This window comes from Euphorbia lathyris, chromosome 3 (genome assembly GCF_963576675.1).
Source record: "Euphorbia lathyris chromosome 3, ddEupLath1.1, whole genome shotgun sequence".
NCBI lineage: Eukaryota > Viridiplantae > Streptophyta > Magnoliopsida > Malpighiales > Euphorbiaceae > Euphorbia > Euphorbia lathyris.
In genome coordinates, this window is record NC_088912.1 from 79,052,806 (window position 1) to 79,124,894 (window position 72,089).

Genomic DNA, 72,089 nt, shown 5'->3' on the forward strand with positions numbered 1-72,089 from the left:
AATTAAGTCCAAATTTATTTATTATTTTTATAAAAATGCAAATTTACGTAAATTAATTTCAACTTTACTTAAACTATATCTAAAAATAGAGATTTACCTAAAGTGCAAATGCTTTATGTAATATTTGATTTTACAGATGTAATGTAACATAGCGTACCTTAACATAAATTAACTTAATATTATGTAACGTAACGTAATGTAGCTTAAGGTAATGTAACTTAGCATAACTTACCTGTAATACCCCAAATTATATATATTCACACTAATTGCTAAAATGATTAGTTAGAAAGAGTTAAGGCTAAAATATAATTACTTTTGGTTCTACCAAAAAAAAAATTTACTTTTGGGAATTTTTTTAAAAGATAGGGTAAATTTCATCTATGGTGTACAACCTTTGTCCCATTTCACATTTTGGTGTACAACCTTCATTTTGTCACACTAAAATGTACGACCTTACATGTGACCTCCCAATATGGTATATAGCAGGTAAAAATGACCGGTCAATGGAAAGTCAACATGCCACATCATTATTTTGACAGGTCAAAAAGTAAAAAATTGACCCTTTATATGTAAAATGACTAAAAGATCCTAAATGATTACCCCCACATTCCATTATCTTCTTCTTCACTATTCTCCACCATTTTCTCCCTCCTCCCTTCTCTCTCCTCTTCCATTGTCTTCTTTCTTAGGATTGTTCAGCTATTTTTTCCTGTAATTTGCATTTCTAAACGAAGCCATGGATCCAAACTAATTTCTATATTTCCATAAGCAGCAAATCAATAAATATTAACCTTTCATTAATTCCATTATCGGACCTAATCTTGGTGCCGCTTCATGGCCTTCTCTGTCGTCAATATGGTGTTCATTTCCTTACTTGCTTTCTTAATTTATCAATCGTCTTCATCCTAATCTGTTAAGGTCATTAATAGTTGCTAATTAACTTAATTTGGTGGTTGTAATTTATTGAATCTCTTTTTATGATTTTTGTTATTAAAGTATTTTAATTCAATTCAATGGAGTTGTTATAAATTATTTCTTTCAGATGCTCTCCTTCCAATTTCTGCCATTAAAGTTGCTTTCTCTCCCTTTGTCCTATTTGATTACCACATTCACTTTCTTTTCTTAGATCCAGGGTTCGGCCACAGTACAATGGCAATTATACTATCCCGTAGTTTCAAGCACCAGAAACAGAAGCAGGATTTAAGCAGCAGCAAGTTGAGAACATAATTCAAACCTGATAAAATTAGGCGGAATCTTGGAAGCAGGGATCAAAAATTGAACTCAATTGGAAACAAACAAAGCATGAGTGAGTTAGAATCAAGAAGGGAAGCAGAAGAATTGAGAATCTAGAAACGGTAGCTAAATGTGTAAATGGAATACGCTGAGAAATGCAGAGGGGTGGGTAGGTTTGAGTTAGAGAAGTGGGCCTTGAAAGCTTTAATAAGAGGTGGCACGTGGTAGCTTCCTCCGCCACGCCTCGCCATTCATCTTACTAACTTCTCTTCTCTTCCTTTTCTACCATTGCTGCTGCCTTCACTACCAGTTTGTAATGCTAGAAATACAGAAGGTTAGAGAGAGAGGGGTGAGGTAGAGAGAAAACAAAATTTAAAGAGAGAGATTAGAAATAGAGATGGGTTAGAGACAGAAAGAAATAGATGGAATAAGAAGAGGGATATTTTAGTAATTGTACATATGAAATAGTCAATTTTTGACTTTTTGACCGGTCAAACTGCTGACGTGGCACGTTGACCGGTCATTTTTACCTGCTATACACCATATTGGGAGGTCACATATAAGGTCGTACATTTTAGTGTGACAAAATAAAGGTTGTACACCAAAGTGTAAAATTGGACAAAGGTTGTATACCATTGATGAAATTTATCCTTAAAAGATATTATAAATATAGGGACCGATATGGAAATTTGGCCAATTTTTGGTAAATTAAAATATGGAAATTTGGCCAATTGTTGGTAAATTAAAATCTGCAAATTCGCAGATCATCTTCATTCCTCCATTGAAAACACATTTCCATTCCTCAATCTTCATATACCTCATTCTTACTCATTTCTTCACCGTTTTTGGAGTTCTTTATACCGAAACGAAGCTCTCAACTCCAGCTACAAGTGCATGTAAGTTTTATGGTGAGATTTTGAGTTTTTAAAAATCGTTTAGAGAGAGAAAATTCATCACTATTGCTATTCTCTCTATTTCTCGGTTCTATGTTCATTATTTTGCAATTCTAACACCAAAAATGGACTCAGGGGGTCGATTTACTAATGGATACACTAGATTTTGATGCATCCAAGGAGTTTTGAGGTGTAATCGGAGCTACACCGGAAAAAGTAAGAAATCTAACCAAAGTTTAATTTTCCGGTCAATTTTGGGTGTTTTGAGACTGATTCTAAACTCTTGGAATCATAAGGAACAAATTGGTATAATTAATTTCTCAAAACAATAAACTTTAATTTTTCCGATAGGCGGATCCCGAACACCGGTGATATTTTCCGATGACATACAAAATAAGTGCAGAAAAATTACTTGGTTAACTTCATAATGTTCTAAATATTATTTGGAGCAACATTAATTCTTGGACCTTGGCCAAATTTCTTACCGTTTAGTCTCTATAAATTACGAAAGTATATATTTGGGTGAAATTAAGGAAAATAATTAAGTTGGGTTAAAAATAATTTTTGGATCCTCATTTAAATAAAAAATTCAGACTATATAATTTTAAAAATAAAGGTTGAAGGGAGATTGGACTAAGCATACTTAATTAATTATGCTCTTAAGATTATTGATTAGTTAATTTGATTGATATAGATATTATGAAAAATGATTATAAGTATATATGTTTATATGTTGTTTGATGATGAGTAATTTTAAAAGTAAAGTATTGGAATTACTGACAGTTATGGAACTGTCGGATGATTGATGTCCAACCGGGTTGATAAATTGTAGTCTATGGAGTCCCGGTTTGGACTTTGAATATTTTTGAATATAGAAGTGTATTTTATTGCAGGGTTGACCCTAGTTATTACTAGGAGGATGTTCGTTTTATAGGGGAGACTCTATCGAATTTTCGGTAGACAGTCTGTAAAACGAGACAAAATAAATTTTAATATTTCCCTAAACATATATAAATTCTAAAAAATAATACTATCTCTTTTAGATACTCAACTGGTAGGAGAAGCAGCACTACCTGAAATTAGGACAGTCGGCTATGAGCAATTTGTGAGTTAATTATATGTTATGCATTTTTAATTTAGCATTTGCATTCATAATAAATGATTTCATGATATTTCAAGTAAAGTATTATTTTTACTTATAAAAGTGTCTTATTGTTTATAATAATTTATACGTAATTATTTGTGGATAAATACGTGTTATGGACATGCTTCCTGGTGAGTGGCATCAGGACCTTGTGCGCACAGGTACTATCGGGTTATTGGATATTGATGATACTAATATTGTGAATGTTGTGATATATGGATAAGCTCGGTTGAGATATTCTCGGGCTATATGGTATGTGGATTTTGGATTTAAGTGAGGCTGGGTACGGAATCGGTTGAGTTATTCTCGGTCCTCCAGCTAACTGGGCGTGTGGTCGGTTGAGTTATTCTCGGTCCCCCAGTTATTGGATATGAGTGAAATGGTGATTATTGGTAGATTATTAGATTGGGTATTGAGGTTTAGGGTCCAACACACCACCTATCTATTTATTTATAAGACAATTTTATGAAAAGCATATTGTGTGATCACTTATATTATATATTATTATTATTATTATTATTGTGTGTGACATAAATGTTAAATTACTCATGCATTGCATATAATTAATTCACTATGGTAGGTTTGACTCCTTAATTTTTCAGGTGACTAGAAGTCTGTTGCAGCCTAATTTCTTTCTTCGGGCAGCACATCTATCTTACTATGTATGACTATTTAATAAATTATGTTAAAAATTTATATTCTAGACCGCAGTACCAGTTTGAGGATTATGTGTGTGTTTATTTTTGAAGGTTTTAATATTAAATTATGTTAAGACTATTGGTAAGGTTGATTTTATATTATATTAAGGCTTGCTACGGGTTCCGGTAGCTTCAGCTTACCCGTTCCCTAGCGCCGGTCACGGTCCGTGGGATGGGTCGTGACAAAGTTGGTATCAGAGCCTAGGTTAGAAATTTTGAACATATGGTAATTAAAGTTCTGGTTACTGCGGAATTAGGATTGTGAATCCGTCTTTGACAGTCTTCTTTTAGTTAGATTCAGCGTACCGTAAGAGTCTTGTTATTTGCTAATATCTTTTATTTGTCCACATAATGAGGCAATCAATATCTAAAATAGTCTAAAACAAACTAGTAAATGAGTCAATGATACGTGATCTTGATGATGAGATTTTTGTTCATAAAGAAAAAAAAAAGTAATGATCTATCATCCCAACTACCTCTTTAGAGAAGAAGAGGCAAATTTAGAAGTTAAACGAACTAGAGGACTAAATAAGTGGAATCTCATTTGAACCAATAAGTTTGGCAAGAAGAAATAATTTTCTCTAGAAATGCAAGCGATTGAAAATTCAATCAATTCTTTCCATTATCCTTCATTCGTTCTATCAGTATTTACGTTTCTCCTTAACCTCTGGCTTACCAAACCGATTTCATATTTTTCTTATGAATTGTGAATTCAGTGATAGTCCTTTGCATCAAAGTCTTTCTCATTTTGCTTAAATTTCTTGAGTGCGGCATGTATATCCATAATTTGGTTCATTTTCTTACATGTTTATACCACCACACAACTGTTTACCTCAACTCAACCTGTATGATCGTGTCACATATTACCCTGTGGACTATCTAATTAAGTAGAAGAAGAAGAAAAATGCAATGAGTACCTTACTATCCATATGGTAGAATAATCTTTAAAAAGTAATATATGAGTATGGTTCAAAGATAATATTTAATCTTAAATAAAAAGTATGACGGGGGATAAAATTAAGAAATTATTTAATGAAGTCGCAGTCATAAAAAAAATTACAACCATTAGAAAAAATATAATAATATCTATGGCATAAATTATCACGGTCCTTATCATGTTACAACTAGTAGATATTTCATAAGAAGTGTGGGAATATGCTAAATATGGTTCGTAAGAAGAATTTCAATCCCCTTTTCTCAATGGTCTTAATTTAGTGCCTTAAGACCAAACTTCTTATGCAAATTGGCAATCATTCTACATCATCAGTTTCAGAATGTGCGTGTGAGGCATCTGGATCAACCGAGTCATTTTGTTTGTAGAGACAAGACAATTGGCAAAAATTCATAGTCTGAACATGGACAAGTTAGAGTGTAATTCACTCTTACTCCACAAGATAATTAGACTTGAAAGGTTTCGAAGGATGCTACAATATTTTTGGATCCTAGTACTACCCATTCTTTTATTGCTTCATGATATCCTGTAAGAATAAAATAAACTCCATAAATCTAAGGTACTTCTTATCTTAATTACTCCACTAAGCAACTTAGTGGAAACAGATCTTGTATTTTCTTCTTGTCTTGTTACAGTGGAAGGAAGAGATCTACTAGCAGATTTGATTTAGTTAGATGTGATTGATTTTGATGTTATATTGGGAATGGATTGGTTATCTCAATATTTTGCCATTTTACATTGTCGTGGGAAGGTGGTGAGATTTAACATACCGGGAGATGTTGAATTCGAATTCAAAGGCAATAAGAATACTTCCTCTTCGATTTTGATATCAATCATAGCAGCTAGAAAGTTGTTGCATAAAGGGTGTCAAGGATATTTAGCCTTAGTCAAGGACACAATGGTAGATGAGGGTAAAGTAGAGAATGTTCCTATTGTTAATAAATTTTCAGATTATTTTTCTCAAGGAATTACCAGGGTTACCTCTTGAAAGAGAAATTGAATTTTGTATTGACTTAGTTCCTGGTACTACCCCAATATCCATGCCACCTTATAGAATGGCGCCGGTAGAATTGAAAAGGTTGAAGGAACAGTTGCAAGATTTAATTGATAAAGGCTTCATTCGACCTAGTGTGTCTCCTTGGGGTGCTCCGGTGTTGTTCGTTAAGAAGAAAGATGGATTGTTTCGGCTTTGCATTAATTATAGACAGTTGAATAAGGTGACAATCCGTAACAAATACCCTCTTCCTCGAATTGATGATTTATTTGATCAATTGCAAGGTGTGTGGCACTTCTCTAAAATTGATTTGCAATCTGGGTATCATCATTTGAGAATTAGGAGCGAATATATACCCAAGACATCATTCAGAACATGATATGGCCAGTATGAATTTTTGGTAATGTCGTTTGGTTTAACCAATGCACCATCAACCTTTATGGATCTAATGAATAGGGTGTTTAGACCATTCTTAGACCGCTTTGTGATTGTGTTCATTGATGATATCTTGATATATTCACGGAACGAGGAGGAACACGCCAACCATTTGAGAATGGTATTGCATGCTTTGAGAGAACATCAACTTTATGCTAAGTTCTCTAAATGTGAGTTTTGGATGGAAAGTGTGGCTTCTTAGGACATGTAGTGTCCAAAGATGGAATTCAAGTAGATCCTAAAAAGGTAGAAGCAATCACCAATTGGAAGAGACCTACTACAGTGACAGAAATTCGTAGTTTTCTGGGTTTAGCCGGCTACTATAGGAGATTTGTTCAAGATTTTTCCAAGATAGCTGCACCTTTAACTCGGCTAACTCAGAAAAATATTCCTTTTGTATGGTCAGAAGCATGTGAGAATAGTTTTCAAAAGCTAAAGGAATGTTTGACTTCAGCACCGATACTCACTTTACCATCTGGATCGGGAGGATTCACTGTATATTGTGATGCTTCTAGAGTTGGCTTAGGCTGTGTTTTGATGCAAAATGGTAGGGTTGTAGCCTATGCTTTGAGACAATTAAAGAAACATGAACAGAATTATCCAACTCACGACTTAGAGATGGCAGCAGTAATATTTGCACTAAAGATCTGGAGGCACTATCTATATGGAAAAGCTTGTGAAATTTACACTGATCACAAGAGTCTTAAATAAATATTCCAGCAAAGGGATTTGAATTTAAGGTAGAGACGTTGGATGGAACTTTTGAAAGATTATGATTGTGCAATTTTATATCATCCGGGTAAAGCTAATGTCGTGGCAGATGCTCTAAGCAGGAAATCTTCAGGAAGTTTAGCTCATATTAGCTTAGAAAGAAGGCCTTTGATTAAAGAAATACACGATCTGTATGATTATGGAGTGCAACTAGCGTTGAATCATCATGTCACATTCTTAGCTCACTTTAAGGTTAGATCGGTATTACTTGATAGAATCAAGGCAGCTCAATCAAGAGATCCTCAGTTGTGTAAGATTGTAGATGAATTGAATGATGGTGAGGCTCGAGATTTTAGAATTAACGATGGTGGATGTCTATGATATGGAGACCGATTTTGTGTTCCCAATGTAGATGATTTGAGGAAAGAGATCATGGAAGAAGCACACTTTGTAGCTTATAATGTGCATCCAGGCTCTACAAAGATGTATCAAGATCTTAAGAAGTTGTATTGGTGGAATGGTATGAAGCGAGATGTAGCAGAGTTTGTATCTCGATGTTTGACTTATCAACAAGTGAAACTTGAACATCAGAAGCCTTTGGGATTATTACAACAATTGCCTATTCCAGAATGGAAATGGGAGCGAGTAACCATGTATTTTGTAGTTGGATTGCCCCGTGCTTTAATCGGATATAATTCTATTTGGGTCATAGTTGATAGATTAACCAAGTCAGCGCATTTTCTTCCAGTAAAGACAATATATTCAGTGGAAAAATTGTCACAGTTGTACGTGGATAAAATTATTTGCCTACATGGAGTACCAGTGTCTATTGTGTCAAATAGAGGCTCAGTATTTTCTTCAAAATTTTGGGAAAAACTCCAAAGTGCTTTGGGCACTAGATTAAATTTTAGCACAGCTTTTCATCCACAAATAGATGGTCAATCTGAAAGAACAATCCAAATGATAGAAGACATGTTGAGAATGTGTGTGTTGGACTTTGGTGGTCATTGGGATACATATTTGCCTCTCATTGAATTTGCATATAATAATAGTTATCATTCAAGCATTCAATGCTCCTTATGAAGCATTATATGGTAAAAAGTGCAGATCTCCTTTATGTTGGGAAGAAGTTGGTGAAAGGAAGCTTACTGGTCTAGAGATAATATAAATAACTTCTGAAAAGGTTCCCATCATTCGTCAAAAGTTACAAACTACCTTTAGTAGGCAGAAAAGCTATGTGTGTCCTAGGAGGAAAGACGTGGTATTCATAGAAAGGGACTATGTTTTTATCAAAGTGTCACCAATGAAAGGAATCATAAGATTCGGAAAGAAATGAAAGTTGACACCTAGATACATCGAACCGTTTGAGATTTTGAAGAGAATAGGCGAAGTTGCATATCAATTAGCATTGCCTCCCAACTTATCACATGTTCATCCCGTGTTCCATATATTCCTGATCCTTCTCATGTTCTTCATCCTCAAGCGATAGAAGATAGTGAAGATTTATCTTATGAGGAGCAACCAGTGGCGATTGTGGATCATCAAGTTCGCCAACTACGATCGAAAGTCATCCCAATGGTGAAGGTGTTATGGAGTAATCATTCCATGGAAGAGTGCACTTGGGAATCCGAATTGGAGATGAAGGACAATTATCCTTATCTATTTCAAACATGAGGTTAGTGCTTCAATTTTAAATTCGAGGACGAATTTCTTTAAGGGGGAAAGGATTGTAATACCCCAAATTATATATATTTACACTAATTGCTAAAATGATTAGTTAGAAGGAGTTAAGGCTAAAATATAATTACTTTTGGGAATTTTTTTAAAGATATTATAAATATAGGGACCAATATGGAAATTTAGCCAATTGTTGGTAAATTAAAATCTGCAAATTCGCATATCATCTTCATTCCTCCATTGAAAACACATTTCCATTCCTCAATCTTCATATACCTCATTCTTACTCATTTCTTCACCGTTTTTGGAGTTCTTTATACCGAAACGAAGCTCTCAACTCCAGCTACAAGTGCATGTAAGTTTTATGGTGAGATTTTGAGTTTTTAAAAATCGTTTAGAGAGAGAAAATTCGTCACTATTGCTATTCTCTCTATTTCTCGGTTCTATATTCATTATTTTGCAATTCTAACACCAAAAATGGACTCAGGGGGTCGATTTACCTATGGATACACTAGATTTTGATGCATCCAATGAGTTTTGAGGTGTAATCGGAGCTACACCGGAAAAAGTAAGAAATCTAACCAAAGTTTAATTTTCCGGTCAATTTTGGGTGTTTTGAGACTGGTTCTAAACTCTTGGAATCATAAGGAACAAATTGGTATAATTAATTTCTCAAAACAATAAACTTTAATTTTTCCGATAGGCGGATCTCGAACACCGGTGATATTTTCCGGTGACATATAAAATAAGTGCAGAAAAATTACTTGGTTAACTTCATAATGTTCTAAATATTATTTGGAGCAACATTAATTCTTGGACCTTGGCCAAATTTCTTACCGTTTAGTCTCTATAAATTACGAAAGTATATAGTTAGGTGAAATTAAAGAAAATAATTAAGTTGGGTTAAAAATAATTTTTGGATCCTCATTTAAATAAAAAATTCAGACTATATAATTTTAAAAATAAAGGTTGAAGGGAGATTGGACTAAGCATACTTAATTAATTATGCTCTTAAGATTATTGATTAGTTAATTTGATTGATATAAATATTATGAAAAATGATTATAAGTATATATGTTTATATGTTGTTTGATGATGAGTAATTTTAAAAGTAAAGTATTGGAATTACTGACAGTTATGGAACTGTCGGATGATTGATGTCCAACCGGGTTGATAAATTGTAGTCTATGGAGTCCCGGTTTGGACTTTGAATATTTTTGAATATAGAAGTGTATTTGTCACGACCCAACCCAGGCCATGACCGGCGCATAAATTAAATTAACTTTAATCTATGCTAGCCTTAATTCTGAACTGATAGGAATTCCAAAATTTACTAACACAATATCAAAGTCATCTCAATTACATCAATAAACCTTAAAAGAATCAAATGTGCACGTCTAAGCCTCAATAATCAAAATTCTCTAACGGATAAAATAAAGCTAAATGCTTAAGCAGTCTCCTTCAACATCAATCCAAGGGTTACCTCACGAACAGGGACCTTAATCTGAAAAAGAAAGATTCAACGTGGTATGAGATTTTCGTCTATACGAGCGAAAACCTCAGTGAGTAGTAGCTATAGCACACAGCAGAAAAGGAACAGGCAGACAGGCTGATACTTTTAAATTATGACAAATATAATTCAAAATATAGTGTTTCAAAATCAGTTAAATACAGGGTCAATATAAGATAATCAATTCAAAATGCTGACAATCAATTGTCAAACGTAATACTGAAACCTTTCAAAACATCAAAATTAGAATAATCAGAAAATAAGGCCAAAAGCTTTTAAAACACATGGTACAGTGTAACAGAGTGGTGATACTGCACACCACCAGGGCCAGATAAATGGTAAGCGCTACCAATAACAGATACAGATAACAGATAATCGCCTTCACCGATCTTATGCATGATTTTAATGCTGACACAACTGACGACAAACTGACAACTGACAACCTGACTCAAAGACAAATGCAAGGACCTAATGTTATGAAGATCAGTGAGAGGCCAGATAACAGATACAGATATACTGAGCACTTGTACCAGTTTGAAAACATATAGTATACATATATAAATCAGAAAATCATAACTGATTGAACGAATTATCAGATTTCTAAAACAAAGGTAATAACTGCGATAAAACGCGTATCAGAAACTACAAATCATATCAAATCAAATTTTAATAAATTCATTGTACCTGATAATAAAACAATCAATATAAAGGCCTGTTCCCAGAATATACGCTCTAATACTAAGGATATTTAGTAAACATAAGGTTTAAGCTATACGTTTTTAGGAACGAAAATATACAGTCAAACGCTAATTTTTGGATAACAGTTTTTCAGTCTAATATTTCAATCAAACAATGTCATGTACTATAATTACCACCCACCTGAGATTTTGAAACACTGCTTTGCCTAAGATCGTGAATTCTTGTCGATTAACAGTCCAAGGGAATTTCTGAATTTCCTATTGATAGAGAATGACGGAAACCGAACAAATTAATCTAAGCTCGAATAGGAACTACATTGTTATAGACACTAGAGATTCAGGGAGCAGGAAAATCCATATATACTTCCTAAAAGAAATATGAGTATTCTATAACCATAATTTCTAATTGAAAAGTAAAGAAAATTAGAGTATAAAATGCACATTTAAATCAATTGATAAAGATTAAAACATTAAAGGGTATACTGATTATACCAAAACCAGGCGGAACAATAAACATAAAAAAAATATTATATATATAAGTTATGAAACTAGTTTAGTTTGTAATATATATATATGCTTAGTATTCAAATAATTCAAAACTAAAATATGTATTATAATTGATAATTGAATCCATGGTAAACAAAGGGTAAAGTTGGTATTAAAGATAAACATTAAGTCTCTGTTTTTAAAGTCCAGATTTCAAAGTTCAGAGACAAAATTGAAGTAGCATTTGTAGGATTCATCATTAAGAAGTAATAAAATAGTAGAATAAAATATTAGTTTGATGTGTAGTTATTCATGATTTAGCAAAACAACAAATTGAAACTCTACAAGCCTAATTTAATTGGTAAAAAGTATATAAAAGATACATGAATCCACTTACTTGGTGAACCAATCAAAATCGACTTCAACAGCAAAACTTGGAACCTTAATTGAAGAGCAGTGGGAATGACGGCCGCTCTTCGAAAGAGTAAAGGAAGAAAAGTGTTTTCGGAAACAAAAGGGATTAGGTTTAAAAAGATAAGGTAATGGTTAAACCTATGGATTAAAATACTTTTAAAATAATTAAAATAATTATTATACTTAAAATAATGTAATTGACTAATAACTACAACATAATAAATATAATTTTGATAAAAGTAAAAGTGCTGTAAATTAAATAACGTGGTATCGTGAGAATGATATAAACATATATTATTTAGGTTAGGGTCATTACATTCTTCCCCCCTAAAGAAAATTTGGTCCCTAAATTTAAATTATAAGGACATTAACCTCAAACATCGAACAAATGAGGATATCTGGTTCGCATCTCGGATTCAGTCTCCCAAGTCGCTTCACTACTAGAGTGGTTTTGCCAAAGAACTTTAACTAAAGGAATTTCTTTTGAACGCAGCTTGCGAACTTGACTATCTAAAATCTTTATAGGTTGCTCCTCATAAGACAGATCATCTCTAACTTGTATAGCTTGAGGTTGTAAGACATGGGACGCATCAGGAATGTATTTCCTAAGCATCGATATGTGGAATACCGGATGAACCTTAGAGAAATCAGGTGGAAGAGCTAAACGATATGCGACTGCACCAATCCTTTCAAGAATCTCAAACGGGCCTACATAACGCGGACTCAATTTTCCTTTCTTGCCAAAACGCATGATTCCTTTCATCGGAGAGACCTTTAGAAACACATGATCACCGATCTGAAATTCTACATTCTTGCGCCTCGGATCAACATAACTCTTTTGCCTACTCTGAGCTGTTAAGAGTCTATCACGAATAACACGAACTTTATCTGAAGTCAACTGTATCAACTCAGGTCTAGTGAGTCTCCTTTCTCCAACCTCATCCCAACAAATCGACGACCGACACTTATGACCATACAAGGCTTCATAAGGCGCCATCTCAATGCTAGCTTGATAGCTATTGTTATAAGCAAACTCTACCAAAGGCAAATGATGATCCCAATTTTGACCAAAATCAAAGATACAAGCTCGAAGCATATCCTCTAAAGTCTGAATAGTCCTCTCTGACTGACCGTCGGTCTGAGGATGAAACGTTGTGCTAAATTGGAGTCTTGTACCTAACGCTTCTTGAAATTTCTTCCAAAATTGAGAAGTAAATTGAGCACCACGATCTGACACGATAGAGACTGGAACTCCATGAAGTCTAACAATCTCATCAATGTATAACTGAGCAAGCTTAGAGAAATCATAGGTTGTCTTCACATGAAGAAAATGAGCTGACTTAGTTAAACGGTCGACTATCACCCAAATGGAATCGTACCCTCCCCTAGTACGAGGCAATCCTACCACAAAGTCCATAGCAATATTCTCCCACTTCCACTTAGGAATAGGTAATGGTTGGAGCAACCCAGACGGTCTCTGATGTCCTGCCTTGATTTGTTGACAAGTAAGGCATTTAGCAACAAAGTCTGCAACATCTCTCTTTATTCCACTCCACCAGTATAATTCTCTTAAATCTCTATACATCTTAGTGGAACCAGGATGAACTGTATAAGCCGAACAGTGTGCTTCCTCCAAAATTTCCCTTTTTAAATCATCAACACTAGGAACACACAGTCTAGTCCCATAACGAAGAACTCCATCATCACCAATCATGAAGTCTTGAACCTTACCCTGACAAACATCATCCTTAACTTTACACAATTGAGGATCTTCTTGTTGCTGCCTTGATTCTATCTAATAGAATAGGTCTAACACGAAAATGAGCTACTAACGCTTTAGATGTTGCCTCAAATTCTACTCCTTGGTCAATCAATTCATGAATGTCACCAATCAAAGGTCTCCTCACTACAGAAAGATGAGCTAGGCTACCCAGAGATTTCCTACTTAAAGCATCTGCTACAACATTTGCTTTTCCTGGATGGTATTGAATTGTGCAATCATAATCCTTGAGAAACTCCACCCATCTTCTCTGCCTCAAATTCAAATCACGCTGATCAAAGATGTATTTTAGACTTTTATGGTCAGTGAAAATCTCACATGTCTCCCCATACAAGTAATGTCTCCATATCTTTAGGGCAAAGATCACTGCTGCCATTTCTAAATCATGAGTTGGATAATTCTGTTCATGTTGCTTTAATTGGCGAGAAGCATATGCAATCACATGCCCATGTTGCATCAATACACATCCCAGACCAACCCTTGAAGCATCACAAAACACTGTGTAGCCCCCGGATCCAGATGGAAGGGCTAACACTGGTGTTGAAGTCAAACGAACTTTCAATTCTTCAAAACTCTTCTCACATGCTTCTGACCACTGAAACTTCACATTCTTCTGGGTTAACTTGGTTAAAGGAGAAGCTATTCGAGAAAAGTCTTGCACAAAACGTCGATAATAACCCGCTAACCCAAGAAAACTTCGAATCTCCGACACTGAACTAGGCCTTGGCCAATGAAGAACGGCATCAACCTTCTTCTGATCAACACTCACCCCATCTTTGGATACTACGTGCCCTAAGAATGCGACACTATCCAACCAGAATTCACATTTTGAGAACTTAGCATACAACTGGTTCTCTCTTAAAGTCTGAAGAACAAGCCTCAGATGCTGCTCATGTTCTTCTTTACTTTTAGAATACACCAAAATGTCATCTATGAACACTATCACAAAACGATCAAGGAAGGGCTTAAACACCCTATTCATTAGATCCATAAAAGCTGCAGGAGCATTAGTGAGACCAAAAGGCATCACCAGAAATTCATAGTGACCATACCTAGTCCTGAAAGCTGTCTTAGGTATGTCAACATTTTTAACCCTCAACTGATGATAACCGGACCTCAGATCGATCTTAGAAAAGTACTTTGCACCCTAGAGCTGATCAAATAGATCATCGATTCGAGGAAGAGGGTATTTGTTACGTATTGTGACCTTGTTCAACTGTCGATAATCAATGCACAACCTCATTGACCCATCCTTCTTCTTCACAAACAACACAGGAGCACCCCAAGGAGAGACACTAGGGCGGATGAACCCTTTGTCAAGCAAGTCTTGTAATTGTTCCTTCAACTCCTTTAGTTCAGCAGGAGCCATTCGGTAAGGAGGCATAGATATGGGTCTTGTTTTGGGTGCTAAGTCAACACAGAAATCGATTACTCTCTCAGGTGGCAAACCTGTCAAATCTTCAGGAAAGACGTCAATAAACTCATTCACCACATCAACATTCTCCAACTCGATACCCTTGGCTTGAGTATCCTTAACATAAGCTAGAAACCCTTCACAGTTCTTATACAACAATCTTCTTGCAGTAATAGCAGAAATAAGACTATGAGGAGCCATGCTACGATCTCCTTGAAATTGAAATTCTATCTCCCCAGGAATTTTGAAAGTTACTAACTTGCTATAACAGTTTAAAGAGGCATGATATGAGGCTAACCAATCCATTCCCAAAAGCACATCAAAATCTAACATTTCAAGTAATACAAGATCAGCTAAGAGTTCCCTTTCCCCTACTTTTACTAAGCAATTCTTAAAAGTTAGATTTATGTCAAGGACATCTCCTATAGGCGTTGCCACAGATAACGGACAATCTAACATAGTGGGTGGTACACCAAATTTCATAGAAAAACAAGGAGAAACAATGGAATGTGTAGCACCAGGATCAATCAAAACTCTAGCATCAAATGAACATACAGAAATGGTACCTGTCACCACTGCATTAGATGCCTGAGCATCCTGCTGTGTCAGAGCAAAGGCTCTAGACTGACCTCGACCTGCTGTTGCATGATTAGGAGCTGAATTGGGACCTCGACCACCCTGACCTCGACCTCCTGAACTCTAGCCTCTACCACCATATTGAGAAGATGGCTGAGTACCGATAAAAGGAGCAGAAACTGTATCCTGACCCACAGCTAGTGTTGTGTTACTGCTTGGGCAATCTTTTCTTCTATGTCCCACTTGACCACAGCCAAAACAAGCCCCAGTTGTTCGATGGCATGGAGAGTTACCATGAAATTTACCGCAAAGCTGACAAGTAGGGAATGACGATCTAGAGGAACTTTGACTATTCTGACTACCAGTGGATTGAGCTCTCTGACCATATCTCTGATTATTCTTGGAGTATTGCCCTCCTTGGCTAGTTAAGGAATGGGACCCATGAGATACTGAATAGTTACTTCTCGTACTATGCTAACCACTATGGTTGTCATATCGAGCACGTTTGTTCTGATCACGAGCCCTACGCTGATCATCAAACATCTCCATCTGCCTGGATCGATCCACCACTTCCTCCAAGCTAGACAATCGTAAAGGAGCAATTCGGTCTAACAGTATGTCCCGAAGTCCCCTCTCAAACCTCCTTGCCTTCCTCTCCTCAGTTGGAATAAGATGCTCACCGAAACGAGCAAGTCGAGTGAATTTCATTTCATATTCACTCACAGTCATACCACCATGTTTCAGCACTTCAAACTCTAAAGCTTTAGCTTCCTTAACACTGGGAGGAAGGAACCTCTCTAAGAAAGAATCACGGAACTGTGGCCAAAGGAAAGCGTTATCAAGTCCATTCCCTCTCTTGGAAAGATACCAACTACGTGCCACTCCTTGTAACTGATTCCCTGCTAACAATACCATCCTAGCACTGGTGCACCCCAAGACCTCATAACATCTGTCCATAGCATCCAGAAAATCCATAGGATCTGTTACAGAATCCTCACCCGAAAACTTTGGAGGTTGTAACCTCAAGAAGTCACTGAGATCCTGTAACATGGTATTGGACCAGGGTGTTACAATTGGTATCAGAGCCGACTCTCCACGTACGATGTGTGGTTCGGGGACGAACCAGGTGGAAGCTGGTGGGCCTTTAACGACCCGATCCGGAGTGGGTGGCACCGGGGTAAGAAGGCCTGAGCAAGGAGCGGTCCTAAGGGATGGCGATGGGGGCAGAAATGAACTGAATCCCACATCGGAAATGGAGAGGGAGTGATTGGGGCTTATTAGTAAGATGTGAATCCAATACATGTAGACGCGTTTTAAAGTCGTGAGGCCCAATGTGTTGGAATTGGGCCAGAGCGGACAATATCTACATGGTATTGGACCAGGGTGTTACAGTATTGTATTGCAGGGTTGACCCTAGTTATTACTAGGAGGATGTTCGTTTTATAGGGGAGACTCTGCCGAATTTTCGGTAGACAATCTGTAAAACGAGACAAAATAAATTTTAATATTTCCCTAAACATATATAAATTCTAAAAAATAATACTATCTCTTTTAGATACTCAACTAGTAGGAGAAGCAGCACTACCTGAAAATTAGGACAGTCGGCTATGAGCAATTTGTGAGTTAATTATATGTTATGCATTTTTAATTTAGCATTTGCATTCATAATAAATGATTTTATGATATTTCAAGTAAAGTATTATTTTTACTTATAAAAGTGTCTTATTGTTTATAATAATTTATACGTAATTATTTGTGGATAAATACGTGTTATGGACATGCTTCCTGGTGAGTGGCATCAGGACCTTATGCGCACAGGTACTATCGGGTTATTGGATATTGATGATACTAATATTGTGAATGTTGTGATATATGGATAAGCTCGGTTGAGATATTCTCGGGCTATATGGTATGTGGATTTTGGATTTAAGTGAGGCTGGGTACGGAATCAGTTGAGTTATTCTCGGTCCTCCAGCTAACTGGGCATGTGGTCGGTTGAGTTATTCTCGGTCCCCCAGTTATTGGATATGAGTGAAATGGTGATTATTGGTGGATTATTAGATTGGGTATTGAGGTTTAGGGTCCAACACACCACCTATCTATTTATTTATAAGACAATTTTATGAAAAGCATATTGTGTGATCACTTATATTATATATTATTATTATTATTATTATTATTATTATTATTATTATTATTGTGTGTGACATAAATGTTAAATTACTCATGCATTGCATATAATTAATTCACTATGAGAGGTTTGACTCCTTAATTTTTCAGGTGACTAGAAGTCTGTTGCAGCCTAATTTCTTTCTTCGGGCAGCACATCTATCTTACTATGTATGACTATTTAATAAATTATGTTAAAAATTTATATTCTAGACCGCAGTACCAGTTTGAGGATTATGTGTGTGTTTATTTTTGAAGGTTTTAATATTAAATTATGTTAAGACTATTGGTAAGGTTGATTTTATATTATATTAAGGCTTGCTACGGGTTTCGGTAGCTTCAGCTTACCCGTTCCCTAGCGCCGGTCACGGTCCGTGGGATGGGTCATGACATTACCTTATCGTAATGTTAAGCTACCTTGCGCTAAGTTACGTTACGCTAAGTTACATTACACTAAGTTATGTTACGTTACGTTAAGTTATGCTAAGTTACGGTATACTAAGTTATATTAAGTTTCGTTAAGCTACATTATGTTACATTAAATTACTAGTGGCACGGACTTTTCCGACCCTAATGATGAATTCATGTTACTTGTGCTCGATATGTTTCAGGTGGATCTCACGTCGCTTTGTAAAGGATCAAAGATCGATATCCAAACTCATTTATGTCAATCTTAGGGCTTAAAATCAACTATTTTCCATTCTAAGCATAACACACTTTTCTAGGCTCAATTCGAAGGTCAAACGAAGGAGTGATGACCATTCGAAGTTTCCAAACAAAAACTTTAGACGATCTTAGAGTAACATATTTAGTTCGGATCATTTTTATTTTTGGACTATGTGATACAAAAATGTTTGTCTCATCGAGAAGAGTCCAATGATATAATAACCATCAAAATCGGAGATCAGAAAAAGCATTTTTCTAGGCTTCATCCAGATTAGGGGCAAATCTGTCTTGCAGGTTTAATGCCTTTATTTCATAGGGCTAGATCAATATCTATTTTTCGCTTTCGTATGGTGAATGATTATAAACTGAAAATGAATTAGATTATATAATGATATTATTTGCACTTTACATAAATCTTCTATTTTTAGACATGATTTGAGTAAAGTTGTAATTAATTTATGTACCATTGCAATTTTAAAAATAAATAAGACTTAATTAAAAATTTATAACCCTGATTTATGGAAAGTTTGACTCAATTAAAACTTTATAGCCCGAAATATGAACTTCACCTAAAACCATTAGGTTTCTGCATAATTTACCTAAGTGTTGAAAATATAAGTACTGGACAAGGCATTTGGGGATTAATCCGAAATTAATCGATGATTAGTCGGGATTAATCGAATTTGTATTTTTTAGTTTTGTTTATAAATGCAAGTAAAATATGTATTATATTTTCTAAAAATAGTAATATAAAACAATTTAATCTAGAAAAACATATATGTTTGTATTCTTTTAAAAACGTGTGAAAAAACATTTCAACAGAAATATTATTAAAACAAGTAAAAAAATAATATCCATAAGTAATATAATTAACCGAAAACTATGAAACTTTGTCCTTAAAGTGTTCAATCATATTATAGAAACAGGTGGAGAACACAATTAAACAAAAATATCCGAAAAATAGTAAACAAAATTTACCAAAAATCATGCAATAATGTTTAAAAGTAAATTATAATAAAAAAAACAAATTTATCAAAAAACCATACGACAATGTTCAAAAGTTAATTATAATAAAGAAAAAACCAAAATAATAATGAAAAAAATATTTTCTATTTTGATCACCGCCCAAACAGCTCCCGTGCGGCTTTTAGGTGGTCAAAAAACGGCCAGGAGACCAAAAATCGCTCAACGCCTAGGTGAAGAAAGTCAGAACGAATTCTTAATTTTTGACGCTTAAATAGTCCAAATAGTCTAATTTTTTAACACTATATATCATATTTCTCAAAATTTTCAACTTATATTAAATATATATTATAATTATATCTCATAATATATTATATTATTTTAGAGAAATATATTGTATGATTTTATTTAAAAAAATAAGGGTAAAGTTCAAATAAAACCCCTGTGGTTTCACTAATTTTCAGATAAAGGACTGTGGTTTACTTTTTGTCAAAACGAGGACTGAGGTTTTCAACTTTAACAAAATAAGGACTTTTTCGATTGATACTATTAAAATCACCATTAACAACTTCAAAAATAACATATTTTAAGAACTACTAGTATTCTAAGCAACTTTAATTCTTCAACTTTTTTATTTCGAGATTATTTAGATGATGTTTGGTAAAGAGAGAGAAAGTTAATGTTTAGAGAGAGAAAGTTCCAAAAAAGATGATTTTCTAAAATCGAAAATGTAGTTCCATAGAAAATATGACATTGAAAAACTTTAATTCTTGAAAATTTTCATTTTCAGATCGTTAAAGATAGTTTTAATAGTATTATTAAAAGTGCGAAACCTCAGTCCTCGTTTTGACAAAAAGTAAACCACAGTCTTTTATCTGAAAATTAGTGAAACCACAGAGGTTTTAAACTTTTCCCAAAAAATAATGCAATCGTCCTTTTTCTTAAAAAAAATTCAAAAGCCTTTAAAAAAAATACAATCATAATTATTACCAAAATCGTAAAGTGCATTGTTGGAAAGAATCATAAATGGTTTGGAAAGATAAATATAATTAACTAAATGTAAAGTTAATAAAAGTGAACTTAACATTAAGGTGTCTTCTATGCTTGCTTTGTTTTTAACAAAGATTCGAACCTAGGACTAGAGCATAGAAAGAGTGGCACGCACGCACCATCTACCGCTGGGCCACTTATTTAGATTGTTTATTATATAATTCCTTTATTTATATATTATTAAGTGACTCTGATATTAAAAAAAATCCAATACTATATTTTTTAAATAAAAATACACTTGCTTTAGTTTGTTAATTATACAATTCTTTTATTTATATATTATTAAGTGCTTCTGATGCTTAAAAAAATCTAATACTATAAGCTTCACCACAAAAAATCCTCACTAGACCCCCCATTATCCTTAATTTTTAGAACACAAACTATAAACTTTAGAACATACGTTATGTTATTTAGAATATGAGTTATAAATTATATTATAGAACAAATGCAAAAATGGTCCATATAATATTTTTTAAGTAAAAATATATTATATATTTTAATAAAATTTCATATTAATATTTTATTTATATAAGAAAATATATTTTTTTAAACATACGTTAGAACATATATTTTAACTTTTAAAATACGAACTATGAAGTTTAGAATATACGACATGTTTTTTAGAACATACGTTATGATTTTTAGAACATGCGTTATGTTTTTTCGAACATGAGTTATAAATTATATTATAGAACAAATGCAAAAATGATCCAGATATCTACTAATTTTTTTAGAACATTATACTTAATTTTTAGAACACAAACTATAAACTTTAGAATATACGTTATATTTTTTAGAACATACGTTATGTTATTTAGAATATGAGTTATAAATTATATTATAGAACAAATGCAAAAATGGTCCATATATTTACTGATTTTTTATTATACTTAATTTTTAGAACACAAATTTTAAGTGTAGAACGTATGTAACAATATTTAAAACATCATCCTTAACATTTTAAAACATAAATTACAAAAATATAGAGGAATTAAATAAATAAGAAATTGGAGCATGTTCTTGGATTTATTTTTCTATTAATAATTCATTATTATGCACATTTCTTTTTTTTTATTAATAGTTCATTATTATGCACATTTCTTTTTTTTTCTATTAATAATTTATTATCATGCACATTTCTTTTTTTCTATTAATAATTTATTATTATGCATATTTAATCGATATTAATAAGTGTATGCGTCAAATATTAAACAATATAAGATACAATGATAGTAGTATATTAAGCAGTGCGCGACATAATGTATAAGAAAAGCAATTAGTTTAGTGGTAAGTAGCATGAAGTATAACTGGAAGTGTTTCATCCTATGTTTTATTTAATTTTTATACTCAAAACGGCGTAGTTTTGAGTGTTCTCATATAACAAAGTGTCCTCACCTAAAAAAGGGTTCTCACAAGAGCACTCTCATATATATATATATATATATATATATATATATATATATATATATATTGATAGTTTGTCGGATTTTTCGATTTGAGGCTCATGAGGTACATTTTAGGTGGATCATCTCCCAACTAAAAATAGAGATACTTACCAATTAAGGTTGGTTTGAGTGGTTAAGGGCCTCAAATCGCTTAAGTTAGATCTCTAGTTCGAGTCCTACATACGTTGAAAGCTTTAAATGGGAGAGGATCAACATAAAGGGTGTCGAGTCGTAGATCTCGTGTTTATCTGTTTGCGTTTTTAATTCGTGGTATAAAAACCGCTCTTTTTGCTCATAACGGATAACCCGGCATACAAAAACCCTTAAGAAACCATTCGTGAGGAATTAAACCTTTTTTATCTTCACACGAGAGTAAATCATTGAAATCTCCTACCACGGTCCAAGGAAGTGCCAAACCCTTAAGAAACCATTCAGGGTGAGGAATTAAACATTTGTTTTTTAAGTGGGCTGCTATATACCGCAAAGGTTATACTTTCCACCGCACCTTTTTGACAATTTTGCCCTCCTCATAATTTCAAATCAAAAACTCAAAACTCTCAAATCCTCTCTAGCTTTTTGGATTTTCAAAAAACCCGACCTAAAACGACATGCCGCCAAAGGAAGGAAAGGGTAAAGGCTTCATGAATGCTCCGGTAAGGTTTTTTTTAAAAAAATTAGTCCGAAATCACGGGTTTCGCCTCCAATTGGGAGGCGTAACCCGTATGTTTTTTGCCTAAACGGAAGGCAGATGTCGTTGCCACCACGGGTGGAACGGACGAACTGTCCGTTCCACCTACGGTGGCAACGGCATCGGCCGTGCGTTCCACCGTACGGTGGAACGCACGGCGCACCCGTTCCACCGTAAGGTGGAACGGTGCCCGCTGCCCATTCCATTGTAAGGTGGAACAGGCGCGTCGCCCAGGTCGACCCTGTGGCCGACCCGAGCACCGCAACCGTTCGGCCCAGCGGTCGAACGGTTGCGGCGCTCTGTTTAGGCAAAATTTGCCCCGAAATTTATTTTTTTTAAAATAAATTCATTCGGCCCGGCCGTTGGCAAGCCCAAATTATTTGCTTATATATGTAAAATGTTTTTGGTGTTACAGGCTGATATTGCTGAGGCCTGTTCTGGACAGAGACATACAAGGTCACGTGTTGTGACTGCCTCTGTCCGGAGGCAATGGACGGAGCAGATATTGATGGGGGATGCATAGAGGGCACAGCCCGAGGAGATGGCGGATGCTGTGGAGATGGACGGAGATGACTCTATGCCTCCTCAGAGTTCATCCTCTGTGCGAGTACCTACTAAGACCATACCGAGGGGTCGTGACGGACGTTTTGCTTCTACAGCAGGGTCGTCTTCGGGTGAGAAATTTAAATTTAATTATTATTATGTGATTTATTCGTGATTATTATAAAATATACGAATATTCTGAAATGAGTTTACTGTAATTTCAGGTAGCAGCAAGCGCTCGAGGAGTGATGGAGAGGATGACTGGATAGTGAAGACCCCGATTCCTGGGGGTCCATCTGATGGTCTTGTGATCCGAGCTTTCTGGGATATATTGCCTATGCTATCTAGAGCAGGCAGGATAGGGGCCTCCTCAGGTGTCAGACACGCTCAGTACGGTGGTGCTTCTAAGCAGATCCAGACGCGTATAGAGTCATCTGGATTGTCCCATTTACCCAATATCATGTATGGCCACATCGATGCGCCCCTGATTGCGGCTTTTATGGAGCGGTGGCAGCCAGACACGTCATCATTCCACATGCCGTTTGGTGAGATGAGCATTATGTTGCATGATGTGTGGCAGATTTTGCGCATCCCCATCGATGGGGCTATGGTGACTATTGATACGAGTGTTGAGGAGCTTCAGTCTTGTGTGATGGAGTTGTTTGGTATGACTCGGGAGGAGTTGCAGAATGGTCACTACTTTAATGGCGGTATACGAGCGGCTTCCGTCCTGGAGTATTGTCAAGGAGATCGGATTCCTGATGCACATGCTACAACTTGGACGTTTCTTATGCTCGGTTGCACATTGTTCGTGGATAAGAGTGGGGACCGCATTTGACCTTCCTGTCTGTTAGAGGTACAGGGCTCGGTAGCTGGAGCCATTGGACTCGGTAGTCGGGTTGAGATCAAACCCAATCAAAACCCTCCGTCGCTGCAGGACCCAACGGTAGCTTCCTTCAGTCTCATCTTTAATGATGGCATATGCAATCTTGAAATTGTTATTGCAAGGCGTCATCCCAACAATTTCAACAAATGGCATTTTGTACTTGTTGGTTTTGTACGTTGAATCAATGCCGATGTACTAGTAATAAGTCCTGAATAAATCTACTGATTTTGAATGTGCAATAAACACATGTGTAGTCACGCTAGAATCACCCTCAGTTTGCGTATAATGAGCATACTTGTTCTCGAGAGCAATATGATAGAACTGACTAGCCAAGTCTCTACCTTCGAACCCATCCTTCCTCATCTTATCTCTATAGTTGTAGACGTGTTTAATTGTTAGGTTGTCTTCGGGATGCTTTTCTTTAACGGCTGCTAAAATAGCACAAGGCTTTGCTTGAGCCGAACTCATATCACGAACGATTAATTTAGATGCGGTATTGAGTCCGCTCATCTGCCGACTTCCCTCTGGATACACACATAAGGAATGATTATGCTGACCAGTTAATCCAGCCTTAGCCTTTATCCCCGAACCAGTAAGGTCTAACCGTTGATAGGTTTAATCTCAAATTTACACCTGCACGCTTTAGTTTTAATTTTTCGTATTAACCCTACGTCATCTGTTTTCCCTCTATAGCATTCACCTCGTGAACATCTCAATTGCTTTTGCTTTCCACCATGTTTATGCGAAGATATTATAATCTCAAACCCAATTCGAATAGCTACCTGTTTTGCCCAAGTAACAACATCTTCACACGAAGGGAAAATGGTGTCCGTTATAAAACGGGAACTGTAATCAATGTCGTCGGGTTGCCAATCTTCTAATGGTTCCTAAATATATAAAAAACGCACAATATGTATTAACAATACGCACAAAAATGTTAAAAAATGGCATTCGGGTGCATAATAGGTAGTAATAATATGCGTAAAAATTAAAATATATATAAATTTAGGGCTTATTCAGGCAGCCTGCACGTTAAAAATTACACTTCCGAGCTTGTTCGGGCCTCGTATAGGCTAAACAGACAGGCTGCCCGGTTAAAAAGCAAAAAAAGGCCACATTAGGCCTAAATGGGCAGGTCACACTGCTCGTCCCAAGGCGGAACGAGAAGCGCGCGCTGCTCGTTCGGCTGGTGGAACGAGCGGCGCATGCCGCTCGTCCGCACAGCCGAACGGGTAGTTCATCCGTTCGGCCGTGCGGGCGAGCGGCATGCGCCGCCCGTTTAGGTCAAATCCATTTAAAAAAAATTCAAAATTTAAAAAACGAAATTTTAATTTAAATTTATATCGTAGGATTACCTCGTGTTCGAAATCATGGTCTTCGGGAACGCTCAGGTCCATTTTCGTCCAATTCGGGTTTTTAGGCTTGAGAGAGAAATATAGGAAAAAAAATTATGAGAAGGGTATAAATGTCAAAAGGGTGCGGTGGGTGAAAAAAAGTTGCGGTATATAGCAATACCCTTTTTTTATCTCAACCACAGTAAAAAGCAAAACAAATCTGAGAATAAAATTTTAACAAAATTTCATTGTCTTCCATATCTAGAACATAAAAATGAAAATCCTAATACGTTTGTATGAAAAGGACAAAAAGAAATCGAGAAATGACACATTGAAAAGGACTGAAAGAATTTACTCTTCATCCTCTCCTTCATTCTCAACAATGTTGAAGTATCTCAGCTCGTAAACTGTTGTAGCCTGAACTAAACAATAAATTTGTAAGACGGGAGATCCATCGTTGAACTTCTGAAGGAAGGCGGTCCTTCCAATCAGGATGATAACCATCGACGTTCCTTGAGGATCGAACCTCCTAGATGAAGGTTGAACGTCTCGGGATGAAGGTTGAACATTTCTGGATGAAGGTTGAACGTCTCTGGATGAAGGTTGAACGTCTTTTTTAAGGATCAAGCCTGTTACAGTGTGGGAAGCGATCTTCCCACAAACGCTCTGATGCTTAAGTCAGATATCGTAAAATATAGTATTCTTTTTTCTCTCTAAAAGCCAACCTTTTCTCCTTCGAACTTAAACCTATTTATAGGAATAAGGGAGGAAGTTACTTATGAGCTATCGGTAAGATACCGTACTGAACGTGGGTACGGTTATTCAGGTAGATAATGGGTTACGTGTGTTATGGTTATATCATAAACATTCCTGTCCTTGCTTGCAACAATCACACGAAGCCAGTCCTGCACGTTGTGCTTCTTCAAGTACTTCTTTGTCAAATACTTGAGATATCGTTTGGAGAAGTTAGAGTCAGCAGTGACAGTGATCTTGGACTTCTCGCGGGAAATAGTGACGGAATCACCAAGAGCTCCGGCTTTGCCGCCAACTTTGATACGCTCCTGGAGGAACTTTTCGAGTGAAGCAATGTCCATGATCTTGTCCTCGACCAGCTTTGTGCAATCAATGGCGAAGGTTGCTCCCTTCTTCTTGCCCTTGGCTCCTCCGGCACCGGTTGCTTGACTCATTTTTCTTCAAATTCTATAGATAATGGGGTTGGCAGCGCCGCGACAAATTGGAAGAGAAATATGAGAAGTCTAAGATTAAATCACTGAAATCTCCTACCACAACCTAAGGAAATGTCGAAGTTGATGCAATATTTGTTAATATAAACCAATAAATTTTTCGATGATGTCTCTCCGGACAATCATAAAAAACTGATGGCCTTGTGCCCCTTGAAACGAAAAACAACCTTCAAACTTGATTTTAGTACGGATAAATTCAATACGGGAATTACAAAAAAGAGTTTTAAACATAAAAATAATATATAGCCTATGAATTCGAATGATTTCACATAAATTAGGAATTTTAGTTTAATAATTTATAACTCATATTTGAAAAAAAAAAACTGAAAACATATTAAATATACTTCTATTCTAGTTAGAAAAGGGCAAATAATAATAATAATAATAAAATAAAAAACAGCCGCAACATTTAAAAGGATGAATGTCAAAATTAATAAGTCATATCCACAGATCTTCCAACCAAAAAAAAAAAAAATAAGTCATATCCACAGATCTGAAATCTCTATTTTTAAAGCCAACTCTGATTGGTTAAATTCTCGGTTAGTCAGTGATGGCTCTTGTAAAAAAAAGAAAATATAAATTCAATAGAAAAGAGTTCACGTTTCGAGCATAGAGTTTCAAACAGAAAAAATAATGTATGACCTATAAACTCGAATGATTTTACATAAATTAGAAATCTTAGTTTATTAATTTATAACTCATATTTGAAAAAAAACGAAAACATATTGAATATACTTCTATTCTTGTTAGAAAATGGCAAATAATAATAATAATAATATAAAAAACAGTCGCAATATTTAAAATGATGAATGCAAAGATTAATAAGTCATATCCATGGATCTGGTATCTCTGTTTTTAAAGCTAACTCTGATTGGTTAATTTTTCGGGTAGTTGGGTGAAGACTCGGTAAAAAGGGATAAAATCACGGTTCAAGCAGAAAAATAAAATCTGGCCTATTAACTTGAATGATTTCACATACATTAGAAATTTTAGCTTTAATTTTTAACTCATATGATTTCACATAAATTAGAGATTTTAGTTTATTAATTTATAACTCATATTTGAAAAAAAAAACGAAAACATATTGAATATACTTGTATTCTAGTTAGAAAAGGGCAAATAATAATAATATTAGAAAAAACAGCCGCAACATTTAAAAGGATGAATGCTAAGATTAATAAGTCATATCCACGATTTGGAATCTCTGTTTTTAAAACCAACTCTGATCGGTTAATTGTCCAGTTAGTCGGGTGAGGATTCTAGTAAAAAAGGATACGATCAATTCAATAGGAAAGATTTCACGTTTCGAGCATTTTCATGAAAGTAAGATTTTCTAAAACAACATGTCGAAATAAATCCAATGCTCGTGTTTATCTGTCTGCGTTTTTAAACCGTGGTACAAAAACCGCTCTTTTTGCTCGCCATGGATAACCCCACAATGGGACCTCAATTAGACCACACGAGATGATAGTAGTACGAAAACCCTTTAGAAACCATTCACAGTGAGGAATTAAACCTTTTTTTTTCTTCATGCGAGAAATCGTTGAAATCTCCTGCCACGATCCAAGAAAGTGTCGAACCCTTTAATAAACCATTCAGGGTGAATCTCCATATCATTGAATCCTTTTAAGAAACACTTTAAGAAACTATTCATCGAATTATACCTTTTTTGTCTTCATCTCATTGAAATCCCCTATCACGTCTTAAGGAAGTGTCGAAGTTCCTACAATATTTGTCAACATATATCAATAAGTTTTCCGATGATGACGCTCCAGACAATCATAAAAAAACCGGTGAGTCTCCAATTTCCAAACACTTGTTAATAATCTCTACATCTACATGATTATTTGAGAACGATAGTAACGAACATCAATCAACATTTTTCCAGAACACACCTCCACTATATCAAATACAATCCGCCGAAAAACAACCTTCAAACTTGATTTTATTATAGATAAATTCAATACGGAAGGAAATGGTAAGGGAAATGAGAGGTTTCATTCACTTTGTTGGTATTTGTTTTATTAATTCAGTCATTATCTTTACCACTTTTTAGTTTTGGGTTTACCCCTAACTCCTATAATCGCATTCCCTAACCCCCTCAAGGTTTTCTATTCCATTTCCTCTCCCCTACTAACTTTAACTTCTACATTCCTTATAAAATTATACTTTATTATCTATTTTAATTTTTAAATTTTATTTTGATCCATATATTTGTTTATTTTTATTTTTTTTTATCATTTGATTAATTTTACATTTGATCCTTGTACTTATATATTTTTAAATTTGTTTCTCAAAAAATATTTTTGACTAAATTTTACTTTTTGATTTTTATTTTGATCTTTATACTTATTTATTTATACCTTTTTTATCCCTACATTAATTTCACTTTTAATCCATGTACTTATTTAGTTTTACTTTTTTACTCTAAAAAATAATTTTGACCAAATTTTTTTATTTATCATGTTATTCAGTTTTAATATTTATTTTTAATTATTTTAAAGTAATTATTTTTTAAAATAGAATGTTTATACATTTTCTTTGATTAATTTTATTTCAGTTTCTTCAATTTCATCATATTTTGATTTTAATGGTTACCTTAATTGATTTTAATTTTTATATTTTATTAATAGAAACATATGTATTCTTACCAAAAAAAAAAAAATAGAAACATATGTATACATAGAAATTGTTGTTAAACCATTTGTGAAACTGGAACAAACAGATAAAGAAATTCAGGGTCATTCTATTCATTTCCTTTTGTTTCCTTTTCTGAATTCTATTTCGTTACCCTTGTGCGAACCAAACGTTCATTCACATGATATTAATTTATAACTCGTATTTGAATGAAGAGAAACTCTACTATGGTCTTGATCCATTGTACTTTACAATTATGTATTTACTTTCTTTATATCAATCATCTCCCAATAAAGTAATATGATTATTTTTTTCATTGATTGGATCCATTATACTCGGTCCACCTTAGAAATTCTCCCTAATGAATGAATATACTTCTATTCTAGCTAGAAAAGGGATAATAATAATAATAATAATAATAATAATAATAATAATAATAATAATAATATAAAAAAACAGCCGCAAGGCAGGGGGGAAAAGAGTCGGAGTTACTGAAATTTTGTAAATATTGAACGGAGATTTACCTGGTTGCGGCCGATATTTTCCGAAAAGTTCCTGAAATCCCACCAAATCCAGGTCTAGTCTGATCAATTAAAACTTGTAATCTGCAGAAAAATTACCAAAGCCCTCGTAGTTTCTCTATAATCAGTTCCTTCTCCCTCCTTTAAAATACGTGTATAGATAGATTCATGCTATCCAATTAGGTATCGGAAACCTGATTTATTGCCCTAGATTTCTGCAGGTGTTGGGTAAGGATTGGGGGGTGAGTTTTGTATCTTCTAGGTTTTATTCCTTCTGCATTTTTATAGTCGGGTTCTATCAGTTAGCGACTAAGCGGCTAGTAAAATTTCAGTCTTCATTGTTCTTTTAGGTTCCAGCTATTTAGTTTTGCAAAATCAAGAGTTGGCCATAGAAAAAATCTGTTATTAGCTCTGTTCGATTTGTTTCCTGAATTGGGCGGTGGGTGTCTTTGATTCGGAATTAAAGACTGGATATTTGAACTTGAGCTTTAGGCGTTTGCTTTGATTTAGCATGGCCTCCTACCGGCCGTTTCATCCACAGCCCGCATTCCCTCCACCACCTCCGCCGCAACAGCAGCAGCAGCAGAGGCCTAATCAATACTCTCAAATGGCTCCTCCACCAACTGCTTCTTCCTCTACATTTCCTCAAAATTATTCCCAAATCCCCAATCAGCAGAATTTCCCTCAACATTATCCTCCTCAGCGTTCCCAACCACCACCACCGCCGCTGCCTCACCAGCTATATCCGTATCAGCCACCCCCGCCTCCACCACCTCCAGAATCTTCATTCCCCCCTCCACCTCCACCACCTGCACCAGCACAACAGCCCCCGCCTCCTCCTATGTACTACCCTACATCACAGTATTCACAGTATGGTCATCAGCCAATGCCACCGCCACCTCCGCCGCCCCCTTCTTCTCCTCCTGGCTCTTCAATGCCACCTCCGCCACCTCCAAGCTCCCCTCCACCACCTCCACCTAAGGAAAGTGGAGGTGAAAGAGAACATGGTATGTCTAGGGAAAGGAGAGAACATGGGCATTCACAACACAGGGATGCCAGACAAAAGCAGCAGCATAAGCCCCCAGTTGCACCTGCGGGGAAGAAAGTGAATGGGCCTTCAGGGAGAGTTGAGACAGAGGAGGAGAGGAGGTTGAGGAAGAAGAGAGAGTTTGAGAAGCAAAGGCAAGAGGAGAAGCATAGACAGCACGTAAGAGAATCGCAGAATACAATTCTGCAGAAGGCTCAGATGCTATCCTCTCAGAAAGGTCATGGTTCCATTGTTGGGTCACGAATGGGGGATAGGAGGGCAACTCAAATACTTGGTGGGGAAAGGATTGAAAATAGGCTGAAAAAACCAACTACGTTTTTGTGCAAATTGAAGTGAGTGCTTTCGCTTTAATTTTATTTGAACACAACATTCACTAATTCTAAAAGCATGCATTATCAACTCTAAATCATGAAAACTTTATTTTCTTCTGTTTTGTCTTCCCAATATAAACTGTAAATCACGAGCTTTATATTTTGCTTTGTCTTCCTTTTCATTCGATGAAAACAAAATAAGAACTCATTGCAGTAGATACTTTGCTGCCTGCCTTATTGTTCCATGTTGAAGCAGCTGTAGCTATGATTTATCAGTGGCTTTTCGAAACATTCTTGCTACTACTTTATTTCCTGTGGATTTCTAATAATAGCTTGATGCAGTGGCCTTGGGAGATTCGGTTTAGAATGAATTAGCCTTTCATAAGTTTTATCTTTTTCCTTGATATAGGAATTTTTAAGAATATGGACTTAGAGCAGTGCGTCATGTTAGTATATAGGAACTCCTGAACATGGAACTTCTATTGAATTGATTTTCTGTTTGCTTTCTTATTGTTTGTATCGAACAGAACTAAAGCAACTGGAGTAGTATTTACTGCTCCTTATATCCCGTGGTTATGAATGCCAGGTCATTTCTACTAGCAATAGTTATGGTGGGTGTGTGGAATCTTTGCCTTGAATTCCAACTTATTTAACATGAATTGAAAACTTAAGTTAACCAATATTTTTTCTTTTACTATTTGTTTGGCTCTTTCGTGGGAAATTGCGGGCGTGCCAGAGAATTATAGTATTCTCGAACTATGGAATTGAACTAAGTGCGCTTTCTAACTAAGTGCGCTTTCTAACTTCTATGTAACAAACGATTGTAAGAAATAAAGAGACCGAACGTTTCTAAAGGATTCAATTATCAAAACGATACCGACCTTACAGAAAATGATTAAAGAACAAATAAAATAAAGTTGTACTGGGAAAGAGAATGAACTTTGGATCTGAAAATTGAAACTAAGAGAATAACTGAGAAATATAAAAATGCTAAAGTCTAAGGATAATTTGCTAGAGTTTTGCTTGGGTGTGTTGAGTTGTTTTTGTTAAGTTGTTGAGTTTTCATCGTGATTCCTTCCTTTTATAGACGTTGGGGTAACTTCCTGCTTTATTCCACAAGTCACGTTCTCCATATTAAGTAACTGCTCCACTTTAACTTCCACGATCAACGTACACTTTCTGATTGTTCTTGCTTTTTAATTGGCTCACAAAATATACATTAGAAATATTAAATGACCTCATGATCCCCTAGGTTTACCTCAAGTATCCTTTGATATTCACTCTAGGAAGTTGGTTCCCCTGAGTTACACTATAAGAAGTTGGTTTCCCACGAGGTACACTATATGGTTTCCCCTAAAGTACACTCTAGGAAGTTGGTTTCCCTTGGGGTACACTATATGAAGTTGGTTTCCCACGAGGTACACTACATGGTTTCCCCTAAGGTACACTACATGGTTTCCCCGAAAGTACACTCTAGGAAGTTGGTTTCCCTCTGTTCCCCTTGAGGGAAATTGAGGTTCACTCAAGGAAATTCTAAGTGAATGATGTACTAGGAAAACATGAAAAGTTTCCTAAATAGACATTTTAAGAAAAAATTTCCTAAAATGTTCTTTTTAAGAAAAAGTTTCCTAAAAAGAAAAGTGTATCCCATGAAAAGTATAAACCAGGATATGCAACAAGAAAACTTTATTTTTGGTGCAAACACTATTGAATTTTGTTCTTAATTTTGGTTTGCCCCTTTTTAAGTTTTAGTGTCTGTCAATATAATCAATCAAGTGGGTAAGTAATACTTTAGTTATAAATGGTGTTCTTGCATCTATTACAAGTGCTTTGTAGACATGCTTTTGACGCTAACGCTATTGTTTCTTTGTCTTCTTATTGCAGATTCCGAAATGAACTTCCTGATCCAAGTGCACAACCAAAATTTATGAAATTGAGGAGAGATGAAGATCGGTATGTACACCTAGCATTTGGGTTCTCATGCATTCACATGATAGATGCTTGTCAACAATAGAAAAGTTAGTTTCAGATGAATGACTGTAGGTACCTCTGATTAGTGAGGCTGATAATTGATTGCAGTTCATTGATATTCATAAAGAGGAAAAAAATTCTGCAGAATAGAACTTTTGCTTTGGAGGATTAGATACTAAAGTTAAATAATCAAAACTGAACAAGCAGTAGTTTTCATTTCCAAAACAAAGGTGTTGATAAACTGGAAAGTTATATTTACAGCTCTTTGAAAAGGAATTTTAGTTAAATTTATGTTACTTGCATGAGGCATCAACAGGAGGATGTTATTCAAGCATTTATCATTTTAAGATTATTATGATAATTTGTCCTGTAATGTAAACAAGTATGTAGTTGAAAACGTTTGTATTGTGGGGAGCTTCCACACTCATCCAATTTGACTTATACAAGCTAGATAGAGGATGGTTATTTTGTTGGTGCTAATGAATCATTTAGATCCTTAAAGATATAGGACGGCGCAAGTTGATTGATTTGAATTGCCATGAGCATGCTTGATTATGTGCTTTCTTATATTGACAATCCTCAAATTGTTGATGATATGGAAGCTGGTATGCTTTTGGTTTTTAATAAAGTAGGAGTTGCAGACTATCATATAACTTTTAGGTTCTAGTGTGGCTCTCACAGAAATGTGAGTTTGATTTTTAATGAAGTTCATTTTGTATAATTTTAGTTTAGAAATGTTCTGAGCTGAGGGTTTGGTTATCTTTGTTCTTTCGATGTACTCGTATACCATACCCTAGTTCCATTAGAAAATTGTTAATGTTAATCCCAGCGTCTTTGTTTGCAGATTTACGAAATACACAATTACATCATTGGAGAAAAATTACAAACCCCAACTTTTTGTTGAGCCAGATCTTGGGATACCTCTTGACTTGCTTGATCTCAGTGTTTACAAGTATTTTCTCTTCATCTCTATTTTTTTCTGCTTTCTTTCTTCCCCCCTACAATTCAGGTCTTGCTAATCTGTTAAACAAGAGCCCTGATCAGCATTTCTTCTCTCTTCAAACTAGCCCTCCTAAAGTTAAAGTGCCTCTTGATCCTGAAGATGAGGAATTATTGCGTGATGATGATGAGGCGTCTGTTACCCCAGTGAAACGAGAGGGTATAAGAAAGAAAGATCGGCCAACTGATAAAGGTGTTTCTTGGCTGGTCAAAACGCAATATATATCTCCTTTAAGTATGGAATCAACCAAACAGGTAAGCTTTTCTCATGTTGTATTCACTTGGAATTTTTTTTGTAGCTGTGATATAACCAAATACGTTCACATTTTTTTCCAGTCGCTTACTGAAAAACAAGCAAAGGAACTGCGAGATCAGAAAGGAGGCCGTAGCCTTTTGCAGAACCTGAATAATAGGTTTGTGCTATTCGAAACTGTCTGTCTGGAGAAAATGATAGAATAGGAAAAAAGGACGACCACATATATATATATATATATATTTTTTTTTTTTTTTTTTTTTTTGTAATGTCAAATAATATTTGCAGGCAGAGCCAAATCAAAGAAATTGAAGCCTCGTTTGAGGCATGCAAGCTAACTCCTGTCCATGCTACCAAAAAAAATTTAAGGCCTGTTGAGGTTCTGCCACTACTACCTGATTTTGATCGGTATGGATTTCATGCTTTTATATGTGCATCAGCAAAATTATTCTTTCCTGTTATCCTTTAAATGCATTAAGCAAGTTTATTCTAGAATAGATTTTAGATATACATCTGCTAATTTTACTTGCATCTTATGGCTTTTTGTTAACAAAACAAGCTTATTTTATTGCTGGGCACATGATCAAGAAGCATCGGTGCTTATTAGACCCTTATTTGGTTGCGCCAAATCGTATCTTGTCCATCTTGACTATGTTGATCTGGAATCATGCTGGTATTTTTGGGTGGGGAATAGGGACAGTGATCGTAATAGAGAAAGAGTAATTTGGTTCCTTCTAAGAAGATTGGGAGAATAGGCAGGAGAATTTGATTGACAGGAGGAAGATTAGCATGACTCAGTGTGCATCAACACTTAGTCAGTTTTTTCTCTATCTAACATACGGGAGAAAATCTGCTGTCCCCATTTCGGTGTCCCTTTCCATGTCCCTCTCACACAAAGTGGTCCCTTTTAATCATGTGGGTCCCTTTGGCTCATAAAATATATTATTTAATTAAAATGGACCATTTTATGTGAGAGGGACATGGAAGGGGACACCGAAATGGGGACAGCAGATTTTCTCCCCATACATAGTTGCGAAAGGCGAGCCGAGGCGATAAGGGCAAAATATCGCCTTTTGGCGACGCGAGAGGCGAGGTGACCGCCTCTAGGCGACAAAAGAATTAGAAAAACACAAAATATAAAATCATAACTCAAATTGACCAATTTAACTTCTAAACTTGTAAAACACAAAAACTAAATCATTCATGCGTATCTGAGATCGTTTGAGCTCCCTGCCTTGACCTCTTGCACATACTTCCAACAAGAATCCGTTCTTTTTGTAGATTTAGATGTATTAGAATTACTAATAACTAATAATAAACTTAACAAAACTAATAATAAACTTGCACAACACAACAACAACTAATAATAAACTTGTAAAAACTTAACAAAAATTTCATGAAAAATTGAGCAGCATAACATTTAGAACAAGCCATAAAAATTTGGGCAGCATAACACTTAGAACCAAGATAAGTAAGAGAGGAAGAAAAGAAACTAAGAAGATGAAGTAAGAAATAGAAGTTAGAACAGAACAGAGAAGAGAAGAGAGAGAAGTAAAGTTGTCGAAGTATGTACCTTTTAGATCGACGGTGCTGTTGGAGGAGATGAAGTGAAGTTGTCGAAGTGGATGAATTAAGCCCGGAGGAGATGAAGTCTTCGAACTGAGACACAGAGAACCCTTTCTATGGCAGTCGCACAAACCGTTGGATTACAGTTACTTCAATTTTTAACCTAAATTGCACCTGAGACCCAAAGGCGACTGCCTCTCGCCTAGAACCGCCTCTCGCCTGCGGCCGAAAGGTGGTTGCCTTTCGAATTTCGCCCGCCTTCCATTACAGAAGGCGGTGGCTTGATCGCCTGGGTCGCCTTTCGCAACTATGCTATCTAATAAAAAAAGCCCTGTCATTTGAACTGTTGCACGAGTAGAGTAGAGTAGAGTAGAGGCATAGCTAATTGTTCAAGATTATCTCCTTGTTGGCCACATCATGTTGTGGGTTCTAGTCTCTTAATATGGAGATTGCAACTTTTTTGGTATATTTATCTGTTCTGATACAAGCTAGTTATTTTGCATCGAGCCCGCTAACGGGCGCCCCGTGGCGCTAGATAAGAAATATATTTTATTATTTTTTATATAACACGTATTAAATGATTTGCATTGTAATTAGTCAAATTTTATGCATTAAATATGGTTGTAATTGGGTAGTCTATTTAATGGTAATTTAGCTGTCATTTATACCACTTCTTCTTCTTCTTCTTGTCTCTCTCTCTACAAATCTAACGTTTACTTCTCTCTAATATCAGTTCTTTTTTTCTTCTTCTTTAGTTATCATTCAAATTATGCACTTGTGCTCTAAAAGATTAGAAACCCAAGTATTAAAATTAGAGGAAATTAGTGAAGAATTGGAGATTGTGTAAATAATAACCCAAAAATTCGGATCGTGAGTTTCTTCTGCATTATTTGGAGGCTGCACTGGAATTGAAGTATGTAATGAATTTTTCCAAATTCGGATCTTCCCCCATAAATGCAACTATGTTTTCATTGGATGGGAGGACATTCAAATCAAGCATTTTGCTTTCAAAAATTAGAAAATCAAGTATCAAAGAAATAAGTGGGGAATTAATTTAATTAATTTTGGCACAATTTATTAGATATATATTGTATTTATGGTAATTATCCTATATTTATGCTAGCATAAATATAGGATAATTACCATAAATACAATATATATCTAACACAATTATTTAAGCTTTTGTCTTTAATTCATTAATTTATGTCAAACCACTTAATGCATATTATATAAAAAATAATAAAATATATTTCTTATCAAGTGCCCCGGGGGCTTCCGTTAGCTTTTGCCATTTTGCATTGCATAGGAGTCAATAAAAGATGTTCTATAATGGCCTGGTATCTCCTATTTTAAGTTTTTGGGGGCTTGAAGAGCATACTGTTAGTTAGACACATAGGAAACACATTAGCGTTGCTGAGCTTGAAACAGCTTATCCTGGCACTTCCGGGGAGGCATGTCTGATGGTGGTCTATTGAACTGTAGATGTGTAGGATAATGTATTGTATTGCAATGTACATTTTTGTATTAAACTTTGACTGGTGTCAATGATGCTATTGTACCAGGTACGAAGACAAATTTGTCAGTGTAACATTTGATGGTGCTCCTACAGCTGATTCAGGAGCCTACAGAAAGTTGGATGAAATTGTTCGTGATGCCTGTGAATCACGGGTAAGTAAATGAGCACATGTATTGAACAGAAGGGTAAAACAGTAGTATTAAGATTAGGTACCGGCATATTTGAAAAGCTTTGCTTACTGAAGAACAAGAAGTCAGTACACTGTTGTTAAAATGTGATTTGGATGAACAAATGCAGGACCTTAATCCTATGTGTCCAGAAGAAGTAGCCATAGTCAGAAAATTAATTCATTTGTGCACCTTTGCATTAATTGACCTGTATGAGTTATACATTTGACACAAAATAGTCCTTTATTTGAAGACCTATGTGTTGCATCTTTTTGTTTGGTTTACAGGCTGTTATGAAAGCTTGTGTGGCATCAGGCTCAGACCCTTCGAACCCTGAGAAATTTCTGGGATACATGGTCCCCAATCCTGACGAGGTAATTAGATTGATCTAAAATTTTAGATATGATATTTGCTCCTTAGCAAGGTTCTGATACTCAATGCTCTTAAGTTTGATGCATGACCCGGTTTATATATTTGTAACTTAATGTGGCAGCTGCAAAAGGATATGTATGATGAAAGTGAAGATATGTCATATAACTGGATTCGCGAATACAACTGGGATGTAAGTGCCACAAACTTTTTGGTGTTGTCTACCAAGCTAGTGTGAAATTGCTTCATGAAATTTGCTTCCTGATACCTCAAACAGATACGTGGCGATGATGCTAATGACCCAACAAATTTCTTTGTTTCATTTGATGACGAAGCAGCTCGCTATTTGGTGAGAACTTGAACTGCTGATTTGCAGACCCTATTTTTCTGTGTTTCACCATGTGTATGCATTTTATGTTTGGTCCATCCGTTTGACTTTTATTTTCTCACCATGTTGCAGCCGCTTCCTACAAAGATTACTTTAAAAAGGAAGCGAGCCGCAGAGGGAAGATCCGGTGATGACGTTGAACATTTCTCAGCACCATCAAGAGTAACAGTTAGGCGGCGATCGACTGCTGCTGCAAGAGAACTCAAGGATGCAGGGGTATGTTACGAACTTATAATAATATTAATCGGAAATGAACGTTGGATCTTTATGCCTTTGGACATGGTTATGCTTTCAGGGCAGTTCGAGTGGTTTGGGTAATATCCAGAAAACACGAATGGGAGCAGTAGATGATGATGGCAATGGATATAGCAGAATGCATAGAGGCGTTCGAGACAAGGATGTTGACGATGACCATGACCATTCGTCCGGAGCTGAAGATGACTTATCTGAGTGATTAGCAGTAATGCAACAGCTGCAAATGGGAACAAGACCTCCATATTTGCTGACTGGTTGGAAAATTATTTAATCTGGGTGCCTCAGCTCAGCTATATAAATGTGAGGTCTAGAAATGATTATACATGCCAACCATCCACAATATACATGTTCTTTTAAGATTGTAGCTGGTTTTAATAGATAAAGGTTTTTACAATACCATAAAATGCAGAAAGCTTGTAGGTACAAAGGATATTTAGAAAGTTCTGTTTCAGTTTCTTGTAACCAGTTTAAGTTGAACCTAGTTATAATTAAATCTCTTAACTTATTTTTTCCCCCAAAAGAAAAGATCCTTTTCTAGAAAAAATTGTTTCCAATTACATTTAAAAAAATATATATCTTTTTGTTTCTGCAGAGAACATCTGGAATGTAAATTGAGTTAGAATTGTTTGGAAGAATGGGCAAGGAATCTAAAATTTTGTTGTTGCAGATGGAGAGAACGTTTTTTGTCTGCCTGAAGGAGCATTTAATCTCTGTTTGGAAGCAGCAGTTCCAAGTTTATCTATGGATCTCTCTTTTCAATTTCTTCTAATAAGGTTTTCTCTTGGTCCTCCTACTTAGCCATCGTTTAGTGATGTAGTAATGAGTTTTGTATTTAATTCTCATTATATTATATTATTTAGCTGCAATTTTATTTTTTATTTTAAATAAAATCATCGTTACTATAATGTTTTTTTTATATTAAATTTAATGTAATTATCATTTTATCTAAATTTAGATGTAATATCTGTTACCAAATCTAGATATAATATTCAATACATCCAAATTAGATAGATTTTTTTCTTCTTTTTTTCTCAAGTTTCCTTTTTTCTTTCTTAGTTTTGTGGTTCACTGTTTTTTTCTTGGTCAACGTTATTTCTTAATTATTGTTGATGAATTTACGCATTTTGGATGGTTGCTTTGTTTAAAAGATAAGTGATATTGCCTCCACTTTTCGTGACCTCTAGCCATGATTTGCAATCAGTATAGTGTTGGAGTTAAAAACTTTTACTTAGATCTTGCGGGTGAATTTCAAAAATTACAACCCTTTCTTAAGAGCAATGGTACTGTGCAAAAAATTGTGTGACATTCATGCTCAAAATAGCATTGCAAAAAGAAAAATTAGGTATTTTATTGATACATGTCTTACCTTATTGGCCAATGCATCTTCACCATTGAAATTTTAAAATTATACTATGCTTCACAGTATGCTATTAATCAATCATCTATCCACAAAAGTTTTAAAAAATAAGGCACCATACCTAATTTTCTATAACAAACAACCCAATAATTCATCATTTCGTATCTTTGGAAATGAGATTTATCCTTTACCTCGACCATATAATCAACACAAATTTGACTTTCAATCCAAGTTGTGTGTTTACATGGGTCCCTTTAATAATCATTCTAGGGATCTTTGCCTTGATTTTACTAGTGGTCGAGTTTATATCTGCAAGTTTGTTCAGTACAGTGAAGATGTATTTCTAACCTCTTTATCGGCTTCCTCAACATCATCTCCTAGCGTCCCATTGGAAAGCACGTCATCTCAACTACCATTCTTGCTCGACCCGTATCCAGGTAATTCATCAATTCCTAATGTCGCCCCTTTTCCTTCTTTTTCTTCTTCTTCAATCCCTATTACACGTGGTTTCAACCTTGCGTTTTGATACTCCCAACACCCATTCGAATTCTAATAGCACAGACATTGGACACCTAGTTCCGATCTGGTCATCATTTACTAATTTATCATCTATGTCATCACCAATTATGACAAACACTATCTTAGGTCCCACGACTGACACTCCTGCAAATTCCTCAAACTCAAGAGCATCGACTTCCCTTGCTTCTGCTACACCTGAACTGAATACTTAACCCTGTGTTGCCTACTCTTTTGCCTCCTCTCGTGCAAGATGTTATGTTAACTCAGCCTATCCATATCATACATATGGTTGGTTCATTGCCTAATTCAACATCTGAAGCTTTAGCTGCATCAGTTCGCCAACATAACATACAGCTTCATCCCTCCACTTTGAACTCTAGAGGACGTTTTGAGGCTCTTCTAGCCACGCATCTCAATGGAACAGTTGATCCCACATGTTTCAACAAGGCCAACAAACTTCTGGAATGGCGCAAGGCAATATTTGAAGTAATCCAAGCCCTGCTTGATAATGGCACCTAACAGCTAGTTCCCATCCTCAGCATCGGCATGCCATTACTTCTCGTTGTCTATTTCAAACAAAGAAGAAATCTAATGGGACAATTGAGAGACATAAGGCTCGGCTTGTGGCACTCGGATTCACTCAACAATCAAGCATTGACTACAAAGAGACGTTCAATCGTGTAGGTTAAGGCTACACCTATCAGATCAGTATTTGCTATTGTTGCAGCTAATGGATGGTTCATCAATCAACTTAGTGTAGCAAATGCATTTCTCCAAGGAATTTTTCTAAAACCATATTTATGAAACAGCCATCGGGGTTTAAGAAACATGACAAACCATACCATGTTTGTCTACTCAGAAAGAGTTTATATGGGTTACAGCAGCCTCTGCGTGAGTGGTTCACCCATCTTCGGACTTTCTTACTTTCTCTTGGTTTTAGTATGTCGCAAGCTCACAATTCTTTATTCAATATGACTTATATGGATGATCATCACAGGAAATGTCCCTGCTCATATTGTCAGCACCATTGCCTCCATTAAACGGGAATTCTGAATTCGTAATCAGGGCAAGGCATCATATTTTTTGGGTATCGAGATTCGTTATGCGAAGGAAGGTATTCATCCGTCAGGCCAAGTATGTGGCTGACATTGTTGACAGAGTTAAAATGGTTGACTCTAAACTTACATTGACACACATGGCTACTACCCAACACTTTTTAAGGCACTTGGTACTAGTTTGGCGTCTGGTGATGAATACAAAAGCATTATGGGTGAGCTAGAGTATTTGACTATGACCAAACCTGATATTGTATTTGCAGTCAATAAATAATTTGTGTCAATTTCTGCATTGTCCACTAATGAGCATTGGAAGAGTGTTAAGCGAGTTCTCCGCTATATTCAGGGCACCTCAGACTTTGGTATAATTATATCTTATAAACATATTGATCATATTCATTGTTACTCCGCAGTGATTAGGGTGGGTGTCCTGATGATATAAGATTGACCGGTGCATTCTATGTTTACCTTGGCATGAGCATTGTCTCATGGAAGACTCACAAACAGCCTACGGTTGCTCGATCCTCTACTAAAAGAGAGTACAAGGTTGTTGCCCAATGCCACAACTGAACTGGTATGGCTTCGATCTCTGCTCTCGAACTTGGGTTCCCAATTCCAACACATGTACAACTTTGGTGTGATAATGTTGGAGCTATCTACCTTACTTCCAACCCGATGTTCCATGATCAAACAATACTATCATTTTATTCATATACAAGTTCAGTGTGGTTTTCTTAGCATCCACTTCATTCCGACAAATGACTAAGTTGCGGACATCTTAACCAAACCACTTACAAGTGCTTGATTCGCTATGCTTCACTCTTGTCTTTCGGTTCGGTCTTACCATTGGCTTGAGGGAATGTGTTAGAGATAATTACTCCTAATTAGTTTTTTTCCTAAATATAAGTCATTCTAGGATTCCAGAAACTTTTAGTTTAGTTTTTTGGTTCAAATATTAAATTTTTTATATTGGTACATGTGTTTTTTAATATTCCAATGTTTATTACCCAATAGTGACATGAAAGAGAATTTTTTTTAGTTAATCAATATTATTTCTTAATTTCTATGAAATACCCTAAAATGACTTATATAAAGGAATGGAGGAAATATCTCTTAACAATTATTGCATATATTTTTTTTGGTAGGAAAGGAAAGGAAAAAAAAAAACAAACAAAAAAACAACCCAAAACCTAACCCGGGATTAGCCTAAAAAAGCTAATCCCCAAAACATCATCCAAAAGAAGAGAAGACTGGAACAGACAATTATTGCATATAGTTAGATATTTATCATACTCATTATGAAAATAACTGGGATTTATCTTTGTTTATAATACTTATAAATATCCTACTTAACTCTCTCTTCTATCTCTTTATAATTCATTGTATATGCACATCTCGATACAACACTCTAATCGAGGGAAATCATTAAACCTAATTACCTTTATCTATCTCTATCCTTCAACAGAAGAAATATTAATTAAAAGTAATTAATTTAACCATAAATGTGAATTAGGATGGATTAAGGATATATTAGTCATTGTTAACTCTATTCCATGAGTTTCTTAATACTTGTGGAATCTTGTAAAACGTTTAATAATATGGGACAGAAAAGTTGAAAAATTATAAAAGATAATGATCCATTATAATTTTAATTAAGTGATAATTACCTAGGGGCCTAGATGAACTAACTAAACCGAGCCTAAATTACAGCTTATTGTGTTGAAAGGGCGGGTTCTTTGACACACTAATTCTCCATCCAAATCCTTTTTCCAAGCATGGCAGTACTTTTCATGATTAACAAAATGAATCATGAGATTAAACTAAATAGAAAGTCGAGAAGTTCACTTGTTAATCCAAGTAGGGCTAGCTCTTAAAGAAAAAACAGCACATATTTACTGTGGAGAGACATGATGGAGAAAACATAATCATGTCAAGAAAATTGGATTTACAGAGCCCAAGGAGAGTGCTGTGCTGTTGTCCTTCAGTGATGCAGGCCCCTTGATGCAATTGATGCCCTATTTTTAAATCAGCAGGTATCAATAACTATGAATCTTAAGGCATGTGAATTTAAAGATATATATCTCCTATTGCACTTACCATGCTTGCCTGCACTTAACAGCTTCTTGACGAACAACCCTCTTTCTATCATCAAGTGCTCTTGATATTGCTTGTAGTACCTGAAAATGAATCAATTTCAGTTAGATAAAGCAGAGATTCAGAAGAGTTGCAATACGTCAACGCCTCGGTGACAATTTATATGCATAGTAACTAGGCTGTTGTCAAAATTAATCATCTGCTAAGCTAGGGCAAATGTGCAGTAAATGGGGTTAGGTTAGGTACCAGAAAGAATGGGAAATCATACAACTGTTCACGTTTCCAGATTAATGGATGGGCACTGCTTATTTAAGTGCTGATAAACAACTCAGTTCAACTAACCTGGATTCTCGCAGGGTAAATTCTTGTATAAGGCAACTCTGACATGGCAACAAGACATTGAATTGCCGTCTCTCGAACAAGCTGAGAAAATCATCAACAGTTATTGTGTTGTCACATTCGAGGGCAATGGTGATAATTAGAAGTGAACATCCAAAAGCAGAGTTTGGTATGAATTTAGCAAGTTAGGCAGCACTAAGAAGTCGAAAAAGAATTAAGTGAGACAAATCCAAGCCAAGCTCAGTTTCAAACTGTGATTTTATGGTGAAAGAACAAGTTCAATTTAAGTCATTTATAAGAATCAGAAAAGGTGAACTATATTGAACTGATCACGTTATTTCATTCTATAAATGAGAACTTTTCTGAGAGAAGGTGAGTTACCATTGAATGAGGGTAGGCAACAAGTTCAATTAAGCATTTAATGATAATATGAGCATTCTCTTCGACAACTTCTTGACCTGTGTAGACAAGCAGATGCGCACTTGTGTTAATATACCAAAGTAGTCATTGTGACGTAAAAACATAACTTCATAGTAATCCTTCCCCCATCCTTTCTATATATGGTTTTAGGTTTATCAATTTGTTCATTTTTATATAACACAAGAATTAAGGGTTTAAATAGCCTAATTAATACTTCCTTGGTCTTGATAAAAAAACTTCAAACCACATATTAAAAAAAAATGGATGTATGTAATAATATAGAAAAAAACAAGTCAACAAAAGAAAAGAACAATCTGCAATATAGCCGGGGTTACAATAATAACACCATCAGAAATAAGGTTCAGTAACAATATAAAATTGTTTCAACAACTATGCCTTCAATATACAATTTTAAGAAGGGTACAAGACACATCAAAGTCCTCCATCAGAAGGCAGTCATGGTACACAATGGTATCACCAAGATCGAAAAGGAAATGAAAAACAATCCAAGACTTACACTCAACCTAAATGTGGCATGATAAGTGCTAACAAAAGAAAATTCCTATGAAACTCAACAACAAACGTCATTCAATAGTAATAGAATGGACACAGATCTTGCACAACTCCAACTACCTCACAAATTCAGAGTACAATTTATTTGCATTTTATAGAGCTAGCACAGCTAATTGCTAAAGCTTTCATTTTTCATTCAAGGTCTTAAGAGCATCTCCAAGAGACTCTTAGTTCACTCTCTAAAAATAATATAAATAATTGACTCTTAGTGATTTAAGAGTGACTAAGACATATCATCTCCAACAATACTCCTCATATTCACTCCTTATTTCTTATTTTATTATTAAAATTATTAACTATTGTTATATTTACCAATAGTGAGAGGAGAGAGACTCCTCAATAATAATGAATTATTAATAAAAAAAATTGAATTAAGGAGACACTAAGAGGTGAAGAGAGGCTCTTAGTGATTTGAGGAGCCACTAAGAGGCTGTTGGAGCTGATTTTTAACTCTTCATCCTTAAATTTTAACTTAAGAGTCAAATTAAGAGGCTGTTGGAGATGCTCTAATGAGTTCAAGATCATTTGCTTCGTGAATCGTGATATTTAACACTCTTACTAGCATACGGAGATAACCACATTATAGCATATCTTGATGTAAAAAACTTAAACCGCATGACAGTAGAGAGACAACAAACTACTATCAGCACAATAACAGTATAAAAGATAATGGCAGAAGTCATCCAAAAATACGAATACAACACTAACTCCTTGGCCCCAAGAAGATAGCTTTAACTAAATGGTTGGAAAAAAGACATCCTAAATTCATCACCCTGAGATCCGGACACAAAAACTACAATTCTGAAGTATGAGTAACAATTGTCCTAGAATGTCCCAATTGGAAACAATTTACGAAACCCCAATTGGAGGTCCTTCAATAGGGCAGAGAAGTCATAACAGGTGACACAAATTACAATTTTTCATTTTACTTCAATTGAAGCATAAACATTCAAAGATCAAATATGCTTACCACTTTTATCTGTCAAGATTCCTGATAATACCAGCAAGAAACCATACACGATATCCTTTTGCCATATGTCCTTGCATAACAATGACAAGCCATCCACCAATACTGGAATTAACTGAATAAAAGATACCTCCAAGAAGTAAGTATTCATTAAACTGATATGAACACGGTCCTAGAAAATTCTGAGAAGTTCAAAACATACCTTCTTTGCATCATTCAAGATAACAACTAGAGGAGTCTCAGATATAACATGTGCAAGAGCTCGATGCAGCATACATCTGGATTACAACATATCATCTTATTGGTCAAGCAACACTGACAATTTCATGACAATATGATCAATTCTTTTAATCTCATTGACGTATCAGAACCACAGTTCAGATTTTATAATTCAACAATCAGAAAAACATTAGAAGAGAAAAAGGCCCTGGAATCAATGTGCTTTAGCAATTATGTTGCTTCATCTAAAAGGACACTTGTATTTACATAAAGTCATAACAGTATCAAAAGGAACTTTTCCAGAGGTACTCGCTTACTGCAGTAGGAGCTTAAAGAGTATGCCAGTAAAAGACCAATGAGGAAAAATAACAAAAATGTAAAATAAACCAGTCTAGTAAATCAAAATAAGAAAAGAATTTGATATTATTTAATCCTCAAGGCAGTCTGCTTTTAATTTGTCCAGAAAAGTTCATCATTACCCATTTATCAATATCAACAATGTAAATCATTGTCATCAGTAATTCAACCAAAAGTACAGTTATATTTGCAAGTTAAAACAGGCAACTAATAAGTTCAAGAGAGAGCATGTACCGTGAGAATGATGAATCAGATTTAATTATCAAGGAGTACAGGATGGGCATCATACTTGAAAAAAACCGCTGTTTGTAAAGCGGTCGTATAATTGCATGAAATTTGCGGTTCAAACAAAGTTCCGAATCACTCATAAGGATCTGAAATGCATCTGCTGCAGATTTCATCAAAGAGTGATGCATTTCTTGGTTGCAACTGTTCTCTAACAAACCACTTTGCGATGGCAAACCAACAATTCCACCATCCGATAGTAAGCACTTCAGGAAAATCATAGTTATGTCTTTGACCTTTTCATTACCACGCATTAGCAAACCTTTACCAATCCATGCTAGTCCAACAATGGCAGGGTACTGAAGCAATTGACCTTTTGCCGCACCAAGGATCAAATTAGTGAGATCCATCTCATCCCCAAAACTTGTTGTATTACATCTCTTCAAAGGATCATCGCCCAAAGAGAATAAATTTGAGCTAAATATTATATCCATTGCTTCTTCAAAGGTACAATCACCTGAAATACCTGTACCATTGGGCTTCAAATCTAATTTGTTAACCACACTACCTAACGCTTGAGCAGCAGTGACGTAACCCTTAACAAGAGCAGTTATCAACAAGTACAATACTATTCTTGTATTTGGAATTTGTGTCTGAGGGCGCAGTGCTATTATCACTGATGCAAATAAAGAACAAATCCATTCATCTCTACAAGAAAATTTGTCTGTTCCCTTGGTAGGTTTGAACCTGTCTGCATGCACTGCAAAGTCAGATGTGATTTCCTTCAGTTCTATACAAGTGCTTGATGAAAGTACACAGTAAGCTTTATGAATTATTAAGTTCTGGCTTTCCACTGAACAGTAGGCAACTGCAAGCTTCATAGTCTTCATTGTTTCACTAAGAAGGTCCTCCTGGAAAAAGGATATAACGGTTATCAGTACTCTAAAATACAAAAACTAAGAGCTTCAAACTAAATTATTTTCTATCACCAGTACAAAAAGCTGAATTTCCTTTCACCACTGGCAATCACTATTAAAATTAATAAGAAATTCAGAACTATCATAATAGCACCATTACTTTTTCCAGTACTGCACTGCTGAAAGCCACACAAGTTTCAATTTGGTTCCAAAAGTTCACCACGAATTGTGACAGAACTTCCTCAAAGCCTTCGTTATTCTGGATCCTGAGCCCATTTCAAAGAAATTACATATTAAAAGGAGATCGAATATGCTAAATTATCCTCTTCCATTTTGAGCAACACAAGAAGAAGCCCATACAATTGAAACACAAAATTTAAGCCCTTTAAGAAACTAGACATTCCCTTCATTAATTTGTCTAGATAATTCGTCACTAAACAAAAAGTGCTTATACAATATGGTGACTATAGGTGATTTTAGAGAGACAGATAGCCCATATAGATCCTAGAAAGGGAAAATGTTTCGTCAAATAATTGAGAGAACAGGAACAACTCATTATCAACACATTCTATTGTCAAAATCATAGACTTCAAACAAGACCACAAAAAAAATACTGTCTGAGAACTGCATGATCATCTTTAATGAAGATGAAGGAGTTTTTCTTTCAAACTCCTTGCGAAGGTATATTGACATAAAGAATAGAAATGATCACTCATTGACAATGCTAAGAACACTTGATCTCTTCCACTTCTGAATTTGCCAGATGTGCATAGTTGAATTGGCAAGCTAATAGACCCTAAGCAGCAGCAATAAATTGGTCATGCAATTCATAGACCTTGAAGACTTGGAAAACATGATATAGCTTGACAGGAAGGAGCTAATAAAAAAATAGGAAAGCTACAGGGCAATTGAATACCATGGAAGCAGCTCATGAGAGTGACATTCCAAAAGCTTAAGTATAATATCTGCTGACTTTAGATTACCCTGGACCTGCAAAAGAACAATATTAACATAGTTATGAAAAGGGAAAGAAAGCAAAAGCTAAATTCAACAGTTATCAATTTGAGCCATGGAGTTATCAATTTTTTTATATATAATATACACTTTACAAGATCAGATTACTGAATAGAGATAGTGACCATACATACATAAAACTCAGGTAGATTGACAAGTATAGCTTCTTCCAGACCCTGAATAATTTTCAGCATAATTTTTTGTCCAATTGCAGCAACACTAGAAATTGCTGCCATTTTGAGTGACCACGGCATACTAAAATCAGCAGAAGATGTACACAAAATCATTTTGTCAACAACAATATTCATATAGCTCATTTCCTTCTCAGTCTCATTGTACTCATAAATAAATGAGCCAATATGCACTAGTGCCTTTAAAGTCTCTTTCCACAACAATGTCTCGTTCAAACCCGAAGTGACAGTGGACATCAAGGTCATCAAGATATTGCTGAATATCAACTTTGATACAACCAAATAAGCTCCAGGAAACATTGCCATAATCTGCATACCCTTCACTGCACATAAATTCAAAAACAAAGAAGCCATATACTCAAAATTTCGATATTTAAATCTCATAAGTTAGCCCAATTGTCACAACAGAAAATAATTGGAGGAAAAATCCAAATAAAGTGTTAGCCACAAATACTTAAAACATGACCTGTTCTACATGTATAACTTTTTCCTTCACATCTACATCTAGCAACCGCAGCATAATAAACCCAAAATGCTATCCAAAAATACTTAAAACTTGACCTTCTCTACATGTTTAGCAGTTTTTTTTCCTCACATTCTACATCTAGCAACTGTAGCATGTCAAAATATGCCTAAAGTGAAGTTATAATGTCAGAGCTGTGAATACTACCAATCTATGAAGCACGGACATGGGTGCGGACGCGGGTGCGGACACGGGTGCGGACACGGCAAACGGCATTTTTAGAAAATATGAGACACGGGTGCGGCGGGGACACGACAAATTTTATATAATTAATTATATATATTAGATATAAAAATATATAAAAAAACATGCTAAATCACAAATCGGAATCGTGATGTTAGGAGAAGAACCCAGGAGAAGAATCGCAGCGCATGAGAAGGAAGAACCCAGGAGAGAAGAAATCGTTTTTGATTATTCCCAAACAAAAACGAAATCGTGATGTTAGGAGAACTGCGATGTACGCAGCACAGGGGTTGAAATCGCGATTTGCGCGGGAAAGAGAGAAGACCTAATTCTAATTCGTGCGATAGAGATTATAATTTAGGATTTTTGACAAATTGCATAATTGATCCTTAAATTTTATAAAAAAATTTTAAAAAAACCCTAATTTTTAACTTTTTTTTACCCCAGCCGTGTCCCGCCGTGTCCCACCATGTCCATCCGTGTCCCATTTTCCGGCCGTGTCCCCGCCGTGTCACCGCCGTGTCCGGCCGTGTCCCGCCGTGTCCCCGCCGAGTACCCGAGTCCGGCGAGTCCGACTCGGCCACGGCGACCCCGGGGAAGAGTCCGTGCTTCATAGCTACCAATGCAGGTATGACATGCTTGAAACTTACTATTTTATGACTTTGTTTAAATTGCAACAGAAATAGGAAAAGGAAAGGCTACATTATATATTTAAAAAAAAATTCTTCTGTCCAGTTACATATTTTGCTTTTCTTGCTTTCAAGTATTTTGTAAGGAAAGCTAACTCTTATCAATTGTTTAAATTTGATACTGAAAGCAATGGGCATTAAATTCATTGACGGGAAGAGATGGCAGAAAGAGTCCTCAAGTGAAGCAAAATACTTTGCCCCTATGCAAAGAAGATTCAGATCAAACTACAGTAAGCTGCATGCCAAAGACTGTACCCAACTGTCTTTGTAATTTCTTATTAGTAGGGCAGTTCATATATGGGTCAATGCATCATGCTCAATGAAATCCAATATAACCACTTTCATATTGAGAGGATATTGGTTGGTTTCGCAACAAATTCAAGTAGCAGAAAATATTTATAATATTTGTTTTCCTGGTCTTGGGTATGTAATGCAACCGACTAGTCAACTTCAGACTAACACTCTGTATTTGGACTAGATTACTTTGAAATCAAACCCCTTTCACTTTTCATAATGGATATCTCACTGTTCACTTTGAATATTGTTCTTCCCCTTTCTCTTAATTTCCAAGTTTCATCTCCAGCAGCAATTTTATTCGTCTACATGTTCACTCTTCATCAACACTATAATGTTTCTCATAGCACCATTACATAAGCTGAGTAAGGAGCATCTATGAAAAGGAATCCAAAAACATCATGTGCACAAATGAAAGCTTGACCAGCTTGTTTTTGGAGCATTTTCAAATAGATTGTTTAAGATTATTCTATCTTTTTTGTTATTGATCTCTTCATTTAATTGATACGTTTAAGTTTCAGGCATTGTTTCTCCATGAGTGAAATTTTTTGCAATTCTTAAATTTGCACAATTCCTTCTAGTGAACTTTTTTAACTACCTATGGGAACATGGACAAGCCAAATGGGTTCATAAATAATACTAAAGCTATTATCCACTTTATGATTGTGTTTCCAATTCTCTAACTCATCTACATTGCCTACATTATTTTTTATTTGATTCATACATAATCTTACCCGATCCCTGGTTCATTTTCCCCATCCTCTAAAATAAATAACTTCTAACTTTTAGATTATTTGTCTAGGTGACAAGCTGACAACTCAGAACCCTATGAGACCAAACCCCTGGCAAAGTTGACTACCCATAACATGATCATGTTGGTTTGGGAGTATGAAAACCAACTAGCTTCAGAGTGGGTTAGGACCTGACAAAATAACTGCTTTTCTGTGTATCACTATTTTACTACTTATTAGGAAAATCTATTGAGGGAAAAAAATCTATCAATTCCAATTATAAGTAACTAAGAATACAGAGAAACAAACAGAAACACCCAAAATGGTTGTGCCCAGCTAATAAGAAGTCTATAGCAACTTTGGACAAATAAACGAAGACATTCGCGTGAGCTCAAATATCATTGCAGCTGCAATATGGAAAGTGCAGGGACAATTAATTTGGCTTAACTGCCTGGATTCTAAAACTCCGTGTAATCTATTGTGAAAGTATTTACCTCCAAGATACATTTCCACATTGCGAGTAGGTGCATCAGCCCATGCTGCCAAAATAGAACTGAAGATCTTGATTAGAGTGGTAGTCGAGCACTGAAGCAAACAGCACCATCTTTCATTTGCAGATAGACATTGTGATATGAGAATATCAGAACTTGTGCTCAAATCTCTGCATGCTTCAAGAAGTTTGATGCAGAGGTATAAAGATCCATAATTAGGCTGTTTTGCATTTGAACAATTGTCATTTGAATGGCATGTTGCAGAAATATTCCCAACTGAATGCTCTAGAACCTCCAACAGGCTGGGGAAGAAATTTTCAAATACTTTATTGCACGAGGAAACAGATTCTTTGGCGCAAATATAAAGGATGCGACCCACCATATGCAATTTTTGCTTGCTTTCTAAGTCCACTTCATCATAACTCTTGTAACTCTTGATGGTATTGAAAACCATATTAATTTCTTCATCACCAATGATCATACTTAGCCACATATCATTATTTTGGCCAATAAGCTTTTCCAGTAGAACTAGAGCTTCTGCTGCTATTTCATACTTCTGATTGCCTGGATCGTCTACTGACTCAGAATTAAAGGACTGCAAGTGCTCTTCACCGGAACTGTATATTGCATCTTTCAATAGGGACCAAATAGCTCCAGCATGTCTGGCTACTCTCTGTGCTCCAAAATTTGATGTGCAACAGCTGAGATACTTCAAAGAATCAACCTAGGAGTGCAAAGAAATCAACATTCAACTTGCTTCACATAAAAAAACAAATTCCCTGACATACAAATGATGCATGTTGCACTACTGATTGCTAAAAGAGGAGTAATTACATAGGAAAATGCATATGCCATTGCCAGCTTCCTATGGGACCCACCTTTATGCTTTGGGGGGCCAGCACATCTAATAGTTACACTTACTAAAACAACAGGAAAGTGAAACTTACCTTTGCAGATGGCAACGAGGAAGAGAGCTTCTCAAGAAGCAATGGCATGGCAAATGGCTCAAAAAGAGGGGTGGAAGAGAACGCAAGCTGTGGAAAATAAGAGGAAAAAAAAACATTCAAGAAAATGTATGCATATATAATGTACAATTAAACAGTGGACTAAAACTGAATGGTATGTAACTTATTGAGTATCATACTATCATGTCATATCACTAAAAACAATGCAATGAATCCAAATTGAGTATCATGTCATGTCAAAGGACTTCTGTATCCAGTAAACATATATTATATAGTTAAGGCTCAAAATATATTTTCCTGAAAATATTTTGACAACATTTGGTATTTTAGAGACTTGCCTAATATAACTTTTTCTCTGATCAAAGAAACTAAAGTTTAAAGGACAATAACCTCATCTTATCTTCTTTTTTTTCAGAAGTTCACGAACTTACAAACAAATCACAAAGCCAAATACCCGAGATCTATTTCAATTGCATTGACCATCGGAATATCATTAATAGCAAATTGCAACCATAACTTAAACTTCTCTCCATAATTCTCTCTCATATCCAACTACAAATGAAACCCAGTCTCCTTAAGGACTTAAACCTTCCTTTTGTCTTCCTCATCCCAAGAAAATTCACTTTTCCGTTGTTTACTGATTGATGGTAAATAATTGATTTTTATCATACCCACTGGAAAATAATTTAAATTCTCAGAATTTTTTCATAGAAAATAATTTATCTAGAATATCAAAAGCTATGCAGTTGTCAAAAGGATAATTTTAAAGGACACTCTAGATATAATCTCTTAGGACATAGTTCTCTCTGAAACCATATCTTGCCATTGCTATTGTTTGCCCATACTGACAAGATCTAATTTATCATGTCTTTTTTTATATATAACTCATCTACCTCTTCTATTTTCAAATAACTTCTCTGTTTTCAAGAAAATGAACTTTGATATCTGCATTTTAATATGTAAAACAGATTTATGTGTTTGTCTGCGTATAACAAGCAACTTGAAAGCTTCTAACCGAAAAGACAACTTTATAAGGCACATCAATAATAAAATTACTAAGTAGGTCCTAATCCACAACAGAATCCACTTTCATTCTGAATATCCTCTTAGAAATCCGACATTAACATCAGTTAATTATAACGATGGCAAGGAAAACATTAACAACCAGTATAAATTGCATATCCTCCCAAGTATCTGCAGGGGTCGTCCCCTTTGACTTACCAGTTACATCATCTTCCAAAGAATGCATAATCTATATACGTTATGCTACTCAATACCAAACAATTCATGACAAACTTGATCCAAACAGAGTCTCAAATAATGAACAAGCATGGTATACACTCTTTACGCAATTCAAATTATACCATAGGAATGTAAAAGAATACCCATGAATGACATGTTCCCAGCAATCCTTGCACGAAAATGTGTTGTGAAACATTGATATAAACAGTTAACAGAAAGGCTCTAAAATAGATCGGTTCAAGAAGATTCTAGAGAAGTATAACACAAAAGGTTTTCACCAAGAACCATGTTTTAGCAATGCTTGGACTACATCACATCACATGTCAAAATATAGGAAAGGTGGAAAGCATTTAATGAAATTAGCAAAGAAGCTTTACACTGTATCGAAATCCATGAAAGCTAGCATGTGCTAGTCTTTTTAACATAGAAAGTTTTGAACTACACTACATACCATTAATGCCCTTGAGAGGTCATCCCTTTTCACATCAATATCCCCAGCTTTTGGCTGTAAAGTTAAAGGGGAAAATGTTAAAGAATAGCTCAACCAACAGAGGAATAGAGAGTATATTACAGATGAACTTTCTGGCTACAAGGATCAGTAATTAGAAAACAGTTATAATAATACTGGAAAAAATAAATAACAAGTCCCTAGGGCCAAAGAACCCCATTAGTTGAAGCACTTGAAAAAGTTTGACACACTTGAATATTGAAGTTCATTTTGAATAAAGAACAAGACCATTGCTACACTATAACAGATTACCATTGGTATTTTAATATGAAAAGCCAACGAATAGCAGTTGAATCAGCGTCATGATACCCATTGGCAGCTCCATTAATATCTCTCAACTCCCTTTATGTTAAGATTCCCAGAGAACATTAGTCTCAAACTTCTATATTCTCTTCAGATATTGCAGAAACAAATTCAGAAAGAAAAGTATGACAAATGTGGCTGAATAAATTAATTATACGAGAGAAAATATGATAGAGAATGTGATACTAGGAATAAAGAATAGGGGGACAAGTGGAGGTTCTCTTAGCTAGAGTTTTTTAGGCAATGAAAATATAGTTGGAGAGAAAGTACTAAGATATATAAGTAATGGAATAACTGGAGAGGGGCAGCTTTCTGGAGAATTCTGTTTAGTTCTTGGCTTCTACCTTGGAAAAGGGGCACTTCCCTATGAAATTACTCTCCTATTCATTTTCTTTCATTCTCTTTTTTTTTCTTTTTTCTTTTTTTTTTTTTTTTGCTCTGGTTCTTGCTTCTAACCAACAAACCTTTTTTTCTATTTCTGTGAAAAGCTCTCTTTTCTATTTCTATATTTGGCTTCTCTGTTTGTTATCAAAATATTTTAATTTAATCATGTTCCATCAACTATCTGTTATCACAGCATCTGAAACATAAGATAATCTAAAGATTTCAATATTTAAGTGTTCCAAACATGTCAGCCTTCCAGTACTTCCATTCTTAGTTTTATTTGAAACATGTCAACCTTCCAAGTCTTCAACACTGATTACATTACATTAGTAGCCAAATTCTGAACTTGACTTGGTGTTCTGAAATACAATAATATGTATCAGTTTGTACTCCTATAATACTCCATTAGTTGAAGCCATTGATCACCTCATATAGTATTGGGAAAATCAGAGGAGAACATTAGCTCATCCTTGATTCTCTTCCCTCCTTTTTCTTTCTATCTTTTTATTTTTTTCAAAAAGTTTATTGAAGAGGCAACTTTGAACTTGCTTTTAGCAGAATTTGAGAGGATTAGTTACTTTCTACTACGGAAAAATAAATGATAGACAAAAGATTTAAAATTACGTTTACAATTTTGGGAAAAAGCTTTTACATTAGTAGCACCACGACGACAAACATATAGGCCCTGTTTGGGAATTAGCTGTTAGCTGTTAGCTGATTACATTAGCTGTTAGCTGATTACATTAGCTGATTTGACTAGCTGATTTGATTAGCTGTTTGTGTAGACATGTTTGGTAAAAATTAGCTGATTGATAATAGCGGTTTGTGCAAAAAGACGAATAAGGGCATTAATTTTGGCGCAGCAGAAGAGGGAGTCTATCTATTAGGGTTAAAGAAGTCCATTAATTTTAATATTGCAAAACGCTAATTGAAAAAGCTCATTTTAAGAGCTTTTTCTAAATTAGCGTTTTCATCCCAAAACTTTTTTCCAAACCTCTCTCCACCAAACACTCCAATTAGCGGTTTCAGTGGTCAAACCTCTAAAATTGGTCAAAACCGCTCTTTTTATCCCAAAACGCTCTTTACCAAACAGGGCCATAGTAACTATTTAAGTGTTTTGGCAAACAACACATACTCCCAATGATGAAATACTTATAATAGCTAGTGGAATTGTGCCAATTCAGCATGGAAAGCAAACACGACAAAAAGACTATGGCAACCACTCTAAGTGTAGTCAAAGGTGGTCCAGAAGACCATCTAGGCGCAGAGGCAAGGCGCCTTTAACCAGGCACTGGCCTTTTGAGCCTAGGCAGGTAAACATGGAAGGCAAGGCTACTTACAAAGAGTTTACGATATTTCTGCATATTCTCTTTTTTTTTTTTTTTGGCTGTGTGATTCTGCTTTGTTTTCCTAATGACATTGTGATTCTTCTCTGCTTTTCTATTTTATTGATTTTATTCAATTACTTTTATTTGAATTAAAAGACTCCCAAGAATTAGGGATAATAAGTTTAGGAAATATGAATTAATTAAAGTGTTCTAGTAAATTTAGAAGTCTAATTAAGGTAGACTAAAAACTATTGTAGAGCTCCTGAACCAATATTAACGTTAAAAAAAATTGAAGCCGCCTACTGCAATTAAAACTTATTGTCCAGGAAGAATGGAAGACTAAAAGTTTTTTTTGTATAACATTTACTTTAGTTACTCCTATACCAACTCTATCATTCCTCCTGCTGCAAGTCTTTTATTTTAATAAAAATAATAAACAACAAACTTGCACAATGCACACTTAGTCAGTCACTTAAAAAGAAAACAAGTTAAGCATTTTAAAATGCACTTTAGTTAGTTTCTTTTCAAGTTTGACATTGGAGTTGTATTTTTATTTTCAAACAATATTTTAGACGATTTGTGTCTCACTTCGCTCGGGCCATTGCCCTTTTTGCTCCTTGCGCCTAAGGACATACAAGAACTGGTCGCCTTAGGTGCACGTTGTGCTTTTAACTACACACCATCAGCATGTTACCTTAATCTTTTAAGCATTACCATAAAACCACCATGCCACCAAACAGAATAAATATTAAAGAAACAAAAAAAAAAAAAAAAAAAATCCTAAACATGATGGAAATAATCAAAACATTTATCATCAGTTATTTGCTAATGTAGCTGAATAACAGATCATAGTCAACCATATTCTCGCAACTAAAAGATGCTAAATTTGAGTTTCTTCTGGTAGCAGGTGTTAGAGAAAAAGAATTAAGCAAGTACACACAAAATAATCTAAGAACCCACAGGAATAGAGTGCAGTAAACTTACATGTGTAAAATGAATAGGAAAGTAACAGTCCAAAACGGCAAAAAGGTCAGCAGCAAAACCAGAAATTGGACCAGCAGGATCTGGAAATAGTTTCACCAGCATCTCCACAATGTGAAACGTTAATAATAGGCATTGAGGATCTTTTTCTCCATCAACAGCTTCACAAATTCCATAAATAAGATCCTCAGCCTGAACCACAATGAATAATTATCAAATATGCAATGAATCATACATGAATAGCAGTCAATCACTTGAAAGTATGAGTTGATGATAAACAAATTGAGAATAAAACCATTGAAGTAACATCTTCAGGATAATTTTCTAGTAGGCATTCCAGAAGCTCAAAGCATAGCTGCAAGAAAAATTTATAGGTGAAGTCAAATAGCTGAAGTTTGAGAAAGAAATTGGCTAAAAAGTAAATACAATAAAGTTTTTTCAAGGCAGAAATTTCTTAATTAAGATTGCATGCATAAAAAAAATATACCTTCCTGTCATGTTGTGCCAGAGACTGCACCTGCAAATTTTCCAGATATGACTTAGCAGTGGCTTTTGCATCAACACCAGTAACCAAACCATTGCTTTTTCTCCTTATCAATGCCAAGCAACCAACAATTGCACCACGTAAAGCTCTCCAATCTGCCTGATTTAGCATAATATCATCTATATAATTTTGATGCATTTAAATAAATGATTAAGTTGACTGAATAATCAATATTAAAATAGAAAAGCTTTAGAATTCAAAGCAATGTTGATCTATATACCAGGACAATAAAGATGCTTAGTTACGTCAAGGAATAGTAATGTATAATAGCAGTTGAATCAATACATGTGAAAAAAATGACATAGAAAACAGAAATTAGCCACATGCAACCTCCTCACAACTTATAGTTTGGCATGTTTTAATGAACTGATGATAAGAAATAAGCACAACAATAAGTAGATTATGTTGTTGAATAGAAGAGAGAAACTCACCAGCCGCTCACTGAAGAATGCAATCAAGCTATGTATAGTTGTGTTTTCTAGTGGCTTTGATGAAAGACGCATAACAGCTTCTCCAAGAAGAAGAATGCCTAAGACAAAACCATAGCAAGGGTAACCAGACAAATTTTTCATATGCCAGTTTTGCAAAAAGATAGAAAAACATGATATTAGAATCTCAAAGAAATTAGCTTTATTGAGTTACTCGGGACCAAAAGGGATCCAAAGATCAACATGTCCTAAAATGGAGGTTCTACAGACATGCAACTGAATTAGTTTGTTCATGTAAGAACCACTTCCTAAGAAGAATTCATTGCTTTAAAAATCATTTACATTACCTATCAACATTAAATTTACATGCTCCAAAGATTTCTTTTTTTATTATCATTATTTACCTCTTGCTCGTAGTATGTCGTCTGTAGAAGTCAAATACAAACCCATTTCCTTAACCTGGTTTTTGAAAAGAAATAGTATGATTTTTGGGTTCAATTTGAATATGACAACAATAGTAAGTGTCGAATAACAATACCAATGATTCTATAGTTAGCGCATCATTCTTCAAGAGTAAAACGATAGCATCCAAACTTGCGGCCTGCATTTAGAATAAAAGGTGTAAACTATAACTAGTCAGAAAATTGGAAACATAATTTAAAACTCACAAGCAACAACCAGAAATCCATAAAAAACAGCTTTCATAATTTTCTAAGAGTAAAAAGGGCCACGAAATAGCTTTCAATTATCAATTGTTGCTAAAGCTACTACCATTAAAGTAGAAAAATTATCATCGTGTATTTTTTTAAGCATACTTCCATTAAAAATTAAAGAATTGCAGTAGCATTTACTCAGAATTGACAAATAGTTGAAGAATTTAGGTTAGAAAACAATGTTTCAGAAAATGATTAAGGAACAAACAAATATGATTAGAACTCAAAATTAAGCAAGAGATGAAACTAAGAGGATCAGCCTTAAACCTGCTGAGTCGGGGTCCGCGACGAACCAACATACGACTCAATATGCTGAGTCAGCTGACTCATTTTTGCCATCCTTTGTCGAGACAAGAATAAAGGAAAAGGAATAGGGCTTCTGGGGTTTACAGAGATGGGACGGGGTTTAAGCTTGTAGCAGACACAGAAGGCGGGCTTAATGGGCAAGGAGGGGCATTTCTAAATCAACCCACAATAGTTTAGTTATTTCTGTATATTCCCCAATATTTCTAGTATTTCTCGGGACATTTAAGGCTCCTCGGATGGACTTAGGGAAGATTAAATAATGGAACGAGATTTGAGGTGAGTGAAGGGAGAGGACGGAAGGTAAAAATAGTTAACTTACAAAGGACGGGTTGATAAATTTTATAAATTTGTTAGGTATCTAATCATAAGAGGAGATTTTATTGAAAGTTTAAGACATCAAAATTGGAAACCTTATTCCATATAAATTCGTATTCACGAATCCAAATTGCAAGGAGGAAAGTGCTCGTCACACATGGATCGTAAATGGCCAAAATTGGTGTGTTTTAACCAAGTGCGACATACAGCGCGTGAAACTACTAAAACTATTCCTACACAGTACTTTATTCATATTTCAATTTTTTTTTTAAATTAAAATCAGACCAAATATTAATTTTAAACAATTACATTTTATAGAAAGAATATTATAAAATACTTTTTCAAAAAGAATTTTAAAAAATATCATTATATATCAAACAATAATAATTCAATGGATATTTTTCTTTAGTCCACCGATAGGAAATGATCTGACGGACCTCCGAGTAACTTTATCCCGCTAAAGTGGCTGATAGCTCATTTCCCGAGTAGAGATATATGAATAGAAAGGGAGCCCTCCACTGACTAATGATTGACGAGCACCTCCAAAGGACATGTTAATAAATTTTATAAATTTGTTTAATATCCAATTACAAAAGGAGATCTTGTTGAAAGTTTAAGACAATAAAAATCGAAAATCTTTTTCCATATAAATTTGTATTCACAAATCCAAGTTGCGAGGAGAAAGGTGCTCGTTACGCATGGATCTTAAATGGTCAAACTTGACACGTTTTAACCAAGAACGTCATACAATGCGTGAAACTACCAAAAAACCATGAAATAATGATTCATGCATGTGGAGCTCAGCACTTTATTCATATTTCAAACTTTTATAAAATTAAAAACAGAACAAATTTTAAATTTAAACGATTAGTTTTTATAAAAAGAATATTATAAAATAGTTTTTCAAAAAGAATTAAAAAAATCATTACATATCAAACGATAATAAGACTGCTCGAATGGAGCTAGGAAAGATCAAATAATAGAACAAGATTTGAGGTGAGTGAAGGGAGGGGGCAGAAGGTAAAAATACTTAACTTTCAAAGGACCGGTTGATAAATTTTATAAATTTGTTAGATATCCAATCATAAGAGGAGATTTTGTTGAAAGTTTAAGACACGCCAAAAATTGGAAACTTTATTATATATGAATTCGTATTCAAAAATCCAAGTTGTAAGGAGGAAGGTGTTCGTCACGCATGGACCGTAAATGGTCAAAATTGGTACGTTTTAATCAATTGCGTCATGCAACGCGTGAAACTACTAAAAACTAAGAAATAATGATTCATGTATATGCCATATGGAGATTTATTCATATTTCAAACTTTTTTAAAATTAAAAACAAACCAAATTTTAATTTTAAACAATTACTTTTTATAAAAGAAATAATACTATAAAAAAATTTGCAAAAAAAAATTAGAAAAATCATTACATATCAAATGATGATAATTCAATGGATATTTTTTTTCAGTCCACCGATAGAAAATGATCTGACAAGCCTCTAAATAACTTTATCCAGTTCAAATAGCTGCTAGCTCATTTTCCGAGTAGATATGTATTAAAAAAAATCATTACATATCAAACGAAAATAATTCAATGAATATTTTTCTTCACTCTATTCACCGATAGGAAATGAAATGATCTGATAAGCCTCCGAGTAACTTTATCCCACTAAATGGTTGCTAGCTCATTTCCCGAATAGAGATATATAAATCGAAGGGGAGCCTCCAACTACTAGTGATTGACGGAATAAGGAGGGCGCTTTCTCACTCTACTTCAATGGATAGTTTTTTCAAATATAAATTATCAATCATTTCAAGCATTTTATTTGTTTTAAATCTTGTTTGATAATTAGAAAAAACACTTAAATTAATATATTCAACACTTAAACTAAGTAAAGTATATTTCATAACCATTATTTATTAACCACTTAAATTACTCAATTAAGTTAAAATACACTTAAAAAGATAAAGTAAAATTTTTTTACTTAAAAACTTCACTTAACACACTGAGTTAGAGAAGTTTAATTATTTTTAAACCTATCACGTTGCATAGGTTGACTAAATTTTTGAACAAAAAATTAATGTTTTAATATTTTTTTAATGATATATCATTTGCATATAATGATATAAATTTTTTGTTTTAAAATAATTTAAATTTATAAAAAAGAAAATATTTTAAAAAAGAACTTTGTATAATTTTTTGTTTGAATTGTTTACGACAATTTTAAACCTCATTCAGTTTTAATGTATGTGCACTAATTATATTAAAAATAATATTCTTTATTTTTTTTTTGGTAGAAAAGGAAAAGAAAAACGAACAACAACAAACTACCCAGGAATTAGCCTAGGGAAGCTAACCCCAATCTTATCTTCTAAGAGAAGAGGAGAGATGAAATTAGGGGAAACAGGAAGGGTAGTAACGCCTAACGTCCCTTCATGGCCCGTCGTCGCCAAGCGATCAGCAACACGATTCTGCTCTCTAAAAATGTGTTTGAACTCTATGAACTCAAAGGAGGAGCAAAGCCTTTTAATAGCTTTGATGAGGTTGCGACTGTTAAGACCCATAGAATGATTCTCAGAAATCATTTTGATTGCTTCCAAATTATCAGACTCCACAGAGAGCCTCTTAACACCCAGCCTTTTAGCAAGATTGATTCCAGTAAGAATAGCCCAGAGCTCCGCAGAAAAGGAAGAACCCAACCCTAAATTCTGGGAGAACCCAGAAAGCCAGGCGCCTCCTGCATCTCTAAGCACACCTCCAGCCGCAATCTTACCGTTACTGAGGCAGGAACCATCAGTATTCAGCTTCACAACCCCCTCTCTTGGCCTGCTCCATCCCACGAGATGGACATCACAACACTGAGAGGCTCTGGCAAGGGACTCTCCTTTGAAACTATCGATAATAGAGAAAGTTTTTTCGAGAAGAAATCAGCTAAGTTTGTCATAAAAACAGCTTTATCTCCAAAAATCTTCTCGTTTCTCCATTTCCAAACTTGGTGACAGATAATAGCAAAGAAAATGTCACCATGCTCCATGTATGGAAGCAACTTTCCTCTAACACCATCAGAGAACCAGTCGACCTCAGAATGTGCCATGAAGGAAGAGAAAATATGGTGTGGGAGAATTTTCCTCCAAACCTCTTTACTATTAGAGCAATCTCTAAGAGCATGGCACAAAGTCTCAACATGGCCTCTGCATCTACTGCAAGCTCCAGAATCAGCCAAGTGCCTTCTGTGCCTATCCGAATTAGTAAGAAGCCTGTCCTTAACGCCCAGCCACAGGAAACTCCTAATACGTAAAGGAGCTTTAAGGGTCCAAATCGACTTCCACACATCCGAGGGAGGATCAGATCTAAAGAGAGAGAAAGCTTCAAAGGCCGATTTGCAAGAATAAACTCCATTGTTAGTCAGCGCCCAGCAGTGCCTATCCAAGTCTTCCTCTTGATTACTCACCTTCACTCCCCGCATTCTAAGGAGAGTCTCAAGGCTAAAGAAAGTATCAAACTTTGACCAGATCCAGTCCCCTTCCGAGTCAACCACATCGGCAATCCTCCAGTTGCGTATATCACTAGGCGGGGGGGAAGAACACACCTCAATTAACGGTTTATCCCCAATCTAGTTATCAAACCAGAAACTAATGGACTTACCATTCCCCACCTCCAGGCCAACTCCCGAGCAGAACTCATCAAACACAGCACTAAGTCCTTTCCAGAGGAAGGAACAATTAGCAACTCTCTCTTTCGGGCCCCCGAAGATTGTGTCTTTCCGATACTTACCACAAAGGAGGCGAACCCAAAGAGAGGAGGGGTTTTGCCACATACGCCAAAGGAGTTTCATTAATAAAACTTTATTATTGTCCTTTGCTTTCCTAATACCCAGACCCCCAGAATCTTTAGGCTGGCAAACCTCACTCCAAGGCACAAGATGGATCTTCCTGCCCTCCGCAGCTTCCCCCCACAGGAACCTACGGTTAATCTTGTCAAGATCATTAAGCACAGGATCCGGAAGCTTACAAGCCTCCATGTTGTGATTGGGAGCAGCACAATTAACAGATTGAATTAACGTGAGACGGCCAGCGAGAGACAGAGTCTTGGCTTTCCAAGTGGCACACTTCGAATTAGCTTTATCCAAAGTCTCTTTGAAGGAGCCTTTAGACACACGCTCACTGTGGAGGGGAACGCCCAGATACTTCCCAAGAGAATCAGTAAGAGGAATACCTGAGAGATCACTTAATCTCTTACAGACTCTCTGATTCATATTCTTATAGCACATCATCCTAGATTTCTGGATATTAAGCTTCTGCCCAGAGGCCGAACAAAAACAATTCAGAATATCCATAATGACTCTCAACTGCTCCTCATTACCCTCAAGAAAGATAAGGACATCATCTGCAAAGAATAAGTGAGTCACCTGGGGACAGAAGCTGTTGATCGCCACAGGGTGGAAACTCCCATTATCAATCGCATCCTGAATCAGGTGAGAGAGCCTCTCCATAGCAATAACAAAAAGGAAAGGGCTCATAGGATCCCCCTGACGGATACCTCTGTCCGGGGAAAATTCCTCCGACATATCCCCATTGACCATAACTTGAAACACAGGAGAAGAAATACATACCTTAATTAAACTTCTCCAGATGTCCGGGATTCTAGCTCTCTCAAGGCTCTCCATCAAGAAATCCCAATTAATTCGATCATAGGCCTTCTCTAAATCCAGCTTCAGAGCCACAATGCCTTTCCTCCCCTTCCTAATCTTCATCGTGTGCACCATCTCTTGGGCGATCACCACATTATCCATCATTTGTCTACCAGGCACAAAGCTACCCTAATTCTGACAAATGATCGCAGGAAGAATGCCACGGATTCTATTAGCCACAATCTTTGTAACAGTTTTGTAAAGAACATTACAAAGACTGATAGGTCTCATATGCAAAAAGGAAGAAGGCTTATCAATCTTAGGAATCAGAATCAGGAGGGTTCTATTAACCAGCTCAATATCCTTCGAACCACTGAACACCCCCAAGACAAAATTATAGATGCCTTCCTTCACGACATCCCAATGCTTATGGTAAAAGCCCGCCGGAAGACCATCAATCCCAGGAGCTTTAGAAGCCCCAATGCTGAAGATAGCTTGGTCAATCTCTTTTTGGGAAATAGGTTGAAAGGCCTCCTGACTACAACCCTCACTGATTAAAGGAAATGTAGCAATAGAGTGAGCCCTCTCCAAAAGAACAGGTTCCTCTTTGAACAACTCTCTATAGAAATCCAGGGCTAAGTTCCGAATAACCTCATCTTCATAAACCCAATCACCATTAGAATCCTTAATGGCCTCAATTCTATTTCTCTGCCTTCTGATCAGGGTAGAGATATGGAAGTATTTGGTATTACGATCCCCATCTCTAATTCAGGACTTCCGAGACTTCTGGAACCAAAGGAACTCCTCCTGCCTAAGCACAGCCTCCAGCTCCTTCTGAAGGGTTCTGAGGAGGCCCTCAAGGCTATGATCAAACCTCCCCTCCAACCTGCGTTGAATGCCCTCCATCCTCTTTAATAACTTGTTCTTCCTTCTGATAATATGCCCAAACACATTCCTATTCCACCCCTGCACCTTATTCCTGAACCCTTCAGCAGCTTGCAGTACATACGAATGAGGTCTCCAACTCTCATGAACGAACTCTTTAAACTTAGGATGGGACTCCCAAGCCAACTGATACCGGAACGGTCTCTTACCCCTAGGATGCTTACCTCTCAAGTAGGATGATAATATTCTTTATTAATTAGATTATAAAGTAAAGTAATAAGTAGTAAATATTTTATTTTATAAAAAATATGGAGCATAATGATTCTTACAACATTTTGCTTTATAGTGATAAACTTTATACATTCGTGTATTAAAAATAGTAGAATAGTAAGTTTTTGTTATAAATAATATAATTTTTTACTTAAATTTTTTAAAGTAATTTACAATAGTTTAAATGAACCTATATTGTATAAATATTTTTTTTATCTCTTTCGTATGAGAACTAATTAATTATTTTATACCTTCTTAGTAAATTTTGTTATTGTATAATAATTACAAATGTACATAGATAGATACACAACCATATTTATTAATATAAAAGTTAGATACGAAAATATAGTGTTATGATGTTTGGATATGAAATTGGTAATAGTTTAATGATAATTAAATGTAAAATTGTTTTTAAATTACAAAATTTTGTAAATTGGTAATTTTTTGTGTGTATCACTCTGACATGTTATTTTAATTCAATATGTTAATTTGTAAGTTATTGTGAATTGTATTTGACCTTTATAAATATATATCCTAATATTTTATTAGAAAACTATAAAAATGTAAATTGTATCTTACTTGAAGTTTTTTCTGACGTAATTAAAAATAATATATCCTTATAATTTTGTTTAATATGCAATTTTGTAAAGAAAAATCATTGTTATTTAATTATTAAGTATTATCTTGAAATTACAGTTATTGGTTTTCGTTCACATTCCTCACACCAAAATGTATCATCATTCAGTTTTACTTTCTTACGGCAAATTTCACATGCTAAATAGTATCATCTGAATCTGTCATTGATACTTTTTATTATAGCAGCCACCGTGAAAATCTTTTTTTTATCAAATTTTATAATTATTATATTATATTTTTTAAATTTGTAATTAAAAAGCATAAATTTTACATGTTCCTCTGATTCCCATTGAATTTTTTAATATCATCTGTATCCACTCTATTCTTGAACTTCTTATTCTCCAAATCTTTATTGTTTATCCCAACCAAAAAATTTGAATGTATATAATTCTTCATAATAAATAAATCACCATTAGTAGATTAAGTGACTTTTCAACTATAAAACGTTTCCAACTACAGAACATTTCCGAATAATTTATTTCATTTATATTGAATTGAAAATCTCCGAGTGTGCAGCAGCTTTACAGCATTGGAGCAAAACGTGCCAAGGTAATTTCAACAGAAGGACTAGCGAGCTGCGACGTCTAGTTGAGGTGCTGAAATATCAGACAGATAGGCTTGGTACCGAGCTTTTTCGAAAGGCTTCAGCAGACTATAACAGCGTATTGGCTCAGCAAGAAGATTTTTGGAAACAAAGAGCCAAAATCTTTTGGGTTCACGAAAGGGATTGTAACACTCGTTACTTCCACGAGTATGCCTCAGCTAGAAAAAGAAACAACACGGTAACTGAACTGGAAAACGATAATGTGAGAGGTGCAGATAGGGAGCGGGTCTCGAAGAGTTGTTAGCAGGGTATTTCAGCGATATCTTCACAAGTAGAGGCTGTGTAGTGGTGGAAATCCTTGAGGAAGTAAAAACTCGAGTTTCGGATACTGATAACGCATACCTGTTGCGGGATTTCTCACCTGAAGAGGTGCACCTAGCTTGCTTCTCAATGCACCCGGACAAAAGCTCGGGCCCTGACGGAATGAATCCTGCATTTTTTCAGAGATTCTGGAGCATTATTGGACCTGATGTGGTCTCCACTTGTCCGGCTTGCCTCAACTCATCCAGTATCCCGTCAAAATTGAATGAAACACTCATTGTCCTAATCCCGAAAAAGAAGAGGTATCACGGGTAACTGATCTTCGACCCATAGCATTATGTAATGTTTTGTTTAAAATTCTATAAAAAATGTTGGCTAATTGGTTCAAATAAATCCAACCTAGAGTTATTTCTAATAACCAGAGTGCTTTTTTTGTCTGGAAGAGCAATTTCTGATAACATCATAGTTGCTTTTGAGTGCCTCCACAAATTGAAATTTACAAATGACTATGGTATGGTGGCTCTCAAACTTGATATGAGTAAAGCATATGACAGAGTATAATGAGAATTTCTGAGGTGTATGCTCCGGAGAATAGGCTTTGATCAATGGGTAACCTGGATGATGATGTGTGTTAGTTCGGTACAAAATCTTACATAATGGGCACACCAGCAGTTATATTAATCCGACAAGAGGCTTGCGACAGGGTGATCCTCTCTCTCCATTCATGTTTCTGATCTGTGCTGGACTCTCGGCTCTCCTAAAGGCTAAAGAAAGTGCATGGCTTTTACATGGTTGCTCAGTAGATCAATCAGCTCCTCGAGTCTCCCATCTATTCTTTGCGGATGATAGTTTCCTTTTCTTCAAAGCCAAACCGCAGGAAGCTGACACCATCTTAAATTTCCTAAGGAAATATGAAGCGGCTTCAGATCAAAAGATAAACTACCAAAAATCCTCTCTTGTGTTCAGTAAAGGGGCGACTCCAGTAGCAAGGTAATCGATTTCATTGCTTCTTAGAGTGGAAGAAATACCAGATTTGGAACTATATTTGGGAGCTCCGATTACAGTTGGTAGGAGTAAATCACAAGCCTTTGGGCATATTAAGGAGCGAATTTCGAACCGTATCAATAATTAGAAGGAAAGGTTCTTCAATCTATTCCAACCTTTATCATGAGTGTCTTCCTGATGACGGAACAATTCTGCGAAGATGTCAATAAGATGCTCAACTGGTTGTTGTGGAGAGCTTCAGGAGAAAGCAATTCAGGTATTCACTCTGGCAACAATGGACCCAACTATGTCATCCTAAAATTCAGGGAGGTATGGGATTCCGAAATATCAAACCTTCAATTTAGCTTTATTGGCTAAACAGGGATGGTGGATCATACATGAGCCAACCTCATTAATGTCAAGAATCCTCAAGGCTATTTTCCCATCTTTCTTTTCAGGAAGCAGCTCTGGGACATAATCCATCATATATTTGGAGAAGCTTGCTTGTTGGACGCAACTTGCTTTTACTAGGCTTGCGAAACAAAGTTGGGAGAGGTGAGTCAATCTCCATATGGGAAAGCCCATGGTTACTAGACCCCGTGAACCCAAAACCCACCAGTCCCATCGATTTCAACCTTCCAACAGGTACAGTGCTAGACCTGATTAACACTGATGGCAACTGGAACAAATTTCTGATACAAGCAACATTTAACCACCGCGATCAGCGGTTTATCTTTGCTATTCCGAGAAGGCAACAAGTATAGGAGGATGGATGGTTATGGGGTCCTGAGGCGCGAGGTAACTACACGGTGCGAAGTGGTTATCGGGTAAGCACATGAGAATTTCTTGCAGAAAATCCGGGTTCACAAAGCCATTGGAATTGCATTTGGTCGATGGATGTAGCTCCAAATATACGGAACTGTATATGGCTTATGGTTTCTCAAAACTTACTGATTATGCATAATCTGGCGGTAAGGCACAACAATCATCTGAATATCTGTCCCGTATGCAGTGCTATCGATGAAACAAAACATCATTTAGTTGTGGATTGCTAGTTCTCGCGGCAAGTTTGGTCACAATCCTACGATGATGCTAGAATGTTGATAACTGAAGATTTTTTGAGCTGGTTTCAAGATTTTCTAATGAGAAGTAACACAGAGTCAGTATGGGAAGTTGTAGTAGGAATATGGGGATTGTGGAAGCACATGAACGAGGTGGTCTGGAATAATAAATCATCCCAATAGTGTGGTGCTGCGAATCTGTAACGAGCTGCAGGAATGGAGCATCATACAGGAATCAAAGCAAACACAACAGCATTTGAAGCCAGCATCATCAACTAGATGGATCCGAACTGACAGTGGCTTTCAAGCATGTAATGTAGACACGGGAACATTTCAGGAAGCAGGATACAACTCGATGGGGTTTAGCCTTCACGACTCAGAAGAGAGGTGCACATACGCTTTTCATAGAGCCCTGGATGGCTTGTACGAGCCGTTTGTAGCAGAGGCTCTAGCCCTGAAAGAAGTGTTATCATGGATCAAGGCACATAACCTTCGGAACGGATGCATTGGTACGGATTGCTTATATATTGTTCATGCAATTCAAGTTTCTCTGCACTTTGGGATTTCTCATGTCTCAAGCGGACCACTCCCTATTCCACCGGTACACATCCTCGGATAAACTCTACATTCTCTGCTATGTTGATCATATCCTCATTATGGGTACAAGTCCATCCCTTATCAATCAGACCATTAAAGCTATTGAATCAGAATTTCCAATTCGGAATCTTGGTCGTGCCTCATATTTTCTTAGTCTTGAAATTAAGTATGCTTCAGATGGCATCCACCTCTCTCAAGCCAAATATGCGGGTGAGATTATTCAGCGTGTCAAGATGGATGACTGCAAACTGTGCTCTACACTTACGGCCACGACATCGGTCTATCTCGCGAGTCTGGTACGCCGCTTGAATCCGGAGATCTCTATCGCAGCACTGTTGGTGCTCTTCAATACCTTACACTAACACATCCGGACATTGCATTCTCCATTAACAAACTGTGTCAATTTCTTCATTGTCCAACGGATGAACATTGGAAAGGCGTCAAACGGGTTATTCACTACATTCATAGGTCTCGTGATCATGGCATCTCATTTTCTTCTACACCAATTTGTGCCATTCATTGCTATTCTGATAGTGACTGTGGTGGGTGCCCGGATGATCGAATATCCACAAATGCTTTCTGTGTGTTTCTTGGCAAAAGCTTGGTCTCCTGGCACACAAGGAAATAACCCACGATTGCTTGCTCGTCCACCGAAAATGAATACAACGCAGTTGCTAATGCCACGTCTGAACTTCTTTGGATCCGGTCTTTGTTACATGAACTGCATGTTCCCACTCCATGCCCAATTCAATTATGGTGTGATAATGTCAGAGCCATTTACCTAATAGTGAATCCTATCTTTCATGCTCGTACGAAGCATATTGAACTCGACTATCACTTCGTTCGGGAACAGGCGTAGCCAATGGTTTTTTGCTTGTTCGCTTCATTCCGACTGAAGATCAAGTTACGGACCTTTTAACCAAGCCTCTCTCGAGCACTCAACAACTCCTTCTACAACGGGACCGACTACGACTGTGTCCCTCGATATCGGCTTGAGGAGGGCTGTTAATACATATCTTTTAGATACAGTTAGAGTTCCATTGCAATTAACTCTCTACACTCTTATCGTGTATCACTAGGGTTCGAGTTAGAATCAATTTAGACCTCTACCCTATATATATTCATACTTTGTGTAACCCTAATTAATTAAGCCAAATACAATTGATTCAAATACACTCTCTTAATATTTACAATAGACTCCTAGATTCGCCCCTAGTTACATCCCAGATTTTGTAGTTTTCAGAAAACAGAAGATCAAGATTACCTGGAGACAAGGTGTCATAAGTATTAAAAATAAAATCCTGCCAGTGACAATTACCAATTCTGTAGGGTGACTTTTGCAATTGATGATTCACATATGAACATGACCATATGAAGAAACATGGCAGGTGCGAACATAAAGAGAAAAAAGTAGCATCACCGGACACTAAGAGCATAAATTCATGGGCCATACATATATATTACATGTCTCTGCACAACAAAAATGGCATAGAAATACAACAGCATAATGCCACAAAGATAATGGAAACCATACAACAGAATATGCAGATCAAAATCTTCAAAAATCAAGAAGAATGTGTCATCTCAAACCATCATCATCTGCATTTTCTCCATCCAAAGAAACTTCATCAAGCATATCAAGAAATCCTTTTTGTGCAGTTTTTGGAAATGCAGATACATCTAAATGAAACGCATAAGCAGAAGCTGCTTCAAACTTTGTCCATAGTTCCTTCTTTAAAGTATTCTCACCTGGTCGCTTCCCTATCCTCATTGAACTTTCAGGTTCTTTCCATGCCGGCGTGCTTTCTATTAGTGTCAAGTAGTTGCCACCTGTAGTTTCTGTTTGAAGAAAACAACTTTCTGTCAGAATGATGTTAAACGTCTTATTTGCTAAGATTATACGAATCAATTGGTTAAATTTAAATACCTTTGCCACAAGGTTTCTTGATCTGATTAGAACCGCCTTGATCGTTGCATTCTTCTGATAAAATCAATTCTTTTTTCTGATTGAAGACAGGAACACTGATAGGCAAGTCATTATCAGTAACAGAACTATCAAGCGGCTTCTCATCAGATGGCTCTAACAAAACACAGGTTTTAGGAGGTGAAAAGGACCAATTGGGAGATGCCTCTAAGTCTTTCTTTCCCATCCTGGACTTATAGGCCCATTGTATTCCCAAGAGCTCTGGATACTTCAAAGCTAAACCATCAGAATCTTCACTTCCAGAGGAGGATTCAGAGTTCTGTGTATGAATTCCAACAGGAAATGGGGTCGATTTCCGAGCTATAGCCTTGCCTTTATGAGATGTTACAGAAATCGGTTCAAGCACTAGGCAAGATTTTGGAGGGGACATCTTTAAGCATGGAGTCGTAACAAAGATAG

The 72,089-nt window shown here is 35.7% G+C and overlaps 4 protein-coding genes across 7 annotated transcripts in view; 1 reads left to right on the top strand and 3 right to left on the bottom strand.

Moving 5' to 3' along the window:
- Positions 1-25,570: 25,570 nt before the first annotated feature.
- Positions 25,571-26,546, bottom strand: LOC136224261 (large ribosomal subunit protein eL22z-like). The gene is made up of 3 exons (XM_066012540.1): positions 26,226-26,546; position 26,023; positions 25,571-25,766 (listed from the first exon to the last, which is right to left on the bottom strand). The coding sequence occupies exons 1-3, from the start codon at positions 26,544-26,546 to the stop codon at positions 25,711-25,713; spliced, it is 378 nt and encodes a 125-aa protein (XP_065868612.1). The 3' UTR covers positions 25,571-25,710.
- Positions 26,547-29,712: 3,166 nt separating this feature from the next.
- Positions 29,713-39,527, top strand: LOC136222892 (protein PAF1 homolog). 3 transcript variants are annotated; one of them, XR_010685701.1, is made up of 13 exons: positions 29,713-31,141; positions 33,005-33,073; positions 33,936-34,043; positions 34,159-34,345; positions 34,427-34,503; positions 34,632-34,751; positions 37,472-37,577; positions 37,880-37,966; positions 38,086-38,154; positions 38,239-38,310; positions 38,422-38,565; positions 38,645-38,904; positions 39,197-39,527. XR_010685701.1 is itself a non-coding variant. In XM_066010581.1 (12 exons), exons 1-12 carry the CDS (start codon positions 30,273-30,275, stop codon positions 38,801-38,803), a joined length of 2,067 nt encoding a protein of 688 aa, XP_065866653.1. In that variant the 5' UTR covers positions 29,713-30,272; the 3' UTR covers positions 38,804-39,185. The 3 variants fall into 3 exon arrangements, 1 of the variants encoding a protein (XP_065866653.1); XR_010685700.1 differs by having other exon boundaries at positions 39,272-39,527; XM_066010581.1 differs by lacking the exon at positions 39,197-39,527 and having other exon boundaries at positions 38,645-39,185.
- A 3,605-nt stretch (positions 39,528-43,132) lies between these two features.
- Positions 43,133-59,644, bottom strand: LOC136222885 (MMS19 nucleotide excision repair protein homolog). Of its 2 annotated transcripts, XM_066010567.1 has the most exons (20): positions 59,426-59,644; positions 58,984-59,046; positions 58,850-58,904; positions 58,449-58,546; positions 57,961-58,116; positions 57,769-57,828; positions 57,477-57,665; positions 54,421-54,474; positions 52,710-52,796; positions 51,766-52,486; positions 48,795-49,174; positions 48,563-48,636; positions 47,807-47,912; positions 46,739-47,640; positions 46,131-46,206; positions 45,932-46,043; positions 44,350-44,426; positions 43,972-44,052; positions 43,633-43,712; positions 43,133-43,550 (listed from the first exon to the last, which is right to left on the bottom strand). In XM_066010567.1, the coding sequence occupies exons 1-20, from the start codon at positions 59,495-59,497 to the stop codon at positions 43,517-43,519; spliced, it is 3,477 nt and encodes a 1,158-aa protein (XP_065866639.1). In that variant the 5' UTR covers positions 59,498-59,644; the 3' UTR covers positions 43,133-43,516. The 2 variants fall into 2 exon arrangements, with proteins under 2 accessions (XP_065866639.1, XP_065866640.1); XM_066010568.1 differs by lacking the exons at positions 58,984-59,046; positions 59,426-59,644 and having other exon boundaries at positions 43,134-43,550; positions 57,961-58,112; positions 58,850-58,882.
- Positions 59,645-71,046: 11,402 nt separating this feature from the next.
- LOC136223328 (uncharacterized) overlaps positions 71,047-72,089 on the bottom strand; it is a 2,714-nt gene continuing 1,671 nt past the window's right edge. The window contains exons 3-4 of the mRNA XM_066011260.1: positions 71,634-72,089; positions 71,047-71,545 (exon numbers count right to left, since the gene is read on the bottom strand). The exon at positions 71,634-72,089 is cut by the window's right edge and continues 487 nt beyond it. Of these exons, the coding sequence (XP_065867332.1) occupies positions 71,286-71,545; positions 71,634-72,089 (716 nt within the window). The 3' untranslated portion in view covers positions 71,047-71,285. The remainder of the gene's footprint in view (positions 71,546-71,633) is intronic.

Bases quoted from the DNA above. Each gene is read 5' to 3' on its own strand.
- LOC136222892 (XM_066010581.1), top strand. From the start codon at position 30,273: ATGGCCTCCTACCGGCCGTTTCATCCACAGCCCGCATTCCCTCCACCA. The intron at 37,578-37,879 runs GTAAGTAAATGA...TTTGGTTTACAG, and splicing joins GTGATGCCTGTGAATCACGG to GCTGTTATGAAAGCTTGTGT. The intron at 38,311-38,421 runs GTGAGAACTTGA...ACCATGTTGCAG, and splicing joins ACGAAGCAGCTCGCTATTTG to CCGCTTCCTACAAAGATTAC.
- LOC136222885 (XM_066010567.1), bottom strand. From the start codon at position 59,497: ATGGCAAAAATGAGTCAGCTGACTCAGCATATTGAGTCGTATGTTGGT. The intron at 57,829-57,960 runs GTATATTTTTTT...TTTTTCTTGCAG, and splicing joins TGGCACAACATGACAGGAAG to CTATGCTTTGAGCTTCTGGA. The intron at 52,797-54,420 runs GTATGTAGTGTA...TATTTTCCACAG, and splicing joins ACCTCTCAAGGGCATTAATG to CTTGCGTTCTCTTCCACCCC.
- LOC136224261 (XM_066012540.1), bottom strand. From the start codon at position 26,546: ATGAGTCAAGCAACCGGTGCCGGAGGAGCCAAGGGCAAGAAGAAGGGA.